At 28.0% G+C, this 65,256-nt stretch overlaps 6 protein-coding genes across 10 annotated transcripts in view; 1 reads left to right on the forward strand and 5 right to left on the reverse strand.

Annotated features, from left to right (window-relative positions):
* Positions 1–33, reverse strand: part of LOC107172770 (uncharacterized) — a 7,731-nt gene extending 7,698 nt beyond the window's left edge. Inside the window, exon 1 of the mRNA XM_015523070.2 lies at positions 1–33. This exon is cut by the window's left edge and continues 127 nt beyond it. The gene's annotated coding sequence lies outside the window, so the exon portion shown is untranslated.
* A 10,480-nt stretch (positions 34–10,513) lies between these two features.
* Positions 10,514–11,738, reverse strand: LOC149058848 (uncharacterized). The gene has a single exon (XM_089220713.1). The coding sequence runs from the start codon at positions 11,663–11,665 to the stop codon at positions 10,520–10,522; it is 1,146 nt and encodes a 381-aa protein (XP_089076839.1). The 5' UTR covers positions 11,666–11,738; the 3' UTR covers positions 10,514–10,519.
* A 6,836-nt stretch (positions 11,739–18,574) lies between these two features.
* Positions 18,575–20,340, reverse strand: LOC107172590 (uncharacterized). The gene is made up of 2 exons (XM_015522884.2): positions 20,183–20,340; positions 18,575–19,167 (listed from the first exon to the last, which is right to left on the reverse strand). The coding sequence occupies exons 1-2, from the start codon at positions 20,192–20,194 to the stop codon at positions 18,811–18,813; spliced, it is 369 nt and encodes a 122-aa protein (XP_015378370.2). The 5' UTR covers positions 20,195–20,340; the 3' UTR covers positions 18,575–18,810.
* A 7,308-nt stretch (positions 20,341–27,648) lies between these two features.
* Positions 27,649–31,958, reverse strand: Pcmt (Protein-L-isoaspartate (D-aspartate) O-methyltransferase). Of its 3 annotated transcripts, XM_015522697.2 has the most exons (7): positions 31,748–31,956; positions 31,539–31,666; positions 31,343–31,488; positions 30,638–30,774; positions 30,101–30,326; positions 29,950–30,035; positions 27,649–28,213 (listed from the first exon to the last, which is right to left on the reverse strand). In XM_015522697.2, the coding sequence occupies exons 3-7, from the start codon at positions 31,395–31,397 to the stop codon at positions 28,031–28,033; spliced, it is 687 nt and encodes a 228-aa protein (XP_015378183.1). In that variant the 5' UTR covers positions 31,398–31,488; positions 31,539–31,666; positions 31,748–31,956; the 3' UTR covers positions 27,649–28,030. The 3 variants fall into 3 exon arrangements, with proteins under 3 accessions (XP_015378183.1, XP_089075817.1, XP_015378194.1); XM_089219691.1 differs by lacking the exon at positions 31,539–31,666 and having other exon boundaries at positions 31,816–31,958; XM_015522708.2 differs by having other exon boundaries at positions 31,335–31,488; positions 31,539–31,957.
* A 1,806-nt stretch (positions 31,959–33,764) lies between these two features.
* Positions 33,765–47,174, forward strand: rad50 (DNA repair protein rad50). The gene is made up of 22 exons (XM_015523060.2): positions 33,765–34,079; positions 34,835–35,062; positions 35,152–35,283; positions 36,438–36,553; positions 36,696–36,808; positions 37,355–37,697; positions 40,058–40,254; positions 40,332–40,576; positions 40,651–40,790; positions 40,886–41,011; positions 41,083–41,176; positions 41,248–41,457; positions 41,749–41,886; positions 41,964–42,115; positions 42,178–42,754; positions 42,821–43,027; positions 45,438–45,611; positions 45,677–46,001; positions 46,087–46,175; positions 46,238–46,371; positions 46,442–46,570; positions 46,653–47,174. The coding sequence occupies exons 2-22, from the start codon at positions 34,838–34,840 to the stop codon at positions 46,696–46,698; spliced, it is 3,912 nt and encodes a 1,303-aa protein (XP_015378546.1). The 5' UTR covers positions 33,765–34,079; positions 34,835–34,837; the 3' UTR covers positions 46,699–47,174.
* A 1,421-nt stretch (positions 47,175–48,595) lies between these two features.
* LOC107172725 (testis-expressed protein 2) lies at positions 48,596–59,665 on the reverse strand. 3 transcript variants are annotated; one of them, XM_015523026.2, is made up of 14 exons: positions 59,413–59,665; positions 59,104–59,190; positions 58,761–58,968; positions 58,362–58,701; positions 56,691–56,876; positions 56,360–56,598; positions 56,159–56,304; positions 54,409–54,524; positions 53,861–54,217; positions 51,729–51,878; positions 51,423–51,640; positions 49,789–50,100; positions 49,484–49,607; positions 48,596–49,398 (listed from the first exon to the last, which is right to left on the reverse strand). In XM_015523026.2, the coding sequence occupies exons 1-14, from the start codon at positions 59,447–59,449 to the stop codon at positions 49,336–49,338; spliced, it is 2,583 nt and encodes an 860-aa protein (XP_015378512.2). In that variant the 5' UTR covers positions 59,450–59,665; the 3' UTR covers positions 48,596–49,335. The 3 variants fall into 3 exon arrangements, with proteins under 3 accessions (XP_015378512.2, XP_015378519.1, XP_089075819.1); XM_015523033.2 differs by lacking the exon at positions 59,413–59,665 and adding an exon at positions 59,252–59,366; XM_089219693.1 differs by lacking the exon at positions 59,413–59,665 and adding an exon at positions 59,274–59,319.
* Between the last annotated feature and the right edge of the window lie 5,591 nt (positions 59,666–65,256).

Below are 65,256 nucleotides of genomic sequence, written 5' to 3' on the forward strand. Positions count from 1 at the left end.
ATACGAATCGCACATCGTTCTGCTCGGGTCCACGTTATATATATAGCGGTAACCTGTTGGAAGGTACGAAACGCCCCGCCCGCCAAGTCTCTGAGCCGGCCGATCGGTCTTTCCCCGTCGTCCGCACCGCACCTCACCAGTTTCACGTTACGAAGACAGTCGCATGTTATACATATTTTTAATAATAATAATAATAATATCGCTCTACTAGCTGCGGGTACCAATGTACCTATAGCCTGTATACTGTATAGGTATCTATTATATAGGTACATACGTCTTATACTTTTACTCTCAACCATCACTGCGGAGTGCGGATATTCGTACGCCGTCAGTTACCCTTGGCACCCGGCTGAATCTGCTGTCGATGAACTTGTCCTCCGCGGCGGCGTGACAACGATACTACAATAATAATATATAATATAATAATATTATTATTATTATTATTATCGTGCTCGTGGTCGTCACGTAATGCGCGGCACGCGATGATCGCCTCCCGCCCACGCGTGCGACCGTTCCGGTTCGGTTGACATTCGACCGGTCTAGTGCAACATAAAGTAGAAGTATTATTATATTTAACTATTTTTTTTTACAATCTTTTTTTAATCCTTTTCTTTTCTTCCGCAGGCCTATTGTACCTATACGTGGCCAAATAAATTTCACGACGTTAAAAAACATTATTATTAGTTATTACTTTGTAAGTTATATTGTTCTGTAAGAAGCACATCGTAGTGTAATAAAATTATAACATATTATATTTTTACTACCCGGGGTTATAATATATAATAAACAATTGTCTATATAGGCCTTGCAAGCCGACAAACCAAACACGCCTCTTTTAATATTATAGTCGTGTAACTATGGGTAAAAGTGCAAACCTACTACTTTCGATGTTTGGAGCATGCGGTCTACACATTACTCATGGTCCAGATCCGATTGCTGCACATGCCACACATTACATCATCTCTGTATGATAATCCCTACGTCCAGTAACCACCATTCTGAGGCAGAGGTTAACTCACATCCGGTCGAATTCCTCGCAGTCGGGTTATAACAACGCGTTTTGTGACGGCATTCGATCATTTTCACATAGAGTACGGTCGTCCACCTCAAACACGCAAACTAGGTAGCACTGAAGTATATGTACTCTTATTGTGCAATATTTTAATTATTATAAACAACCTGAAATACATTGTTTAAAGTCGAATATTAATATTCCATAGTTCAATTGTTTTAGGTTCTCTATTTATTCATTTTTTTTTTTTAATCATATATTTAATGATTGTTAAATTTTGAGAGATAATTTTGATTAGCTAGTGTAAAAATTATAACTTAAGTTTACAGAAAAAAATATTACCTGTTTACACCAGAAGAAAAAAAAATTAAAATGATGAATACTTGCATACTTAATTTGACCAAAAGGCTGAGACAATATAAATTATAAATAATTTTGATTTCTGAATTTAATATTAAAAACACATATAAATTGTCCATTTTCGTTTTATTTCGCAGTTATGGCACAATGTGTACTGATAAGTTGATAGATTGATAGGTGGTTCATTTTTAATAATACTCGTAGTTAATGATCATTGTAAATGATCCCCTTGATTTGTATTTAAATGGAATATAAATGAAATAATCAATGTATTTTAACCCATATGGTATCTATAATATAATAACAGTTATTCTAATAGCATACTATAATAAATTAATAATGCATAAATATTGATAAGAATGACAATTTTTTTGTTTTACTATAGTGTTATAGCAACATGGAACCAATTAAAGAGAAATGGATGTATATTTATACTTTAATGTAAAATTAATAAAAACGTCAATTTTTTAAGCATACAAATTAAGATCATAGAAATACTAGTTAGGATACAAATAAGTTTGTAATTGCAGTATTTCAATTTTTGCAAATTTTAAAACAGCTTCTTTTATGTTATTTGAATACGGCGGCGTGCTTTTAAATCACTTATGGTTATGTTTAATGACTTGGAAATTAATAAACCAAATTTGACAGATAGTAAAACATATATTTTTAAAAATTCTCAAATTTAATTTTAGATAAAAAACATCAGAAATAATTTCTTACCTGTTATTAATGGCATTATTTGAGGGGAAGTAAAATTTACTACCTACTTACTTCAAATTAGTATAAATAATGTAAACACCATACTTATTTGTCATAATTTTATATAGCCTTAGTAATAACTAATAATTAAAGAATAATACAGTTTTAAATTAATTATTTTAAATTTTTTAGAACGATTTGAGCAATTTTTCAAAAATAAACTTTTATTATTTTTTCTTTGATTTTAATTTTAAAGTACCTAGTTAAATTTTAAAGTAATCTACCTGTTCATACGAAAAAAAAACTATTATTTCCAAGTGAACTTAAAATAAATGATTAAATTATATTCTTAAACATGAATAATTATTTAAAAGTTTGACGAGAAATAAATTATTTAAAATCACAAAGATTTATGCATTTATTACGTTCTAAAGTAAATAATTTGTCACTGAACATGTTTTTCTTTTACTATTTTTGTATTATTACTTATAAGGTTATCTATTATATATGAATGGTGAGTAAAATGAAATACTTGGTGGCCGGTGTTTTATATATCCTAGTTGCATACAGAAACGTTAGTAATTTGTTGATGGAATTTCACTGACTGTTGGCACATGAAGGTTACACGTAAGATGTCATTAGTCATGGCCTATAGTACTCTAGTCATCAAGCATAGAATGACGTTACAGAAAGCTTAAATTGTTTTAGTATTTAATGATTTAGTGACACTATGTTACAGTTTTATTTTTATAATTAATATAATATATTTATAAGTAATAGCAGATATATATTCAATTTTTGATTATCTAAATTGTACTAATTCAATTTAAATAGCTGAAAATCTATTTAAAAATGAATACTTAACACTCTAAAGAATATAAAACCTAATACAAAAAAAGAATGTATATAGTATGTATTTTATAATTTAAAGTATTTTTTTTATATTTGATTTACACAATTAAACGGTACAGAAAATTAATTTAAAGGTGAACAGTATTTAAATGGGTTTTATACTTATATTATATTATGATAAATTAAAAACAAGTATTTTCAATATTTGTTACTATTACTCGTATTTCACATTTCTTTCGACCAATTCAGGAACTACTTTTAAAACAGATTATGTTTCGAAGTCAAAATTTTAAATTCAAATTTTCTGAAATTTTCTTTCAACTCTCCTGATTAGAATTAATGGATAAAAACAGTATAGTATCTTATATAACCTACTCCTAAATTATTTCTTACTAGGTAATCAATAATTACAATTTATATAGTGTATTACTCGATAAATTACTACACTAGTTTTAACATGCATACATTGCTTTATCATTGATGTTTATTTTTAAATGTACTATTACACTAATTGCTTATCTATATCCGTTACATTACCTATATTATTTTTTAACTTTAAAATACGCATGATGTCGGGTTGTTCTGTTTTTACTTTTTAAGACTAATTGTTATTAATTAGTAATTACTAATTTATGAATAGTTTTTAGATTATGATACTGAAATATATTCTTGATTAGTATCGACATCTTTGAAAATGTACGATGATGTAAGTAAATTTAAAACTATTTTATATTAATTGGCAAATGGTATTATTTAAATTGAAACGAACATTTTGAGCAATCATAGAATTTTTAGCTTTATAGCTATAAGTATTTAACTCAGTTAATGTATAATATTAAAAAATATATAATATATAATATATCATCTATGAAATGCATAAACACCCTCATTGGTTTTTTCGTATAAGTGAAAGTGATATTCATACTCGGATATTCCATATATTATTCGTATTAATTGCACGTGCATTGACAATAATTATAACATAGGTGGGTGCTATACTTTTTATTACTTTCGCGATGAGACGTATTTTCATGGTGGCCAATTTCATTTCACTTTTTGAACCTGTTTTTTTTAAACGCTATGAATCGATTCATATAATCTAACTTCAACAGTTGTCCTTCTGCGGTCTTCAGCTCCGAGCCAAATTCAACCGGACAACACGTAAACAGTTAACATAAAGGAAGTAAACACTGCCCGTGAAAGTCTTAGTGTCAATGATTGATTTGCATATACCATGATTTTGTAAAATGATGCATACATTTTAATGTAAAATTATCGTATTTTCTATAATCAAAAAATGTAAACGATCCTTGTTAAAAATATTAACTTAAGATATTACGTTTATTTTCATTAGCATCAATTACGTAATTTTGCTGGGTTCTATCCTTGAGTTCAAGATCACGTCAATGATATTATTGTTTAAACTTTAAATGTATATAATATATCTAATTAGAAATTGTTTACGTTTTTACTTAAATTATGTTAATTGAAACAATTAAATCAAAATGCAAAACATGCAAGATTTCAACTTAATTCTATTTGTATTAAAAAATGCTCATGTATATAGATGCATATAAGTTTATCTTGGAATAAATGCGTCAAATTACATGTCCAAAATGTGATAAACATTAAATATAAGTCATTTACACAAAATGTAATACCTAGCAGGTACCTATAATGGTTTTGAGAATTCTTATTTAAAGAAGAAAAGGTAGCCAATCACCTGACTCTAAATAACTAGTCAAGAGGTATAACAAATAATTATATTCTTGTTGAATATATTTACCCACACATTTTCACTTTTTTGAAAACAGTTTTTGACTGAGCCATAAAATAACAAGTAAAATTAATTATAGGTAAACGTGTGTGGTACGTATCACAGATTTCATATCGAAAATTTCTTATAAACCCCTCCACGTATTACAAACATAACGTTAGCTAACATTATATATTTACATTAAACTAATTATATTATTCATGAAAGTTTCTTTCTAAATTTAAAATAGTTTAATACTTCAATCATACAAATATATATATATATATATATATATATATGATAGATGGTTTGTTTTTTTTAATAAAATTATAGGATAATTCTTATGAAAATTTTTTTCACATTTATTATAGTCTTAGCAAATTATATTTTATTAAATTAATTAGATTAATCAAGTTTTTTTTTTAAGTATAAAGTGCACATTTTTTTGAAAACATTAAATTATTCGAATATACTAAAATACTTAACACAGAAATAAATTTCAATTAACTTATAGCATGTTTTGGATATTTTTGAGACTAACATTTTATAAAAAATTATAAAATATAAGGATATGTATTTCAGTATGGGTACTGGATAAACTATGTATTGTGTAAGATATTCCATAATATAGTTAGGTAATTGATTCATATCATCAATTACATTATGTGTCTAACTCAATATTTGGTTTTCTAATCCTAGTTTATTCAATTTTATAAAACACTAATACCCCTACTTGTCGTTCTGATAGAATATTGTTATAATCTAGTAACCACATGATTATAGCTAGTCACGAATTTGCGATTTCATACCAAGAGTTAAAATAAAAATCCTATTAAGTTTAGAAAACATAAAATAATTATTGTAATCATTATTTTATTTTGTGTTGACTTTTCTAAAATTTATAAATATTAATACATTGATACGGTGTGGTAAGTTTAAGTACCAACCGTTCTTTGTAGAAATAAATATACCTTGGTTTTAGGATTTAATGGCTGGTCTTTTATTTAATCAAGTAATATATTATTTAATATTTGTACAATATCTGGGAAGAGTGAGATTCACGGATGCGTCAGTCAGACTTACACAAGCGGACTGACGCGGTGAGAGCTCGTGTTCGACCGACGATGTTATCGTTCGGTCCTATCACATATAATGGGTGTGAGATAATTATATTATATAGAGTTATAAGATCTGGGAAGGAGTCCTCCACCAGTAGCGCGTAGCTTGTACAAGCGGCTACTACTTGATGGAAAGGAGCTCGGGTCGACGGTACTTTAGCAAGTGGTCGGTAAGGGAGAGAACGGGATCGATGACAGCAATCGCGTATATAATGTTGTACGACGTTCGGTCCGGTGGTTTCACTTGTCGTCCCGGATACTCAACGTCGTCGAATTTGTTGCTGCCGGTTCGATGGTCTTCGTTCTCCGACTATTATTGGTCGGCTGATTCTGGTCACGCTGCGTTCGCTTCGCCTCGACGCTGGTCTGCTCGGCGATCTGAACTTGAGCTGTAGAGTCGGTGTAGGTTGTTCTTCTGGTCTCTAGTCGTCGGTGTAGTAAGTTCTTGATGACTTGTTGACGATTAGAGATGAAGTTGAAGAGTGAAGAGTTTCTGAAATCTACTGGTATATATACCCATTTGGATCGGTAAAGTTGTTGCTGATTGTTTGTAGATTGTTGGTATGACGAGTCATCATCGTATCGTTGCCTGGTGGCTGTTACTAGCTCAGTGCGGTTTTTCCTCGTCATACCGTTGAAACTTTACTATGTAAAACCTGCCGTTTGGAACTGCGTTTAATATGTGTTGCATGTGGTTTTTAGTTGTTAGTGGTCCTGAAAAGGACCGTTTTATGTCGTACTCCGTTACAACTTCCCCCCCGGATTCGTGCCCGGGTGGTGTAGCCATCGTGCACTAATTCTTAAAGGACTGTTTACGGCGTATGGATGCCCTGAATAATGCTGTACGTAATTCATTGTTAGACAAGTACCACAACGGCGTTTTTGTAGATACTGTTTTTTGTTTCTTTCTCGGTGGTTCATATTTCGCTAGCATTTCTTTGACGTAGTTAAATGCTACTGACAAGTTGACATTTTGTTGCTCAAATGGTATGTATCTGTGCACTGATTCCTCTGTTATCATTCTAAAGTCTATTGGTTTGTTCCAATTGTCGATCTGTATGTGTCTGGCCGAGTTTACCTCTGTCACCCACTGTATTATCGACAAGTGTTTTTTCTTGTTTTGTTGTTTTTCATCTTCTTCGGCTAATCTTTTGTCCGTCCTCACTGCTTTTACTGATGCTAAAGCAGTTAAATTTTCTTTGTTCTCTTCAATCAGTTTTCGTCGATTTTCTGCGGCTATTTTCCTGGCCGTGTTTCTTTCTGACAGTATTCGCTCCATGGTGTCTCGTGTCTGTCGATGAATTGGTACTGTCTAGTTTTTGTCCTGTTATATATAGTGTTTTTTGTATCTTTATTAGCTCTCTGATAGGTTGTTTTATTGACTGGTTGTTCTGTCCTTCTGATTGGATGACTAGCAACCGTTGTTTACTAGTCAGTACGGCGTTTGTTATAAGTACTTGTTCGGTGGTTGGATATACGGTCGTATTTCCACCACATTTATTAATTCTGTTTTGCCAGTTCTATTATTGCGTAATTCTACTGTGTTACTGCTGATGATTTTTGTAATTGTGTGTGGTCCGTTAAATATATGAAATAATTTTTTTATTTCATTGTTTTGGGCGTTTGACAGCTCATGTGTTTTTGTTAGTACTTGTTGTCCAACCGTGTATTTGATTTTTTCTGTTTTATTTTTTGCTTCATATTTATTTGCCTTGTTTCTTATCCTGCTTGCCACCAGTTGGATTACCTCTTGTTTACCCTTTTTTGGTGGCTGCTCTGGGAATTTGATTAATTTTTTTATTGGTTGGTTTGGTATTTCGTTTTTAATTATCTCCCATGGTGTTAATTCTGTAACTTCTGACCTTAACTTATTCATCCACTCCTCTATTTGATCGAGTTTGTTCGGCCATTTTGTATGTTGGTCATGGCAGTAGGTCCGTAATAATCGGCCAATCTCCCGGTTGTATCGTTCCACCGGGTTTGATTGTGGGTGGTATTTAGTCGAATGTTTTTTCTCGATCCCTAGTTCTTGTAGTTTTTTTTTCCAGCTTGTAGCGGTGAACTGTGTTCCGTTGTCCGTAAGAATCGACTTCGGTTTACCCGTGTTTGGTATGTAGTCGTTTTCGATTCTGTTGATGATTGCTTTCGTAGTGGCTTTTTTCAACGCATACAATCTTATAAATTTGGAGAATGTGTCTAGGATCGCCAAGATGTAGTGTGTCCCGCCGCGTCCTGTGGGGAGAGGACCCATCAAGTCGATCGACACAGTTTCGAATGGTTCTGTTGGTTTGTGTGATGTGTGTTGTCCTTTTGCGTTAAAGTTTATGGGTTTACATCTCTGACAGGTGTCACAGGATCTGGTTATTTGAGCGGTTATTTTATGCATGTTTTTGAAAATGCATGTTTCTCTTAACGTGTGGTATGTTTTATACCTACCTGGGTGTCCCATGATCTCATGAGTTTCCTGTGTAAGCTTTGTTGCTATTTGCAATGGTACTACTACCCTCCAGTTGTCCGTTGGTTTGTTTTTTGAAAATATTATACCATCTTTTTTTGTTAGATGTGTATTAGTTGTACTGTATTTTTTCATTATATGAGGGTCGTTTTCTTGCCATTTTCCTATTTCTAAGATCATTTCTTTTAACTCAGTGCTATACTTTTGTGTCTCAATCTTGTTTATTGATATTTTCTTTTCTTGACGGTCGTCGTCCGTTCTGGGGTATCTTGTTAGAGTATCTGCCACAATATTTTGTTTCCCTGGAATGTGCCGAATTTCTAACTGATATTCCTGTAGCGCCAAAGTCCATCTGGTTAGTCTTCCGTTGGTGAGTCTGCAGTTTCTAATGAACGTTAGTGCATGGTGGTCAGTAAGTATTATTACCTTGTGGCCAATCAAATATTGTCTGAACTTTTGGCAACAATATACTAATGCCAATGCCTCGATTTCCGTGGTCGTGTATCTGGTTTCTGCTGTTCTTAAGGTTCTGCTTGCAAATCCCAGTGTTGCATGCTCATTCCCGGGTAGTATTTGGTATAACTCCCCCCCTATTGCTGTGTTTGATGCGTCCGTGTTCATATACAAAGGTTCTGTAAAGTCGGGATATGCTATTATCACCTCATTTATGAATACTTGTTTCGACTTTTTGAACGCCTCCTCGTGTTTTTCTTCCCACTTCCATGTGCTGTCTTTTTTTGTTAGTTCGATAAGTGGTTTTATTATATTCGCGAATTTGTCAATGTATCGTCTATAGAAGTTTATAAATCCTAAGTACCTTTGTACTTCTTTTGCTCTGGTTGGTGTTTTAAATTTTCTGATTGTCTCAATTTTTTCCGGGTCCATATGTGTGCCCTTTTCGGATATTATATGTCCTAGGAATTTGACTTCAGTCCGGAAGAATTGGCATTTTTCTAAGTTTACCGTTATGTTATGTAATTTAAATTTGTCTAGTACCGTATATATATGTTCGTAGTGTTCCTCGATGGATTCGGATGTGATCAATATGTCGTCGACATATATTGTTACGAAGGTGTGTAACAGTGGGCCAAGTATGTAGTCCATACACTTCTGAAATTCTGATCCACTTATGTTTAGTCCGAATGGCATGCGTTTGTATGAGTAGTTTCGTCCGTTTACCAAGAATGAACATGGGTCCCGACTCTCCTTGGCTAACGGGATCTGCCAATAACCTGACCGTAGATCGAGTGTGCTTATGAATTTTACCCTACTGAATTTCGCTAATATTGTTTCGATTGCTGTTGGACATTCTCGATCAGGTATAATTTTTTCATTAATTTTACGTGCGTCCAAACAAAGTCTGACTTCTCCGTTTTTTTTAAAAACTGGTACAATTGGAATGGAGTATGGAGATTTGGACCTTTCTATGATCCCTAATCTTATCATCTTTTCTACTTCCGCTTCCACTGCAGCTAGTTTTGCTATCGGTATCGGGTATGGTCGTTGGTTTACTGGTGTTTCGTCTTTTAACTTGATTTTGCACTCGTACCCTTTGGCTTCTCCGGGTGTATCTCTAAAAACGTCGTGGAAACGCTCCAGTAATGTGTCTATATATTCTTGTTCCTGCGGTTGCATGGTCTTTATTTGTTTGTTTGTTCCTGGTTCTTTGATTGATTTTGTTGAGATGACCCTTAATTGAGATGTCTTTGTTGTCTTCTTTTTTATTGTCAGAGATGTATTTCCGGCAGCTGTGATCAGTGTTATTTTGTTCTGTGTATAATTTATTGTTGCGTTGTTAAGTTCCAAAAAATCACTCCCCAAAATTCCGTTTTCATTCAAATTGTCTACGATGATGAACGGTGTATGAATCGTGACTTCGCCGATCTTTGTTGGTATGAGTATTTGTCTTGTCACTTTTGTCGGTTTCTCACCGACTGCTAAGTGTATACACATTCCGACTAATGGGAGTGTTGGTATATTGTGTATGTCCTGTCGTATCTCATCTTCATACTTGGCGGATATCACACTTACTTCTGCACCCGAATCAACTAGCATTTCGTATTTCTTTTCCTTTATCACGATGTCTACGTAAGGACATCCCTTCAATTCGGGTTGTTGAGTTGCTGTGTCAAAATCGTCTTCGTTTATTAACTCGGTTGTGTCTAGCTCGACCAGGTGCTGTGTTGGATCTTTCCCGTTGTGTTTAGTTTTGTAGTAACTGATTGTGCGGATCTTCGTTGGACTTGGGGTGTTACGTACTGTGGTCAGTCTGATTCCACAGTCCCCTGTTCGTAGTTTTTTTGATCAGTATCCTCTGTGTCGTCTCCTTCTATCTCCTCGTCGTCATTGATTTCTTCAGTCAATGTGATTTGTTTAATGGTTTTCTTGAAATTATTGTTGATCTGTGCTTGTTGTCCGTGTGTCGCCACGTTAGACGTCATATCCGCTCCTTTTTGTGATAAGTTGTTCATTTGACGTGTTGTCGGTGGTTGGTTGTTTAGTTGACTACGTTGTGTTTGTCCGAATCGATTATTGAAAGAGTTTGTGGTTCTTTGTGGTGGTCGACTTCTTTGCACCGTATATTGTTCTTCTTGTTGGTCGCTAGTTGCTTGTTTGCTATACCCATTCTCTAGTTCTCCTAACTTCTCCCATACGTTCAAAAATTTTTTCTCTTGAGTGGTTTGAATGTATGCTTGGATTGCTATTGGGAAGTGTTTCGTAATTAAGTTTATGGCCTGTGTCTCGTCCATTTTTGGCGAGTCCAAGTATTTTAATTCGGCCATCCAGTAATGGAAGTGTTCTTGGAAGTTACTACTAATTGGTTTTTTCCCTGCTTCTGTACATCTGATGAATATGTCCCACTGCTTATCTTCCGAGAAGTAGTGTTTTAGAAATAGTGTTTTAAATGTGTCTTCCGTCGGTGTTGCGTCTTTAATCATGTTGAACCATTTTGCTGCGTTCCCGCGCATACAATTCTCGATAAGAATTATTTTGTCTGCTGGTGTGACCTTCTTATATAACATATACGAGCTTAGGTCTTTCAAAAAATTCTTCGGGTGTTCGTTTGCATTCCCACTAAATGTTGGCATTGTCATTTCGACGGTGTTCGGTTTGGTGTACGATTCCTCTTGTTGTGTGTTTTTTAACGTAATCATTTCTTTTTCACGTTTTGCAGTTTCAATGGTAATTCTTGTATCCGTGTCATTTATCAATTGTCTAATTGCTGATGTTTCTTCTTTCATTTTTATCATTTCAGATGTTAGTTCACTGATTACTTGTTTATGTCTTTCCTCTTGGGCTTCCATTTTTTCGGTCAATGTTACAATTCTTTCATTTAATCTGATTATCTTCTCGCTAGTTGTCTCGTGTGTTGGGGTTTCTTGCACATTCTTCTTATTTGTTCGCGTCATTATGACTGATTTTGTTGTTCGGTCTTTGTCGTGGATTCTGAGTTACTAGTTGGGCGCCAGTTGATACGGTGTGGTAAGTTTAAGTACCAACCGTTCTTTGTAGAAATAAATATACCTTGGTTTTAGGATTTAATGGCTGGTCTTTTATTTAATCAAGTAATATATTATTTAATATTTGTACAATATCTGGGAAGAGTGAGATTCACGGATGCGTCAGTCAGACTTACACAAGCGGACTGACGCGGTGAGAGCTCGTGTTCGACCGACGATGTTATCGTTCGGTCCTATCACATATAATGGGTGTGAGATAATTATATTATATAGAGTTATAAGATCTGGGAAGGAGTCCTCCACCAGTAGCGCGTAGCTTGTACAAGCGGCTACTACTTGATGGAAAGGAGCTCGGGTCGACGGTACTTTAGCAAGTGGTCGGTAAGGGAGAGAACGGGATCGATGACAGCAATCGCGTATATAATGTTGTACGACGTTCGGTCCGGTGGTTTCACTTGTCGTCCCGGATACTCAACGTCGTCGAATTTGTTGCTGCCGGTTCGATGGTCTTCGTTCTCCGACTATTATTGGTCGGCTGATTCTGGTCACGCTGCGTTCGCTTCGCCTCGACGCTGGTCTGCTCGGCGATCTGAACTTGAGCTGTAGAGTCGGTGTAGGTTGTTCTTCTGGTCTCTAGTCGTCGGTGTAGTAAGTTCTTGATGACTTGTTGACGATTAGAGATGAAGTTGAAGAGTGAAGAGTTTCTGAAATCTACTGGTATATATACCCATTTGGATCGGTAAAGTTGTTGCTGATTGTTTGTAGATTGTTGGTATGACGAGTCATCATCGTATCGTTGCCTGGTGGCTGTTACTAGCTCAGTGCGGTTTTTCCTCGTCATACCGTTGAAACTTTACTATGTAAAACCTGCCGTTTGGAACTGCGTTTAATATGTGTTGCATGTGGTTTTTAGTTGTTAGTGGTCCTGAAAAGGACCGTTTTATGTCGTACTCCGTTACAACATCTTCTTTAAAAAATCCTATTTATGTGTAAATATATTTTTAATTTTCTTCAGAAAAAAAGTTGATAAAACAAACCATGTAACGATGTATAATACTTTTTTCAATTATTGAAATTAATAATTAACTATATCGATGTAATAAACAGCTTATAGAATCATAAACCATAGATCGTTTTATAAATTTGATGTGGTAATCATACCAATTAAATGTCTGAATATATTATATATATAATTTCAACGTTACAACGGTCAACGACGATAATTGGTATAATTGTATGGACATAGTAATTTATATATTTTTCTTCTTGCTATTTATCCATACATACACGTATATATCATATTTTTTTACATAACATAACGGTATATTACCACAGCTAAAATTGATTTAAAAATAGAAGCAAAGCAAATTTTATTTTTATTGGCCGTTAGGTATAAATTCCTTATAATATTAATTTAATATTCTGGAATATTTTCAAGAGCTAATATTGTTTCACTATATTTTTTGGGATTAACTTACATTAGTAATTTATTGTTCATTACTTTAGTGACCATTTTAATTCTGTGTAAATAATTGTATTTACTGTTAGAAACGCCGACGAAGAAACTACTCATTAAGAAATAAGTATTAGACAAACCATTAAGAAGTTGTTCAACTCTAGCTATACTGCAGGATATAAGTATAAAACTATGTAGGTACCTATTATAATAACAGTAATAAACCTTTTACAAAAATGTTTAGACAATACAATTATTTGAGTAAAGATTTATTACATATTTTGTTGTATATATGAGCAAATAATAAAATACTTTTTTATTTTCAAGTATTTTTGATTTGATTTGAAGACTACTTAAAATTATTTAAACAATTATTGTTACAGCATTTGTATACAGGAAAACGTTTTCTTTGGTATCTCGTGATTAATACCTTAATTTATTTATTTTTTATTACTGAATTCATTCTAATCTTATTTTAGAATCAAACAGTTATATTGAATATTTATATCACAAATGTAAAATATCCGTTTTTAATAGTGTAAATAAGAGCTACATAATAAAATAATGTATTCCGATATCATTTTAAATTAATTATTGAATAAATATGTAAGATACATTAATTCTAAATAGATAAAAATTAATATTTAATAATAAATATAATCAAAATATTTATAATGTATAAAAGTAAACTTTTTGTCGGACAACAATATCACTTAAATAAAATCTATTGTGAAAATTGTCATAAAATATATGTCAGCATTAGTACATTTTTAATGAGAATAGACACATATGTTTTTAATTTCTTCCCAGTATAAACCGAATATAAACAAATTTAACGCTCATTTGTTTAGAAAAAAAATATTAATTTATTAAACACCAACATAATAATATATAAATATATTTCTTAACTCACCGAATACCGAATGAACACGAACAGTATTGTAGATTGTACAATTTCCACATGTTACGTTCGTTAACATCATATTGCTAGATAGGTCGTAAATATTTTTAACTGTCATCAACGATAAACGGACTGTATGCTCAGACATGAACACGATCTCATCGTGTTTATGGTCATACACAATGGCTTGGCGTAACAAAATAATTCATTAATATTTTAATTTCAAATATTTAATAAGTAACCAGAACATAAAAAACAACTAGAACTTAGATTATTATTGTTATATTTATATTATTATTAGATAGTATCTAAAGCCGTGATTACAATATTAACACTATATCACGGTACCTATTAAAACTTATTTTTGATGACAGAATTTTTTTAAATCCCTTAAATTTGAATTTAGGTATTTTTTTTCCATTTTCCATTTACAATTATTAAATTATTAAAAATAAGTACATTTAAGTATACTTCGGCCATTTATTTAGTACAGTAGAATATGTTACCAAAAAACAGTACTGTCCTTATAAAATAAGTACGTCTGGTTACCAAAGATATAATATGCTATCGCAGTATCGCTAATACTATAGTATAGATGAGTTGGGACAAAAACTCAGGAAAATAGACATTGTTTTATAATGAAAATAAATATTAGTTAAACAACATATTATTATTTTGATTTGTCAATGTATAATATATAATATATATGTATATAATTTTTTATATGTAAGCCCTCCCCCCCATTGAAAATAGCTGTGTACGCCACTGCTATTACTTTTTAATTTAGCCTATCTTCTGACCATAGGTCTAATATATGTATATCTCTGTTCCAAGGGGCGGACTGACACGGCAGGATGTCCACGGGTGTTTCCTGATGACTCGGACCGATTATTTATGTTCATGTTTATTATTATTATTATTATTATTATTATTAATATATAATAATAATATGAAATTATGAAAAAAAAATGTTCCTTCGATTGATATTTATAATGCAGTGTGTAGTGTTTAGTAAGTTTTTACATTTTAGTTAACTATATTTATGAGTATCTTCCAGAGCTTTATAGTACTTAGTATTATTAATAAATAATCTAGGTACCGGCTAAGTTGAATTACGTTTTCAAACTAATTCCAAAACAATGATGACAACACCACAATGTTCATATTTATCTTTCGTATTTTGACCACCATCGTGGCATCGTCTATTTTTATATTTTATATAAATATAAAAATATAATCCACTTAACAGTCAATACGACAATCTAAGGACTAGCCACAGTTAACAGTATACGGTATACCAGCTAGTAGCTAGTGTGAAAATTCAAAATATTATAAACTTTATAATACAAAATAAAAATAAATTAGAGTTCCAGAAAACATTCAAGAGGTGCTTGACGAGAACGCGAATAAAATGTAAAAAACTGCTATTATACTCAATAAAAAGTATAAAAAAAAATAATCTTTTTTTTAAGTGAAGAAAATGATTCAGAAACAGCGGAAACTCTAATCTCTAAAACCAATAGTGCATCTGGTCCAGGAGATCAAAATTCAGGTACACAAATTACAAACATTTTGAATAAATAATATGAGCCAAACATGAACCAAAACAGAAATAACTTATTTGGTTATTTATAACAAAAATATTTTAAAATATCATATTCTTGAAAATTTGTGATATATACGTTGTACCTTTTAACTATATCATATATTAATTATTAGCACGAATTAAATAAATATTTAAATTCGTTGTTATTAGTATTTACTATTTACTATTTACTATTTAATATTATTATTATTAAACTATGCCCGTATGTTGCGATATAGAACCGTATACCTATATTATATATTTAATAAAGTTATTTTAATTGAATTATTCTGGTTAATAGAACAAGAATTAATTTTAATTTCCTTTTTTAGTAAATGTTTATGCAATATGCATCAGAAATCAATAATTATTTTATTTATAATTTAATTATTTTTTTAAAACAACGTTACTTAATAATTAATAATGATATTAAATTAATTTACGCCCATTTATTTTCCATTTAATTTTATATTAATTATCTTTAAAGTATAAAAATTATATACTCAAAACTGTTTTATGATCAAGTACAATTTTTTTTCATTGTCCGTGTTATGAAAATTTAAAGATTAAAATTAATAAGTTAATTTCAGTGTTTTATAAAACTGAATATTCATTTACAACAACAAAAATTAAGTGAGTGTAGTAAAACTTGTGTCTCTGTTTAAGGTTTAGGTTTAGGTAAATTTTTTATATAAATATAGTGTATACTTGTTTAAAAAAATAACCCCATTTTTTAGGTAAAAACTAACTGGCCTTCCTAAAACATTTTCCTGTCCTGAAATATTATCCCAGTTCACCACTGTCTGTACCAAATTTCGTTATAATCGGTCCAGGCGTTTAGGAATACATAAAAGACAAACATACTACTAAAGTGCCAATTCGTCATAGAATTTTCTATCCACGGAAATAGTTTTACAGGTTTTTAAATAGCAAATTCATAAATTTCTTATAAATTCTAAAGTACTGACTTAACCTATGAACTTTCTAAAAAATTTATATAGCATCCCTCGATAAATGGACAATCCAACGAAAAAATAATTTTTAAATTTGAACCAGTAGTTCCTGAGATTAATATAATAAATAATAATAATACGTTATTAATATATTAATACGTTCCAACTGTTTTAGCTATTCAGCTTTATAATATTAGTATAGATTGCAATAAGTTGTTAATTATGAATTTTTAAACAAATTTTATTTTTATGATTATCATATCATGATGAATATTTTAAAAGACATATTCATAACAATAGAAGACCTTCGATAAATCTTTATGACCTTAATAATAAATTGGTAATACTTCGCTAATATTTAATTACCTAAAAAAAATATTTTAATATATTAACACAACAGTCAACAATAAACTACTTAATAAATATTAACAATATTTATAAAATATGAGAAGTGAAATCATTTTATATAACTTCTACTATAATCTACTTTATACATTTAGAAGTAATGTCATATTTCTACCTAACAAATATCGATAGTAATTGTGATTTTGGTATACACGCACACAATATGTAATAAAATATAATTCGTTCCTCGTCTATTTGATCATTTAAATGTATTGGTAACGAACTGTTATAAAAAACAATATTTATAATTAAAAACAAGCCGTTAATATTATTATACAATAGGTGACACATACGACATACTATCAAGATTTGTTTCCTAAGAACAGTTCAAAATATAAACTAATTCTTAACAATATTGTGTCGTTTTAAAAACATTTTTGATTGTTATGAGATGCCCCTAATTGTTCCTAAATTGGTCGTAGAAAACCACAAATTTAGGCCATGGACTTTGCTTTGCCTATGAATATATAATATTATAATCTATTACGAATATCAAAATAAATTAATCTGATATAATATATTCAAAATAAATAGGTATATAGTACAAATATGTGTAATAAATATTAAATACTTACACATATACTGAGGACTTAATGCATTTTGAAAAACCTCACGATGAAATGAACGCAATAAAACAATGGACATTTTTAGCAAAGCGGTAATAGGTGCAGTTTAAGTACTTTTATAGGCTCTCAAATATTGGAGCATGTAAAAAAAAACATACACGAGTCTCGTTCATCATTCGGTCCGTATTATATTGTCTTGGAAATGTCTATTGCATCACATGCCACACGCGTTTAGACCACTGTGGCGCTGTATGCCCGAAATTGGAATGACTCGACCTGTTACGGTTCTTTATAGTCTTCCTGTGGTTTAATCAGATGATTTATATGCAAAGTTGTTACTTAATATACTGTAGTGTGACCTTGCTAACAAAAGTGATAACAATATCAATAACATTGTCCGTGATTGTGATACGTTTGCAATAGGTAAATAAGCTATATAGCTCTCTTTCACGCGGTCTATTTGGTCCTAATGTAACCCACTGCACAATACAACACAAAGGTGTACTACATAATCATAATTCGGGTTTCTAACAGTTAACGATTTTCGATTGTTCGTTATATTAGTCATCACTTGATCAGTTATAAAAATCAAACAGAAACGTGGTGACCATCCAATTATATGTGGAAAAATCATTTATATACGCCTCTGCGGGCTTATGTAACAATGTAATATTCTATAGCTAGGATGCAACGTATTACGTAGGTATACTTATATCGTTTAGGTAAAACGACTTTTTTATAACCCGGGTATAGTTTTTACTATATACCTGCCTGCAGTAATATTTTTCTACTAATGTCTACTATATAGTAAACTACTTTGACTATGAAGTTGCGTTATACGTACACCACTGGCATTCACATCTGCAGTCTGCACCATCGATTTACTATCGACCATGATGTTACGACCGTTTAAAGAATGCTGTCCAAAAAGAGGATATTCCAAAAGTTTGGAATAAAAAATTGGTTTATGTAAAGTAATAATAATAAATGTATTACCTCTAATAATATTTTATTTTATTCGTTGAAATTTTATGAACATTCACATTAACTATAATATAATTAATAAATATAGAACCACGGTCATTACAGTGTTAAGTGTTTTAGGTAGATTTTTATAGTTGACGCAAAGATGTATAATATATGAAATAGACATTCGTGCCGTGGTAACTCTGGCCAGTATTGGTATATAATATACTCGTACAGGGTGCTGCTTCTGTTATATCATCTCTCATGGATAATAAGCGTATGGTGAAGCGAAAGTCTTGGCGACGTATGGGTAAGTAGCGTAAGACGATACGGCGCCGTACGGGTGATGAGAAGCAACGTACGGCGCGGCGGCGTACGGGGAAGCGACATACGGTGATGCTGCGTATCGCGGAGCGACGTATGGTGACGCCACGAACGGTGAGGCCACGTATGGTGATGCGGCGTATGGGGCGGCCAAGTAGGGCGAAGCGTACAGGCCACGCTTATTGCGGTCTCCAGCGGCGGCGGGAGCGGCCGATTGGGACGATTGTTTTGCAGACTGTTCGGCGGCGTAGGTAGATACGAAGCACATGGCGACGGCGAGCAGGACGAAAGATACCTGTAAAAACACGATAAATTAGGTAGTTGCGATTAGAACAAGTTTTCAAATACGTAAGTACGTAAATTAAATCATTATAAGAGAAATGATAAGTGTTTCGTCCAGACCTTAGATCATATACTAGTAAATGATCTAAGGTCCAGACGAATAGATATACGAGATAGATACAAACAATATAGATGCATGATGCTTCTAAGAAGTTTTTCAAAGGTGTATTTGAGAGTACAATAGGTTGAAGAGTGATTGTGTTAATAAAACACTTTTAGCAAGAAATTTGTGCATCGCAATTACATTATTACGATATAATGATTTAAAATCGATAAAAACAGATTGTTCAATTTATTATTTAGTAGATCAAAAATGTCTATTTAGGTTTGTATCTCAAGTTACAATATTTTCTACTTAAAATTTGATATTTTCTAATTGAACCCAAAAATAATATCATCAGGCTACACCTGTAATTATAACATATTAATTACTAATGTTATTAATATTACTTATACTTATATATGTATTATTAATTTTTATTGTAAAATGTAGAATTTTATCACATTAATGTATCGAGTATCTTTCGATAAAATTATTTAATGTAATACCTATTTGATACTTTGAATAAAAATGTATAGCGATACACAACTGTATCTAAGATACTGCCTAACCGTGCCTGTAAAACTCATTCACATATTAATTTATGCATGAAAGTGCATCGAATATTGAACCTTTTTACCTGCACTCTCGCGTTATCTAAAATTCCTACTCAGAGTTTCTTATAAAAATATTGTTATTCTACCACAACAAGTTAAACATAAAAATGATAAGTAATATAATTTAATTCTATAATATAATGCATATTATATGCCTAAGCTAAATTAAACTATTATAACAATTGTACACTGTGCTTAAAAATATTGATTTTATATTAACATTCAAATTTTATACTTCGAATAGCTAGGTACCTATGTATCTTATGACTTATTCGAATCTACCTAACGAATACATGTAAAGTATCACTTACTTGGAATTGCATTTTGATTGTGTTTGTTGTTTGTTGCTTGTTTGAAAATATGACTTAAGAGGCTCGTATGTCCACTATAATCGAATGACGAACTGATTGACCTAAGTCCATCGGTCGTTTTATATAGTAACATTCGACCATGTAACGCCCAATTGTCATTCAGAGTACAATATTCCTACGTCCTAGTTACCACACATCAGTTTTGATGCCAAATAAAATAACAATTGAATTATTATAATGTTTTTATACAACAGCACAATAAATTGTTTTTTTTTATTCTGTTCTATAATCACCACCCTTTCAGTATATACTTAATTCTAATATTCAGTATTCACCATAACTCATAAATATCCTTGACGACGAAGAGGGTTTTGTATCTCTATATATGGATGACCCTACACTCTTCAATCTATACATCGTCATTTATATGTGGCAATGCGAATATTATTGAAAAATGTTATTCATTATTTTAATGAATTATGCATTTTATGACAATACTATTATTATAATATCAACGTATGACATAAATTGTCTACAGGCCTTGATCATAATACCTATTATAGTTGACCTCAGTGCTGGATTTCATTCGGTTGTCGAAAACTATAACAGCTGCGGCCTATACGGAGACATGCGAGACTAATGATAAATCATCAGATCGCAAAAAGATTATTATTTTTATATATTATACAAAAAAAATTAAACGCTCATGAAAAAATTAATATCTTACCCAAAAAATTTAATATAATGCACTTTGCATCGATACGATTCAAAAAAATTAATAGAAACAAACAGGTGCTTCTTAGTTTAATGTTGAATATCATTTTATACACAAATTTTCTATTTAAATTTAAATTGAATCAGACCACTGTATAATTGGTCCATAATAAAGCATTTTGTGTAAATTATTATTTGAATTGTTTAAAGAATTTTTTATTTTGAAATTATTGCGTTGTTATACTTGTTAATATAAATATTAACAAGTTATTGATTTTGATACATGGTTTTCCATTAGAACCTCTCTCGTCCGCCTTCGACTGGTCTGCCACTACGGTTGATCCGACCATTATATAGTATTATCGATATGAATAATTTTAAAAAAAATATGGATTTTTCAATTTATAGTAGATTTATAAAATTAATTGCCAGCTTAATATTTCCAACTAAGACTAAAGCATTATTTTGATTTCAAACAAATAACTATAGAAATTTTAAATTTACATCGTATTATGTTCATTTTATAAATTCCTATACTTGATAGCATTTTCAAAATATTTCAAATTTTTATAAGTTATTTATAGACATTTTAAGTTTTGTATTCTCTAAATGTCAATACAATTTTATTCGTTGGGTCAAAAAAGCTAAAAATTTTAATAAATGGTTCCCCATAAGTTGATATAATATCAATTAGAAAATAATAAAAATACATATAGGTACGTTTTAGTTAAAACTTTGACAACATTTATGTAATTGAAAATTGATAAATTATTTGTTGTTAAAAATTTATAATACCTTTAACTTTTATAGCTAAGGATTGAAAATTTAAAACAATGTTTCACATAAGTAGTGAGTGAACTCTGCAACAAGAAAAATCTAATAACCATACAAACACAGTTTAAAAAAAAAATTATATTAAGTTCAAATTTGGATGAAATTACATGTTAAATAATCAAAAATATTATTTGTGAGTATTTGAAATTTCTAGAGTATACTTTATATTCTAATTGCAATAGCTAATCAGTTAATGTCATCAATGATTTATATTGACTGTATACTTTATAGTGTATTGTAAATACCACGAATGATTGAGTGAGTTGGATACATAATGAATCAGATTTGATTAATTTGAAATTTATTTTATAGGTACTTACATTTTTTTTTTTAATTATAACAATATAATTAATATAGTATAAAATATCGTAAAATGACAAACCGTCTCCACTCAGAATCGTTTTTCGTATACAACGATATTATATTATTTAATTCAAATTTAATACCATCCATTACAATAATCCACTTGTAATCTACTGTAAGTACAGCAGAGCAACATGCCGACATCCACATAAGTATTTACCAGCTCTGTTTAATATGAACGTGTTTTCAACTGTTTTGTCACACCAAATTGATAAAGAATCTCTAGAAACTCTTAGTTAAAATTTAGCACCCGCCTTGTCTATTTAGGACTAAGTCTACTATCATTATTATATAGTGAAATTCCATTAATTTTATGTTTTTAAATTATAAAATGTAAACCGAAAAATTTTTTTGAAATTTTGGTCATAAGTCATGATATTAATTCGTTATAAACTATTACATAATATATTTGGTATTCATATAATTGTTTGACGATCAGCACACATTACTGAGAAAATGGATTTATTGCTTATAAGCTGGAAATTTTTCGCCAATATTGGTCACATTAAAAAAGGACTATACTGATGTATCTATGGCCTTCGCTGTATAAGTATTATTTATGGGTAAACTCACGAGTTTTATATTAATTAATCGTTTAATCGTTCAAATCTTTAAAAAAAATAGATTATTTATAAAAAGAGTATATTATATATAGGTACGTACTACATTTATATTTTGCTTTTATCAATAAAATGAAGTGAGTTAAAATGTATAGGTAATAGGTATAATTATAATATGTTTTCATGTATCAACTATTGTATAAAAATCTATTTATTGAAACCAGTTATAAATAATATAAAAATATAAATTATAATTATATTAGTAGAGGGTAATGTCAAGGTATTGATTGGTCCTCCGCGGATTCTCTTGGTCTGTGTCCGCAGCATCTCGTTATCCACCGCGTCATCTCCTTGTTAGCCACAGCTTCTGTTTATTAGCGCAGCATCCCCTAGTCAGCCACGGCGTTTCTTAGTTGGCCACAGCATCCCTTTGTTGGCCACAGAATCTCTTTGTCAGCTGCAGCATCTCCTAGTCAGCCACGGCTTTTCTTGGTCAGCCACGACATCTCCTTGTTGGCCACAACTTCTCCTAGTTCTCCTAAAAACCGTCCGACATTTCTAGATTTCAAACGAGCTGCCACGTACTGAGAAATTTCCTTTATTTTAAGTTTACCTATAACAGCTGTGATTTTTATAATAATAATAGTAATAACAAGTTTATTGTAACATCAACAATTTTTAAACACAATAATGAATTAATAATAATATAAATGCTATATTATTTAATTAATACGTGTACAATAATAATTATTCAACCAGAAATATGCGATCTTCGTATTTGCGACGTGTCATTTGAAGGGAATCAATACTGAATACTGTTTTATCGCCATTTACACGTGCTAGAAAATACAAAATTATTGAATTGTTTTAAAATTACTTTACATTTGTACCTACCTAATCAGTAATCAGTATTATAATAACTCTGATTTAGTAAAATAATTTGTACTACTAATTATGTCCTACTAAAAACTAAACTATAAAATAAAAGATATATTGAAAGAATGGAAATTAACATGTCCCTTATACTTAAAAATAATAAAAATATTATTTTTACTATTTATCCAATATTACAGTATTTGAACGAGGGAAAACTGAATCCAATAACCCTGCTTACATAGTGACAACGTATCTTTAATTTATCCACACACCCGTGCACACTCTGAACAGATATTTCTGTTGTTACCAACTGTTTAGTTAATCTGTCCTTCAATATTAATTATTATTCATTTAGTATTTAGTATTTACTATTTTTTTTAATTTTGAAACATTATGTTTAATATTTATTTTACATTTATAACGGTAATAATATTAACCTAATTAATAGTAATATTACTAATTATAGTTACAGGATTACTCTACAAACTCAACTTGTTCAATTTATTATGCATTAACTGAACCTCTAAAATTTAAAATTAGATAATTTATTTTCAATTGAAGGGACTGAGGGAGTATATACCTAAGATGGAATTGATCCCATTCAATTAAATAAGTAAATAACATTTACAGATGAAATTCAAAATTGTACCTACATATCTATTTTAATATATTATTTCGGAATACTTTTGAATTGTCTATCTATTTCTCACGAAACAAAGTCTGAAAGTCTGAATTATAGCGTAGGTAGTAGACACATATTTCGTGTATATTTAATGTTGTGATTCTAATAGAATAAAGACCACATATGTTATATTAAAGTAGTCGCTACTTAAAAATATACACACAATATAATAACTAATAGCAATAATTTTATTATAGAGAACTTGATGCGAATGATACGACTGCAACCATAGCACAAGATTGTTGAGGCCTATGGCAGTATGGCCGATGTCCCACATCATCCATAATATGGATGTATAGGTACATTCCTAATATAATAATTTCCAAAATATAAGTGAAAAATCTAAAATTCTTAATTCTATGATTAACAATAGTTGAGGATGTTGAGATGTTCTCCACTTAGTAAAACAATAATTTAAAAAATACTGAAACTAGGTATAGGCTATATAGCGTTAAATTAGATTTCCAATGTGCCTTATTACTGACATTACTATAATAGACCTGTTGAAAATTAAATAAATTTAAAATATAACGTTCTGTAATAACGTTAATCGCATTCGATGTACCTACTTATTAAAATACCATAAAAATCATACCTTATCGATATTTTAATATTTAGAAATTATTATTAATTATCGTGCATAGAATATAATAATATACGTCAGTATTCAATATATATTAATATTATATTAATAAAATTATATTATTAGCATCGGTGATTAATATTTCTTAAATCACAATTAAATAGGTACCTAACTAAAATCATTAGAGGAAAATTTCATTGTAATTTTTTCATTTTTGTTTCAATATTCATATAATCTTATCGAAATATTAACCTTCAATGTGTACTTGACAGTTTAAATCACTGTAAAAAAAAAAAAATGTATAAAAAACTTTTTGTATTTTTCAGCTTTTTGACCAAGAAAAAAATTGATCCAACCTCCCTCTAGCAAATCTATAAAATTCTTTCTACATCACTAATTTTTCGGATAAACTTTATATCTATTCATATTATATAACATAATAATATATACTGAATTCCAAACGTGAACGCGAAAACGTTAGTGTAAGTGTAGTATATAATATTTTTATTATTATTATATATTTTTTTTTTTGGTGGGGGATGTCGATTATACATTTTACCGATTTTACTCTATAAAAACATATCTTATTATTTTCCTGAAATTCCAGGGGTTGGAGTGAACCCTTAATACCCTCTTGTGTACGGGCCTGTGGTATGTACACATTATACATTATTAATTATTAAAAACAAATTTTACTAGTAATTTGTTTGGTATTTACATTGAATTTGTTAAATCTTAAAATAATATAATGTGATTCACACACAACGAGAGTCCAAATTAATCCTTAATGTGTATTGTTATTTAAGCGCGTACGTGAAGAGAATTGTGACAATGTTTTTTAAATATTTTACTGTTATAGGTCAGGTTAGGTTAGGTATCAGTGGTATAAAAAAAGCTTATCTGAAAAAATTTATAAATCGTATGACTATAATGATTTTGTGATATTTTAAACTTGGTCTAAAGGTACAGACTCGCGAGAAGCGCGACCTCTCACGGTTCGATGTCAGTGAATACGAAAGCATCGCAATCGCGACAGATAGCGCTTTCGAGAGACACGAACGGTACGGACCTGATTCTCGACAGACTAAGGGTCACTGGCACCAGGTCCTAATCGCTAGTCCTGTGGCCGGAGCTGCTGTGGTGTTGGCTTTAATGTGTGGCCGTATTCGGAGGTTCAAGAGTTTGGAGGTGACTCGCGAGGGTCATGTGCTGTCTCGCTTGGACGGGAATACTCCGTGGTCGTGATCCCGGATACAGTCACTTAACCACTGCCGGAATTCGTACAAGGTGGTCCGTACGGTCGCTTCCAACGGTGGAGGTTTGATTGTGCGGATCCTCAACCTAACCGATAATCTCGTCCGGAGAACGGACTTGATTAAGCGTGTGTCCGGAGATTGGTGTTGTCTGAGGGTCGTGGAGTGCGGTATCGTTGGGCATTCCAAGTCCCACGGTACTATCAACCCAGGCTCCTTTAATACTAATACTCGGATACGCGCGTGGTGGTTAAATCCCCCCCAAACGTCGACACCCGGTTGAGTCACTTCAGTTGGCTCCGCGTCGGTTCGTCCGATTCGTGGCTACGTGTGTACCGCTGTCGGGTGGTCGGCGACAGAGCAAAATCCATTAGCGCCTCGGTAACGCTGTTGCAGTCAAGTTTTACTGCATTAGCATCCGGCGAGGCGTACACATATGAAACTAAAGTTAATATAACTGACATCTGAAGTACCAAGAATGTGCTTACTGTACGGGATTTCGTTACATTACTAAAATTGAAATTTATTAGTAGTGACGTAAAATATGAACAACAAATAACATTAAAACACACTTAACATGCATTTTAAAACCTTCATTAAGACCACACTTATAAAGAATAATAAAAAAATAAACAGAGTTGAGCAAGATACTCAAAAAGCAGTATTGAGATACTCGTTAATCGATACCATTGAATAAAATTAGTCACAGACTTTTTTAAAAATGACTAACCAATAACCATGTAATATATTAATAATAAAACAAGATTCAATTCAATGTACAATCCACCAATATATTATAATATCCAATACCATATTATGATTTATCGGTAACAGATTGAAAAATAATTTCCAATAGCCTAGAGAAAATCACCTGTGACTAGTAAAGTTGTATATTATATTTATTATTATTTTTTTTTTTGTGGGGGGGGGGGGGTTGAGGCATCGACAGCAAGGGTAATTAGCCTATGAAACTGTGTGGAAGAGAACTGTTGGTTGGAACACGTGGGTGAGGATATTTATTATTTATTTTTAGAGTAAAAAGCAGAATTTTATCGCATTAACGTATTGCAATACAAGATACTCAATATTTCATGTATAAGGATTGAGATACAAGAAACAATTGTATCTTAGATACTGTCCAAGCCTGTATGTATGACTCATAATAACACATATTAATTTATGCATAAAATCGAAGATGAACCCTTTTACATTCCATTCTCACATATTAGGAATTCCTACTTCAAATATAGTTTTTAAACATTTTCTTTCTATTACAAGAATTAACTAATGTAGTTAAATAGTATAAAATACACATTATATACCTAAATTAAGCTATTGTAACAATTGAATAGAAAATACAATGTTTACTTTAAATTAATACTCGAAAGTACAATAATGTAAACACAATTTTATAACATTTAAACACCATAAACATAAGAACAATAAATAATTTATTAATTTAAGCTCTGATTTTTAAGTAAATTAAAAATCATTGATGAATTAAAAATGTTGTACTTTAGAAGATTTTAAAATAACTGAGTAAGGCATTGAATACATTAAAAACAAAAAATAATAGAATGTAACCAACAATAACTGAGATCTTTGTTCATGGTTATGACATTTATTAATTATTAGTGATAATTAGAAAACAAATCAAATATATAAAATAAATTACTAAAATCTAATAGAAAATAATAGGCAATACTGTTTTAAAACAGTCTAGGTATTATAATTTCAAATATTTTCTAAAAAAAATAATTTGATAATCAATGTCTGAATAATTGAATCCATAAATATAATTTAATAACAATGTCAAATACAATATCAATATTTAAGAATAAAAATAACACATTTAGAAAGACATTTACAGTGATATTCTGTCCAGATACATGTCTTATAAAACTAGAGATATCTTATTGATTATTCAGAGCTATTTAAGCAATACATTTTTATTACACAAAATAAATTATATATGGTTATTGGTCAGTGGTGCCATTTACTTCTTTGAGATGCTGCGTCTGTTAGAGGAACGTAGATTACATCCATCAGCTTTTTCCTGGATACTGAACCATCTAATTTTTTATCAATCACTTCCAACACTTGGTCTCCATTATGTGGCCCGATTGGTAATACAAGACGCCCACCAGGTTTTAATTGATCAATTAACTAATGAAATACAACACATAATTAAGAATAAAATAATATATTTAAATCTTCTTCTTAGTTAAAACATGAACATTTTATAAATATATTAGCTTTCAGCATGGTATGAGTAAACTATATTGACACACAGTAATTCATTAAAAAAGTAAAATTTAAAAATGACAAAAAAACTAATTAATAATAATAGATATATCATTAGAAGGATGTTGTAGGCCACAGATTCCCAAACTTTTCAACTATGGGGCATTTTTTAAGCAGTGTTTCCTAGTGGCACCCAAAGAAAGTTTACTATTTTTAATAAGCTTTTAGTAGGAATACTATGATACCTCTACAATTAAACAACAAGATATTTACAACTAGTACAAATAAAATATCCAACAATATTAGTATTACTAAAGTAAACAGATAATAAATAATAAACATTAAGTTTTGTCTGCCTGTGTTTCATGAAGCATATTACACATGATGTGTATACAGAAGTAAGAATAATAAGGTAATTATTAATAATTGAACAATAGTAGGTTTTAATAGAAGTATGGAAAATATTATTATTTATTACTTTTTTAATTTCAAATGCATTTTAAGTATCAATGATATTATGAAACTAAAGTATTAATTTATTGTTAAATTTTCATTATAATACATTAATTATAATTATATATTACAATAATTTGTTTTAGGTACCATACATTAAAAATAATTGTAAGTCTTAAGTCACATAATAAGCAAATAATCTGGTTAAAAATTTAATTCAAACCCGGATTAGGATATCTGGAAAATTCAGATAATTCAGATACTTGGATTTAAAGCTCACCTCTAATCAGAACTTAAATCTATGATCTTATATAATATTCTTTCTTATATTATTATGATTAAGAAGATATTATATCTGTGTTATCTCCATCTTACAAGTGGGTAACATAGAAAATTTTAAGCTCAGCAGATCACGTTATAAGTATTTTAAGATGCACAAAATATTCACAATTTTAAAATATTTGTAACTCGCTTCAAAATTAAAATATGGTAAAAAGCTCATGATGTCGTCTAAATAATACTCTTATCTGTAAATTTTAAAAGAGGTGAATCCATTCAATTTTTTAACTAACGGAGCTAAATGTGATCTACTGAATGTAAAATTTGTTATGATACCCACTTGTAAGATGGAGATAACAAATGCGGATATTACATCATCTTAATATTGTTAATTAATCACTAAGCCGGAGTTAATAAATGTAAAGTATGGTAATTCCATAATACGAGTCCCAGAGTCTACTTTTTACAGTTGTATCAATAATTATTATCACGCCCCAAGAGGAATGCAATTAAAATATTGGAGTCATAATAAATATAAAAAATGTTTATACATCAATATAATTTGTTACAAACATTATTTTAGGCGCAAAAAGTGTAATTATAATCATAAAAGAGTAACCTTACCAATTTATATTATAAGTAAAATAGTAGTTAATAATTACTTGTCTTTTAAGTGTATATCAAAAAAAAAAGATGTACATTTATAGACTCAAAAACTAAAATATGAAAATACCTGTTATACTTTTATAAGTTTCAAAAAAAATAAAAGGAGAAGCACAAACACTGGTACCAAACAGTAATTGCAATCAGAAATCTAATATTTTAGGGTGTGTTTATTTTACAATTACAACAGTTTTCAACAAATAGATAATAGCAGTTGTTAATACTCATTAGTTATGATTGTTATTTGTTATTGGAATATTTACCGGTTGCGGAATTTTTTCAGCAGCAGCTCCAACATGTATTGCATTATATGGCGCATATTTTTCTAATCCTAGTCGTCCATCTCCAGCTGTAACATTAATATACTTTTATTAAATTCATAAAAACTAAATTAAATGCATTCTGATATTTTACTTTCTAATATCACTCTCTGGGAATTCAATAGTTCTGGATTATCTTTTTTAACATTTTCTAAAGATTTTTCAACAAGTTCAGGAATATGATCAATGCCAACAGCTTTACCATTTTCTCCTAACATTGTAGCCATACAAGCAGTTAAATATCCAGATCCAGAACCAATATCTAAGGCTCGTTCCCCTTCTACTAATTGATCTTTCAAAAGTTCCAAAGCGTATGCATGCTAAAATTATACAATATATCAAGTTACTTAAATAGATATACACAACATTTAACATATTATTTTAAATTACTTCTACAACTATAAGTTTATATAATGTAGAATAATATACTATATATTAATATATTTTATACATCATAAGATGTTCTTGCATCGATAAATTCCGTTTCTTTTAATACTAAAATAAATATATGGATAGCTTGCTTGACCTTTATTGAGGGGATTGTTGAAAGTGATATGAAAAATTTCAATATTCTTTCAGAGTTATTTAACATTTAATTTAAATACACATTATATTATGTCTTATATAATACCATATGAGGTGCACTGATTGTAACTCCATAGCCGATACTTTGTGGTTGATCTAAATATGGTGATGTTGACACATAATTTCCCCTATCAACAGCTTTCATTATTTTTTCTACTTTATCACTTTTAATAATATTGTTAGCTGAAAAAATGAAAATGTTAAGACATAATTAATATTTGTAGGTAAGTGAATAATATGCAATACTAAAACTCTATCTAGAATGAGGGTATATAAATGTCCATATGAACTGATAATAGATGGGAGCATTGTGGCGTGTTTTTATCTAGAGCTTTGTGTAATATTATTTTAAATAGAATAAAGTAGGGTAACTAATTAAGTTTTTAAAATATTTTAAAAAACTCTATAGTTATTTAATCCAATCAATAATACCAGTATTTCAACCAAGAACTGTTATAACTATAATACCCTGTTAATTGATTCGTTTAAATTCTAAGATGAGACTGGTCATAAATTTAAGAAATTATAGTTCAATTTTTTTTAAATTTAAAAATTCAAAATACATATAAGTATTATGTTCTATGTATTAAGAGTATGTATACTTTAAATGATGAATGATAATATATGTACAAAATACATAAAATAATTAAAAATAAATCAAGGCAATTTTGTTGGTATGCTAAATTGAATTAAAATTACTGGAACCATCAATAAGTAATAATATTATAATTTATGATAACTACCTATTTACCTCGTAAGTTTTGTACAAGTTCAACATTATTTCTACCATGAGATCTCCACGCCATTTGGAACTCTTTTGTATTTTAATATTCCTAGTTCCAGATGCTAGTATCAGAGTGTTCAGTGTCTGTGTGTATTACGTTTTAGTCTGTAAAACTGTAAAATAGTTATAAGATATGGTGTAACTTTTTGGGCCGTTTACTTACTAATGAGACATAGATTTATTTTTCCTATGCACAATGCATGATAAATAAGGATTGTTGATTATAAATTGTTATGTTTGATGCAACACAGCGCTATGTGTGCTAATATCTAATGCAGTATGCACTAATGTCTAACGTAACATTAATATTATTAATTATTATTAATTATACTAGAATTAGTAGATGTAGAGTACTAGAGTAGGAATCCTTACATAGTTACAATAGTTACATTAAAGTCATAGATAAGTATTTAAGTTTTTAACATGATGTCACGACTCACGAATTGACAATTTTGAATTTATAAATCATAGAGATCTGAGATTCTGAAACACCGATACCTATGTGCTTGTTTAAGATAGAATGGTTGAGCGACGATTCGTACAATACAATCCCACGACCCACGGGCCACGGTACATTACGGCGGAAAAGTTTCTTATCAAATAAATGTTTTTACTCACTGGATACTAGCGCTTCCAGTGCCAATATGGCCTATCACTAAAATGTTGGCACCAAAAACAATAATCCCAGACGACATTTTACTCATTTTAGTATTTTACTATTTAGTATTTACAAATAAGGCTAAATAAGCCATACCACAAAATAGAAAATAATATATAGAATTTTATTCTGTATGACTGTTAATATACTACAGTATATAGCAATAGTCCTTGCAATAGTCATGCACATAAACAGCGATAAAGGATGCAGATGCTGGTATTAGATTAATAGATTGGAAAGCTATTAAATTACGTGCCAACTAATGCCTCAATTCCGGTGGCGGAAAAATTGTGTGGAGCCAAATTATTTTATCCACAGAGTTTAAGTTATCACGTATTATTTATGATCAGTATATTTTGATAAGATATTTCATAATAATAATATTGAATTGATTAGAATAATTATTAAATAATTAATAATTATAACATTTAGAGTATACCAGTATACACATTTCTTAATAATATAATAATTTATATTATTAATTATTACCTTATTTTACTGTTTTTTTTAGTCATATACTTAGTATACTTGGCCAAAACTTGCTTAACTTTGAATAAAACTGATCCAAATTTAATATTTATGACCAAAAATTCCCAATTTATTAAAAATACATTTTCTTATGTCAAAATGGAAAAGAGGATCTCATAGTTTATCGATCGACTTTTAAAGATACACATTATTATATTATTTTTTTAATTGCACCAATACATGCATTCGTTTCTGCATCCAATTTTGAAACTGTTCCTCTTACAAAAAACAATAAATCGAAAGAGGAAAAATGGCACTACAAAAAAGGATTTTCAATAAAAACAATTTTTGACTTACTACCTATTACATTTACATTTTTTTATTTTAATATTGAATATGACTCAGTACAGTAAATTTATTTTACTTTTAATTTCATTTGATTAATTTTTACAATTTTACATTTAATTTTTTTAAATATGGGGTGTAATGATGGATCGCTTCCGCGTAGTACACCCTGGGCAACGTCAATGACCTATGACTAGTTAATTTGACGGCAAAATATCTATCAAACGACAAACTGTGTAATAATAAAATATATTATAATATTATGTATTAATAATTTACAACTATATTGTGTTTAAATAAAATTTTATAGTATGTTATATGTATTCGTAATTTTAAACAACAATATTGTGTTTCTATAAAATCCACGATTTAAGATAGTAATAATAGATACTATCTTAAATCGTGATAAAATCCAAAATACCTATCTTATCAAATAATCTTATCAAAATATACTGATAATAAGCAATACGTGACAACTCTGATGGATAAAATAATTTGGCTCCACCATTGACATATTATTAATAAATTTATTAATATGTCTATGGGCTCCACACAAATTTTCTGCACCGGAATTGAGGCATTTGTTGGCACGTTATTAAATGCCAATATAAAATTGACATTTGTTAAAAAATATTACATTGTAAAGTTCAATCATAAAGTATTATGAAGTAGGTACTAGGTATATACTATATACTAATAATTAATTATTATAATATAGTCACAATATAATCACTCTGTTCTGTGATATAGTATTAATTATTATTATTTAATAAATTTATAAAATATCAAGAGTATCGTGGTAATTTAGTAGATCCGAGATCGCGCCACGGGGCAGTGAGTTTTTCATATTTTTGATAAGAAACTCTACCGCCGAAATATTATCAGACCTCGTCACTTAACCATTCCATCTTAAATCGTGTTTCCAGCTTAGATAATATATTATCTAAGATTTCCAGTCCTGTTTATCTTAATCCGTGTGTGTGAGACATGTGGTAATGTTTGTTATCCGTTAAAATTAAAACTTAAGTTTAATTTTTAATATTCTATTTACTCAATTCGTTGATTCAGTATTAATTATTACTATTTAGTATTTACCAATTCACTCGATTCAATAATCAGTTGAGACTTAGTGTTTTGAGAGTATGAGCATCAGCAATTTAAATCTTTAAACATTCTGCTTGTGTCCACCTCTATTTTTGAGTAATCAATCGTGATCAAACACATCGTAGATTTGTAAGTTATTTCTTAAGAAATTTGTTATATACCTTTTAAGTATAAAACCTACATAATGTGAAATCTATAACATTTGAAAATTGTCTGAATAACCTATTTAAAATGATGTTTGTTATGTGCAGTTAAATATAATTCTAATTCTATCAATGATTCTTATTCAAATCTCTATTACAATAATTTTCATCAATATTTCTGTGGTGCTGTTAAAGATCCCTATGAGAATTTCTCCTCCGAGTTTGGTAAAGTTTCATAGAATAATATTTTTATGTAATTTTTATATGTCTTTTACATTATACATATTCTATACAATTACAATTACTATCATTTTAAAAACTTCTTTTATCTATAACTCGTAAAAATACTCTCCAAGTCTTAAAATTTCATGTGGTTACTGAACACCATACCGAATGTGATACACTCAATCATGGCTGTAGTGGCATCAATGTACATTTTAGCTAGTGATTTTCAAAAGTTACGTAGGTATCCATTTCCTACTCTCCAACCTATCACATAAAATATATAATATGCATCACCAGCATAATATTATAGGTCCGAGGCACTGGACAAAATTCATAATATTCTGTACCTTAATTATTCCTAGATTTACTGTCAATTTTTTGCAGTTCAAATGAACATCGGAATGAACCGACTGAGTATAATATTTAGTGTTAAAGGCTTACAGCATAAGTTATTACTAAAAATAAACAATTCACTTAGAATTGAACAATTTGTATTAAAATTGTTTTTATGTTTAGAAAATGTCTACATTAGAATCAATATCAATTCAAGGTATAAGAAGTTATCACCCAGATGAAAAACAAACTTTAAAATTCCATAAACCCCTAACATTGATCTTAGGGCAAAATGGTTGTGGAAAAACTACTATAATTGAGTGTCTTAAATATATTACGTGTTCAGATCTACCTAGAAATGCAAATAAAGGTGGTTTTGTTTGGGATCCAAAACTATCAGATCATCATACTGTAATAAACATGTTTTATTTTTACTTATTTTTTTTTTTTTTTTTTTTGACAGTTAAATATTGTAATTTTATTTGTGTGCCTATATTTAGGTTAAAGGCAATGTAAAACTTTCATTTTATGATACTAAAGATACACGTGTAGTGGTTTCAAAGACTTTGGAATCAACTCAAAAACAATCATCTACGTCTACAAAATCACTCGATCAAACAATTTCTAGAAAAGTTAGTATCTTAAAAATAAATTCGCTTATATTAGAATAATAATATAAAAATAAAAATATCTTCTTTTGAAAGTGAAGAATATGTTTATGCCACTGATTACAAATTGAACAATATTTATAAATTGTTCTTGAGGTGATCATGGACACTCACTGTTAAGTTTTTCAGTTACAAAAGTAGATTACATGTTTGATAAATATTCAATTTAATATGTGTGCATTAAAGTATTAAGCGACATTGATGTGTTTTGTTTTTTGGAGGGGTGGACAGGATAGGTCAACTCATAAATTAGTAATGATCAATTTTATATTGAATTTAAATTAATATAAAGATCTTTGTAATGATAAACAAACGTTTTGTTTTAGTTAAAATATCTGATCTACAGATGGTTTGTTCTGACAACTATTTAAGTAGAATAATCGGCCCCTGGGATAATATGTAGTCATAGGACATTTGATCTCTCAATATTTCAAATCATCGATTAAATTTAAATTAAAATAATTTTTTTTTTTAATGTATAATTTCCATATCATTATTAAATTTAAATTAATTTCAATAATATATTATTTTCATTTTCTTTGGTACATTTATATTCTATAACTTTATTTATCAATGTAGATTATTTGCACATCTATAAAAACTCAATGAAAATATATTTGTTTAAGTGTCTAATTCTTATAATATTTTTAAATTTATTATTAAATCCTTCTTACACATAATTGATTCAACCATAACAAATTGTTCTCCAATATTCTAAAGTCTTAAATAAATTCAGAAAATGAAATTTCTATACTTTGTCCGAAAATGTGTCACTGGCCAACCAAAATTAAGTTTTCTGTGCATCCCTACACAACATCCTGCTATAAATGACTTGTGTTGTTATCAGATTGACGCAGAAAGAATACCTAAAATTGGCATGTTATATTGTTGATCAGAGTATAGAAAACCATCATGGCTAGTAGTACTACATTGCTCCACTCAGAACCTAAAATATAGGTATATAAAAAAAAATACTAGAGAACCAAACATCCTATTACTCACGGGGGCCAAATTTCCTACCTTAATAATTTATTTGTTGAAACGTCTGCAATAATTCCATTGTATTTTGTAATTATTTGATTGATTTCATTGATTATTTATGTTACATATACATCTAGGGGCAGAGTACTTCACACAAATGTGCTGATGTTGATGATGTCATGTGTACTTATTTGGGTGTATCAAAATCAATCTTAAAAGATGTTGTTTTTTGTCATCAAGAAGACTCTAACTGGTATGTTTAAAATGTACACAGTATTAATGAAATGAGGCTTAACATAGCTAAATGCTAATGCCATAATTTTTTATGCATTGGTTAATAAAAAAAAAATCCATATAAATAAAATAAATAATTTAAAATCAAATGTTTATTTCAGGCCTTTAGACGAAGATAAGAAGGTAAAAGAAAAATTTGATTCAATTTTTGATGTTGGAAAATATGACAAATGTATCAAACAAATTCAAACAGAAATAAAGGCTACTCATGGAGGTAAAATTTAACTTAAATCACTGTTTGTGTTACGTCAAAGTTTGTAAATGTTAACCATATGGTTACATTGGTTAAGTATAGGCCATTGAGTTCAGTATACATGTATTCAAAACTGAGTGATTGATTTCATTACTGTGTTGTGTTCACTTAGAAGATTCCAAATTTTTAGTATGGCTTTTTTTTATCAATTTTTTGCTTATAATGTAACAAAGATCTACTATGAAATGATCAGATAATAGTAGACGCTAAGTTCATTAATTAAATCTTTATTAAACACTTCAAAAAAATTATTTCCAAGAGTGTAATATAGACTTTTTCTTTATATTAGATTCTATATTATTTTATGTAATATAAATGATTTTTGGTTAACTTTTTTGATATACTTATTTAATAGGTATTATATAACTACTTATCAGTAATAATTTATATAATTTATATTTTCTTCTGCATTTACCTGGTATTATCTAATAATCAGTATATATATTAATGTATACTTCAAAATTATGCTAGTACTATTACTTAACTATTTATAAAAAATGTTTCTAGATAAAAGAGCATGCAACAATAATATACAACATTTTTGGAAATATCGAGAAGAAGCACGAAACAAAAGAGCTACCCTTGAAAGTAAAAAATGTAGTTTTGAAGAATTGCAGGAGAAACTGGAGAGTATCGAAAAAGAAATGAATCCATTAGAAGTCAGATTCCAAGAAATTTTGAAAACAGAAGAAAATTTTTTTTCTCTTAAAAATAAATTATTGACATCTGAAGGAAATTTGAACTCTATTAGATTAGCTATAAAGGATTTGAAATCATTGATTAAGCTAGAGTTTAAAGGAAATGATTCTGATCTTGATGAAGAGCTAGAAAATTTTAATAATAATTTGCTGTAAGTTATTTGAAAAACTATACAGGGTGTCTCGTGAGGATTTACCCATTGCGATATCCCCCGAAATAGTGGTGATATCAAAATTCTGATTTTGTAATAAGACTCACAGAGATAAGAACAACGATTATTTCATATTTTAATTTATTTTAATGTCTTGGTAAAAAAGTTAAAAAATATATTTTTATATTTAATTATTTCCAAAAAAGTTAAAGAAAGCCATTTTGTAGAGTTTATTTTTCTGAAAATATTGACTTTTCAAAATTTTATTTTCATTAATTTTCTGATTTTTAATATTTTTTTTAGTTTTGAGAAAAATTGCGAATTATTTAACACTTATATTGTTATCAAACATGTGACCCACCGCGCCGCGCGCATTCCCATACGGCCGGCCGAATACTTACCGTTTTCCTAATAGTTATAAATTAAAATCATAATTAAAAATCATATTTTTAATATTTCTTCAAAACTAGAAAAAATATTAAAAATCAGGAAATTAATGAAAATAAAATTTTGAAACGTCAATATTTTCAGAAAAATAAACTCTATAAAATGGCTATCATTAATTTTGTTGGAAATAATTAAATAAAAAAATATATTTTTTAAATTTTTTACAAAAACGTTAAAATAAATTAATAAATGAAAAGGCGGGTAAGTGGGTATTGCTCTGCTGTACATTAGGGGGTGGGGTGGACCTCTGACTAGGGTAGGTTAAATTTGAATGCAATGATAGGTATCATTGTATACGAAAAACGATTCTGAACGGAGACGGCTTATCTGTCTAGGCTCTAGGATATATTATAGATTATTTAAAATTTTCAAATCTTAGATTTAAAAAGAAAATTATTTATGAATTTCTAGTTTAAAATAATTTGCAAATTTTCGTGATTTTTACGTATGTTGTCAAAATTTAAATTTAAATGCTTGTAAAAAAAAAAATGTGACTATGCATTTATTTTATTTTTCAACTGCTATTGTAAAAATATTTTAGAAGCCTTGTATTCAATTTTCAAATCTTAGATATAAAAGGAAAATTTTTTATGAATTTCTAGGATAAAATAATTTACGAATTTTCGTGATTTTTACGTATGTTGTCAAAATTATAATTTGAATGCTTGTAAAAAAAAAATTTTGGCTATATATTTCTTTTATTTTTCAACTGCTATTATAAAAATATATTATGAGCCTTGTATTAAATTCTCAAATCTTAGAATTAAAAAGAAAAACTTTTATGAATTTCTATCTAAGATAATTTGAACATTGCTGTAATTTTTAGTATTAAGTCAATATTTGAACTTTAAATGCTAATAAAAAAAAAATTGTGCTCATGTATTCTTATAATTTTTTAATCAATATAAGAATAACTTATGAGGAACTTCGTTTTACATTTTCAAGTATTTTGATAGGGCCATAAAAATTTTATCGACACTTCAAAAAAAATTGAAAATTTCAGTTGTCTATAAATACCTCAAAAAAAGTCAAAATATTTAGAAAATTAAATCATGTAAAGAAAATTCCAATCTAAATAACTGGTAAAATGTTCAAGCATCTACGACTAATACTTTTTGAATAACAACAAATGTTTAAAATCGTTTGAGGATAAATCGTTATCGTTAAGCTATTTCGTAAAAATTTGAACTATAAACGCTTATAAAAAAAAAATTGTGACTAACGGTTTTTAATTTTTTTTAGCTACAATAAGAACAACTCATAAGAAACCGTGTATTAAATTTTCAAGTTTTTTTGGTCGTCCAACATTTTTTTACCGGCACTTCAAAAAAAAATTCTCATAAAAATTGAAAATTTCAGTGGTCTATAAATAACTCAAAATTAAACTGTATATATATATCACTAACATAAACATTTGGTGAAAATTTCAAGTATTTATATTGATTAGTTTTTGAATTACAACCATATAAATCGATTTTTTTGAAAACTGTTGGAAAATATTTACTTTTGACCACTATAATGCACCAAGGATATTCACTTTTACATCGGAAATCACCCCCAAAGTTTGAAATTGAAGCATTATTTCGACTAGTTATGCTACACAGACACACACAAAAAAAAAAAAAAAATTGCAAAATCAATACAATCATTACTTCGTTCAGAAACTAATAATAGTAGTTCTTATTCCTGCGAATCTTATTATAAAACCAGAATTTTGATATCTCCATTATTTCGTGAGATATCGCAATGGGTAAATCCTCGCAGGATATCCTGTATGTATTAGATAGAGCTATTGAATAATCTTAAATTAGGCCTGTATGTAACTAAAAAAAATATATTTATAACAAAATTGGGGAAAAAGAAAATGTGTATTAAATAATTATTTTTTTATCAATGATGTCATTTTTATACAGTCTAAAAGAAGAAGAAAAATGTCAATTAAATTGTCTAAAAGATAAAGCAATTACTAATGAAAATAAAATTCAAGAAAATATAAGCAAAGAACAAGTAAATTTAGGAAGATATCAAAGTGAAGAAAAGCAAAATCAAAACAATATAAACAAACAAAATGCAAAAATAATTGAATTAGGAAACGAAATGAAAATTGTTCGTGAGTATCAAATCAATTTATTAGCTTAAGTCATAAAGTTTTAAATAAACATTTATACTAAACCTAATGTATATTAGTGCCAGATATAACAGAATTCAATCGTACAGAAGTGATAAGTGACCTTACAAACAACCTAAATTCTAACAACAGTAAATTAGAGTCTATACAAAAAGAATATAGAGAAAATGAAATCAAGTTACAATCAAATATTGATTCAATGAGAGTAGAAAAGGCTAAGTTAGATCAAGAAATTAAAATAAAAGAAAAACAAATTTGGGAAAATACTTCTGAAATTCAAAAATTTAAAAAAGATATTGAACAAGTAATTTAAATTTGTTGTATAGAATCTTACTAAATGCTGATGTAATAATCTTGATATTGACGTATAATATTAAGGTAAGACATTCAGCCGAAAAATTATCTGATCTACAAAAATTAAAAGTTGATGTTGAAACAAAATTAAATATGCTTCGAGGATCTTTTAATTTAGATGATGTTAAAACAGAAATAAATATGAAAAAGGGAGAGAAATATAAGTAAATTATATCAAATACTGTTAAATACTTCTTATTTATAATAATGTAATCATAATTTTTAAATTTTTATTTAATTTTTTTAATGTACTTAATAGACAAAATATAAAACTAGAAGCTTTAGAAAAAGAAGTACAAAAATTGCAGTTATTAAGTATTGTACAAGCCGAACTTGACACTGTTATATTAAATAAAACTGGAATTAATAATAAGCTCAAAATACTGTAAGTAGATTGTAAAAGTATAAAATGATTGAAAAATTTACTAAATATAAAATGTTTTTGGTTTTGTTCAGTAAAAACAAAGTAAATGATGTGTTAAAAGATTTGCTTGGATTTATACCTCAAGAAAAGCTCAAATTTGAGTTTACGTCATTTTTAGATAAATTAGTGAGTATTTAGTATGAATACATATCCATATACTTATGACTAAATGATTCTAAAATTATTATACAATTTAGTCTGATACAATCAGATGCAATCGAATAAGTATAGCTGAAAAACAAAAACAGTTAACTACACTGGAGGCTAATTATAACCACACTAAAGACAAATTGCGTACAAAACAAATTGAACTTTCTAATGATGAGAATGCTTTAAGTGATATGTGTCAAGATCAAGAATATGAAACAATATTAAAGGAAGTCAATGAAAAAGTAGAAGAATTGCAAGTAAATAGTTTATCTGTTATCCTAACACTTTTTTTCCTAAGGCTATTTTTATTACCTGAATTCATTAATTTCCAAATAATTTTTATTTTTGAAGTACTACAGCATTACTCATAAGTTTGAATTTACTGAGTTAAATCTATTAAAAAAATAAAAAGTTCTAGGTTTAATTAGTAACCTATAAATACAATGTTAACTTATTAATATGTTTTGTTATAATTAATTTCAAATTTCATTTTTATTTTTAATAATACTTTAAAATACATGTATATAATATATATGTTATTTTTATAGGCTCAAAAAGGTTCTGTATCAACTTCTGGTCATCTTTTTAGGCGATACATAAAAAATTTGGAAGCTCAAGATCCTAGTTGTCCATTATGTCATCGATGCTTTGGTTCTGTTGATGAAGTGACTGAATTAATAAATGATGTAAGGTTCATAATAATAATTATTGAAAACTGAACTCATAAGTGTAGATAGTTATTATTTGTTATTTATTATTACAGTTAAATATGAGAGTCCAAAAAATTCCAAATGAATTAGAGACCACAATTGGACAATTAGAAATACTTTTAGAAAAGCAATCAAAACTTCAACAATTAAGACCAACTTATACTCGAATATCAGTTTTAAAACAAACAGAAATACCTAATATAAAGTAAAATTTAATTTAATATTCTTTATTATATATTTGCAAATTAAAAAAAAAATTTTTTTTAGGGACGAACTTGAACGTATAAGTAATAATTTAAGAAAATATCGTGATGAACTAACTAAATTATCAGATGAAAATGGAAAACTAGAAACTAACGAAACAAATGCAAAGAGTATCCAATCTGATATAATAATGATTGATAGTTTTGAAAATGATGTTAAACGATATTTAAAAGAAGAGCAGCGTTTGGCAACAAAAATGAGTGAATCTGGTTCCACTAGAAATCTTCAAGAAGCAATTTCAGAAAAAAATCATTTGAAAACTACTTTAAATGAAATTTGCAATATTTTGGAAAAAAAACAGCATGAATTGAATGAATATTCTGAAAACTTACACAAGTTACAAATGCAACAAAATAAAATAACTAATGATGAATTAAATATAAAGAGTAAAATGCAAGATGAAAAGAGTGTAATAGACAAATTGAAAGATTTACAGAATCTTGAAGCAACATTAAGTTTAGAATTAGACAATGCCAAAGAAACATTAGAACCAGTACAAGAGAAGTTAAAAACATGTATTAATACATTTGAAGAAACTAAAAAACAACAAAGAAGTACAATTGAAAATAAAAGAAAAGAAGTAATAGTATCTTCTATTATAAATTATTAAACATTCTCATTAAAATAATTTATTAATTTATTTTAGATAATTATTCTTGAAAAAAAAATTCAAGAAATTAATAACTTACAATCTTCTATTGATAGTTATGAAAAAAAAGGATGGACTCTACGAATTAAGGAAACTAATAATTTATTGAATAGTTTAATTAAAGAAAAAATGAATTACGTTGAAGAACAGAAAAATTTGCAAAAACAAATTGATGCTATTAATGAATATAATGCCAATCAAGAGGTAATTTAGTTCGCTAATTTCGATAAATATATTATTATTAGTTAATTTTGTTTACTGAAAAAATTTATGCATGAGCTATTCTTTAGCTATCTATAAGGATTGATAAAATAAGCTTTGAACTAGTGATGGGAATTATTCGAATATTCGAAAATTTGAATAGGTCTTTCGTAAATAATTCGAACATTCAAATATCAGTATTTGATGCTGCAATACAATATGTAACGAAAATTATTCGTTTAAGTTTTCGCGCAACACAAAACGTTTGATAATAATATTATATGGCGCATAAAGGTCTGCGAGAAGTGGATTCAAGTCCAGCGATATTTACTATTTGACAGGGCAATCTATTAAAATAAAAATTGTACAAAAAGCTGGAATATCATAATTAAATTATTATTAATAAAAATGTATAAGTTACAAAAAAAAAAAAAATGGTAACTGTGAACAGGTACCTGCAAGATAAGAACTATTTTCGTATTTAGGTTGATTAATCATTGACATATTCGAATATACATTACATTACTACATTAAACACCCTCAAAGTCTCAAGGACTCTATTGATACCACTTTTATTATAAATGGTAGAGTAGTTTTTGAGTCTATTAACTTCAGATAAATCGACATTCATTTTCAGCTATAAAACACAACTATCTCACTAAAAATATGAAAAAATGTAAAATGTAGCGCTAGAAAAGTGTATCTTGGTTAAAGTGTACATTGAAAAATCGATGCCGATGATAAATACCTTACTTTGCGAACTAATTCAACTGAAATGAACTATTTCTGTATGGCAGATTAGATATTGCACTTGGTTAAATCAAAGTGGTCCTTATTACTTTAAATGTTCTTGATAAACAAAAAAAAAATTCAAACTGTTTACATAATTGGTCAAACAAATTTTTGAGGTTATAAGCTACAAATATACATTCAATTCTCATATTAGTATTAAGTTTAATTTCTTTAATCAGAGTTTGCATGAGAAACCAATGGTAACATTTATGTGCAAAAAAATAAAATAAACAATAATATCTTTTATTACTATTATAATCTGTGAGGTGTTATAACTCATAAATATCATATATTTCAACATCCTTGTGTGAGGACTCTTTCTGAACAACTGCGAATTTTTTTTTTGTTAAAACTTTATTTAAAGAGTTACAAATGTTAAAAAAAAATTCGAGTGAAGCCAATCCAATTGTTTTAATTGATTACCAAGAAACAACATTTATGTAAATTTATAATTTTTTTATTCTAAGTAACCAATGATAATCTATAACCAATGGTAACCTAACAAATAAATAAAAACAGATATTCTTTTTTGTGGCCTTCGGCTACCTAATGGGAAAAATATACTATGAACCACTCTCAAAGGTTTTATTGATATATTTTTTACCATAATTATTCAAGTTGTACAAAAGCTTCACTCACTAACTATAACAGAATAACACTCGGGAATCTTTATATGTTACCTATACAATTCTATGTTACTGTACCTTACTGATCTACATAGCTGGATTGATTTTGATGAAATTTTTTGTATAATATCTTTAATTGGGTCCCTGGATGGTTTAGATTCACAGTTGGGTCCAAAGAGGTCTTTAAAGTAAGATTTTTAAATTTGAGTTACGTCCAATGTATGTGTTAAATTTAAATTGAACTATAAATCATTGTTTTCAATAAACGATTCTTTGTGATGAAAGTCTATCAGTCTATATAACTAAGTATTTAATTATAAATATATATATATATTGCTATTTAAGTTATTTATTCCACTATTAGTAATCCAGTATTTAGGAACTTAAAAATAACTCAGTAACTAGGAATTTATACTTTTGGCCTATACAGGGTGATTTTTTTTATCGAAGAACACTCATTATTTAAAAAAGTATTGAATTTTTTCAAAATATTTTTTTACATTGTTTCAAATTGTTTAAAAACAAACGTTTTTATTAAAAAATTATATTTTTAAATATTTTTTATCCTTATAATTTTTTAAGTTTTTTACTTTTTTGAATGACAACATAGAGTTTTAATTTCATATTCCAAAGCAGAATATTTTTCTAAGTATTTTGATTCATAAAAATCGAATTTAGGACGATTAGTTTATGAGTTATAAGTATTTAAAGTTTAGACAAGCGGAGTAGTGGACAAACATTTTGCGGGGTAACCCCATACCACTTCACTCTGCCAATCTAAACTTTAAATACTTATAACTCATAAACTACTTGTCCTAAATGGTACTCGTACCAGAAACCCCCATAAAAGTTCATTACAGTGCCATTTATCGACTATAAAGAGTGTCTTCAGATACAACTAAGATAAAATTATCACTGAGTCTTAAACAAAATTTTTATCAAAAATAAAAATAAAAATGTATTCACATTATTTTACTAAAATATGTTCTCTTAAGGTTAAAAAAATAGACTTAGAAAACAATAAAAAATTGAGACAAAAATCAAAAGAAGAAATTAAATGCTTATCTGAAATAAACAAATTTCATGAAGATGTTGGAACTATGGATGTGGATAGTTTGTTAAATGAAAAAACAAACAACAGGAAAAAAATTCAAGCCTTATTTGTCGAAGTAATATTATTCTGTTTTCTAATAAATATTATCTTAAAAAATCAAACATATCTATTATTTTTTAGAAAAATAAATCTCTTGGTAGAAAACAAGAGCTGGATAATATCATTAAGCATATAACAGAAGAGTTGAAAGCTATTCATTTCAAAAATGCTGAAGACATATACTTACATGAAAAAGTGCAGTTAGAAATATTAAATCGTGTTGAGAAAGATTTAACTAAGTATAACAAAGCTCTTGAATGGGCAATGAATAGGTTTCACAAAGAACGAATGCAAAGTATTAATAGTATTATTAAAAAGTTATGGAGAGATATTTATACTGGCAATGACATTGACTATATTCAAATAAAAACATCTTCTGATGATAAGCCAATACATACCGATACAAGTAATGACATATTATATAAACAATATATATACATAAATTATTATTTTGAAAATAGTTTTACTAACTAAATATTTTTATTTTTCAGTTAAAAAAAGAGTCTTTAACTATAGGGTTATTCAGATAAAAAATGAAGTTGAATTGGATATGCGAGGAAGATGCAGTGCTGGCCAAAAAGTAGAAGTAAACAAATTTTTAATTTTTAATACATGTCTGATTTTTGGTTTTATATTTTTTAGGTTTTGGCATGCTTAATTGTAAGGATGGCATTAGCAGAAACTTTCAGTAAAAATTGTGGTATACTAGCATTAGATGAGCCTACAACAAATTTAGATGAATCTAACATTCAAAGCTTAGCAGAATCATTATCAGAGTATGTTAAATAAACAATAACAGCATTGTTTTAATTTTAATATCTATAATTTATTTTTTTTATCATAAAGAATTATAACACGACGCAGCTCTCAAAAATCATTCCAATTACTCATCATTACTCATGATCCAAATTTCTTACGTAAATTATCTGCCAGAGACATGGTCGATACATACTATGAAGTGAAAAGAAGTAATGAGTAAGTTTATTTATGTATATTCTGTGCATATCACCTATATGTTTTTGTAGTTTTTAAATAAAATAAAATTGTTTTTTTTTAGGGGGATGTCCATTGTATGTGAACAAGATATAAAATACTTACCCTAAACAGATAAGATAGTTAGATTTAAGAAACCTAATGTTTATTATGTTATACTTATTAGTTTTTACTATTAATACTTTTTGGTAATAAGTTAACACTATTTTTTTAGTCATTATAATTTATTTATAAGTACTACATTTTTATTATGATATTGGAATTATTCCATTATTTGTGTATGATGATAAAAGATACAATTCCATCATTTAATTCTCATTATGTTAAGTCTCTTATTAGTATATACCATGGACAGCAGTTTTCTACACTTTGCACTAGGCAAATGTTAACAAGTTGCTGATTATCACACTCTCAGAGCGAATGTAATGGTTGAGTTAAATTTTTAAACAATGATACATTATTGTACACAAAAAAACAAATCTGAGTGATTTTCTGTCAGTTTATATCAATAATTATTTTTGAAATTATGTATATAAAGTAATTTATTTCACTATTATAAGAAAAATAAATAAAAATCTTCATAGTATTGTGGTTGATTATGTTTTCACAGAAAACATTGCATTATATTACTATTGTTATTAACGTTAGAAGCAATACTGCCTCACTAGTCACTATAGGACAGTAAATAGATTCAGCATACAAAAAGGTATATGGTGTTACCTATTTGATTTGGCTCACTAACTCAATTAACCCAAAATAAAGATCTTCCTCTAATTCAGAATAATTTTTTAAGCTTTCAATGTCACAATAGACTTCCGTGTATTATCACTTGAAAAAAATTAAAACAACTAAATTTAAAATTCCCATATAAACTCTTACATAATATTATAGATTACTCAGAACTAGTTGAACGTTTATCCTTCAAAATAAATCCCCTAAACTCTAGACAAAAACAATTTTTCTATCCACCAAACATTTCATCAAAATATATGTCATTCTCTCCTAATACTCTAATGGCTATAGGGAATTCCATAAATAATATAAATTTATTTCACTGTTCACTTAATGATCTCTCTTTATATGTTCATTAATTTTCAATTTTTGTAAGTTTTTTTCTTTCTTCTCATTAAATTATATTTTGCATTATTATGTACAGTTTACACACAATTTAATTTATATATACAAATGTATTTTTTCTCTCATTTTTCCCTAAACATTCATGTAACTTTCTTGTATATGTAAAATGTAATTGGAATTTATTCCATGATAAACAAACAATAATAATAATTTTTGGACAAAGGTGTATCAAATTTTGAACGCATTTTAAATATCAGTGATATAAAACTTAAGTATTCATTTATTGATAAATTTTCTTTATAATAAAATAAAACAATTTATTTTAGCATACATTAAAAATCAGTGGCGTGCAGATAAGACACAAATCAGGCCTAGGCCCCTCTTGAAAATTAGGTGGGTGTGGTTTTTTTTTTTATTTTATAAATATTGTGTTTTCATAAAACTTTATAAAGGCCCTTAATAAAACATAAATTATTTATAACTTTTAGTTTTGGGTGGGTGTAAAAAAATTAACTTTGCCCCACATGGAAAAAGGGATCTGCACGCCACTGTTAAAAATAATTATAAGTCTAAAGTCACAAAAAAATAAAATCCAAATCATTTGAAACATCTGGAGAAACCAGATAAGAACTTTATATTGGTTATCTTTTAATATCAATACGGTTAATGTGGAAAATATTGTTCTTGAAATATATCAATCATCAATTTTTTATTGGTAACATATATTGAAGTATTGAATATCCGTAAAAAGTGCTATTAGTCTACCCCTTGTCATAATATCAACAGCTAATTTTCTGATACTGCTCGAATTTATAATAACAACTAATTTGTAACTAGCTTTATGATCGTCCTCCCACACCTTTATATAATAATAATACAATTGATTTTAAAATAATTGGTATATTATAAAATCAATAATAAAACACATAATATTGTAAAATTGTACGTACTTGTACAACATAATTTAATTAATAATTACATAGTGTAGATTTTTGACTCAAAGTATAATATGGACATCCTTAAATTAATAAATAATAATATTTTAATACAAAAAAAAGTGTGCAGTGAAATATTATAAAAGTTATCAACACTAAAATGATTCAAAATGAATGTATTAAAACCATTAATAAAAATATTACAATATAAACAATAAATATAATTTAATAGAAAAATCTGAAAAATAGTTCTTTTGTTTTGGGTATTGTTAAATAACCCCACTTAACATTAACAATGAAATAAACACATTTTTAAAATCTTAAAACAGAAAGGGTATAAAGTAACCAGTACATAATTCGATTAGATATTACAGCCTTTTGAATATAGGATTTGTATCCATTTGTTACATATGTGCATTTCCCACTAATCGAACTACTTTCATTAAACAATCTTACAAAATAAATAAACGATACTATTTATAGCCAAATACTATTTAAACAATGGAAGAAGTTACAAACTAAAATTAAAACATAAATTGCAATAAAACATTGGCAAAACTAAAACATTATCACAGTCATATTTTTTTTTTTTGTATTTTTCTTAAATCATTGGTAACGAATACTGACATCCTTATTATAATCATATAAATCATATATATTTTTTATAGAAACTACAAATACCTTTTTCTGATTAATTAAACCGAGTGTATAATCTTTTCATATTTAAGATTTAAATTAATATTGACTATTCATCAATGGTATAGAAAAATCAATCATATTCGGTAGAACAATAACTTTCTGTAAAAATAAAATTTATAATATTGTAAATACATAAATATATAAGTAAATATTCTAAAAATGTAATAATGATAGATCAATTTACTTCAAATTCTTTAATTAAAATATTATGTAAAGCTTTTGTAAGGACATCCATGAGAGGAACATTTGTGTCATTTACTTTTGGCTTAGCTTCAAAATTTATTTGGGGACTTCCTTTGAAAGAAACCCTAAATGAAAAAAAAAATTTATAAACTAAACTTAAGCATTTGATTATTAAAGAAATATACTTATAGTTTATAACAATCAAACAAGGGTATTAGATGTTCATTATTACAAATTATTATTAATGAATATTATAAATATATATATTGTATTACTATTAAAATTGTTGTTAAATTAATAATTTACCAAACACGATCCGTGGGTGGTGGAGGCAAATTTATAATAAGAGTTCCAACTAATTGTTTTACATCAATTACAAGAGTAAGTTCCTTTTTAGCAACATTTTCAAAAACTCTTCTTACAAATTTCAGTTCAAGAAAACCAGAAGAGCAATTTTCCATAAACCTTGTAATACGGCTTCCTTGAGGCGGTGGTGGGTCATTTAATGCCTGCTGTTCGAACAATCTTTCTGCAAAATTAACATCTTCTCGTGTATGCCCTTCATCATTAGATGTCTCTCCACTATCTTCCTGATTCGAGTCGTACACAGCACTTCTTCTAAAAAAATAAAAAATATATAATGTAGTTATGTATAATGTACAGGACTAGTTATGGAAAACTACACTTCGAGCAAGTTGGATTACAAAGTTGCTCTATATTATGAAAAATAAAATGATATAAAATTAAAATATTAACTACTAATTAATAATAATTCCTAGAGAATAATCATTTATCTTATGACACTGTAGACTAAAATTATCTCATTTAATTGTCATTAGTATTAATAATTAAGGATAATAGGTTAAATTAATAGGTAATTAAGTATCGAAACAGATAAAACCATACAAACAAAACAAATAATTTTTATGAAATAACAAAAAAAATGTAGATAGGCTACTAAATAATAATTATAGTTATTTATTCATAAGCCAAATGAATTTAAATTATTAAAAGTGAGAATTTTGGAAACTTGTGGCTTATTAATTTGAATCTACTTATAAATATTTACTATTGATATATTTTTTTTTAGTCTGCTATATTAAAAATGTACATATAAATATGTGCTAATATACTAATGTACCAATTAATTATACTTATAAGAGGATGCTACACCAACATGTGTTGTCTCCATCTTATAAACATATAAAATACCACAAAAGCTATTTTGTGCGGGACAACTTTAAACTTGCTGTATTTTTTGAAGAATAACCATTATTTTACAACATATAGGGAAGATTTTTATCTGTGTGGTAGCATTTTTATTATTTGAATAACATAACATAAATACAATATAAGTTAATAGTTTAAGAAAATTCGATTTTTTTTTTAAATTAATTATTTAAAATTAATGGTTAGTTAAAAAAAATAAAAACACTAACATAAGTTCTTCCCTATGCATTGTGAAATTTTGGTAATTTTGCTATAAATACAGATGGTGTTAAATTGTCCTGCACAAAACAGTTTTTGATACATTGTATTTATAAGACGGAGACAACACTTTTGGATATGATGTTCTCTTTAAGCTATTACAGAATTTGTTATGTTGTATATTTGTACAATGCTGCAAAAATAAGTGGATGTAACATACTCTTAAGATTAAAATATTAAAACACTATTTTTTTTAAATATAATATTTAGAGATTTAAAACTATCTATTTTGTAGTTATCAAATACTTAGTTGAAATAATATATAATTATTAATAATTTGAAAATGCTATAAACAAAAATAATATTAAAACTAATAGAATACAGCGGAACTTCAATAACTTGCACGCCTATAAGTCAAATTTTTGATAACACTATTTTTTTTTTTTTTTTGCTTCTAAAAGATTTTAGTTATTGAAGTTCTACTGTAGTAAATAATTGTAATTTCTTTATACACTTCATCTTTTTGTTCTTGAGCTTCCTCCTTTTTTAATTTCATAAGATTAAGCTTAGTATCAACTGATGCTTGAAATGTTCCATTATAAGTAATTTCAACTTCAAACCATATTCCTCGATGATCTATCCAAGGTTTGGATACACTGCGTATAGTTGGAATCTCTCCCTTACCAAAACATAAACTTCGAATCACAAGTATATCCATAACTTTTGGCAGCTATATGTAATAAATAACATTAATTTTATGCCTAGCATAAAAATATTAGCTTACAGTAGTTATTATTTTTAAATGAGTTTAAACTTACCCTAATAGCATTTAACTTCCGTTGGAATTTGTCAGCAATCATTTCAAGTATTTTAGGATTTTGTAAATATTCAAAGCACACACGGCCCAAAAGCATATTTAACCATAAATACTCATCGGAAATTTCATTTATTTGAGCTGTCATCAAATTCTAAAAATATTTTTGTCTTAAAAATATGTATGCAAGATTAAGATAAAAATCAAAAATTAAAGAAGTTAATAAAAAATACAGTACATTTTTCTATAAAATAGCGAAAAATTGTTCATATTAATACAAATTAAATTAATATCAATATTAACTACTCTTTCTTCTGATCGTTTTTCTCTATCTTTGTGCTTCAAGTCAGTACAACTGTATTTATGAAAATAGAGTGGTTATGGATGAAATCCCCCTCAAATGTTGGGCATAGTTGTAAAAATGATTGTTACCATTAGGCATTAATTACAAATACATACTAGTATTATCTTAAGAACATAATGGCATTGAGTCAATATGCCATAATGAGTGGCTCCTCTCTACCCTTAATCATATTTTTTTTACATAAAACCAGCATAAAAAAATCAATGATTAACAAATCTGAGGAAATAACTGAAGACAAAAATGTTATTCAAGTTTCTAGTGAAAATATCACAGACTTCACCTTTTATTAGATTGATCAAAATAAATATTTAAAATTAGATTTTTTTGAACCCTTTCTATTTTTGCCACTTATGAAATGTAAATTAATAGGGAACTCAGTTGAACTAGTCTGAAATATAATAGAGAAATTAAAATACAATTTTTTAAATGCAAAATATTTGACAGTCCCTTTTATCATGGTCACAAAAAAACATCAAAAACATTTAAATTACATTTTGTTTTTTGAAAATTTGAAAACAGTAATTTTCCAGTTAATTTTTAAAAAAGAAGAAAACTGAATTTTGAATGAATGAAAGCAATTTATATTTTCAAAAATATAGAAAATTGTATAGTTTTCACACTTTTTAATAAAAAAAATGATGTTATTCCAATAGATAATAACTAATAAGGAATACACAACTTTTTGATATTACCATTGATTATAAATACATGATCAATAATATTATCTTTAATATATATATTTTTTTTTGCAATTGTTCGACATATCCGTCATAAATAGCAATCAATTTTATAGACCCGTGATCTTTGAATCAAAATTAAAAAAATAAGAGTATGTCAAAGAGTAGTGTGTTTTTATTACCTATTGGATTAGTATTCATTTTGTTATCTCAGTGTGAAAATCATGCAATTTTATGCTGTATAATGGAAAATACAGATTTTTCACATTCTATTCAAAATTTGATTTGTTTTAAAACTTTTATTTTTTATACTACAAATAAATAACTCAACAAAATAGTTACTTTTAATTAAAAACATGGTAAAAATAAGACTATTAGTCAGGACCAGATTGGACAAATTCAGCACACCGAGTTTTTTGTGCTTAATCGGCCAACTTACAACCATACACTATGATGCAAGTCCAGAATGTAGACTCTATTTCTTTAATTTTGAACTCAACTCATTCTCAATCAGGAGCCGCATGGTTTAAGCGGCCCAAAATTGTCGTGGCTCACCAAGTTTTACTTGATATTTTCCAATCCGGCCCTGCTCTTAGTTATATATTACATTAAAAATACTGCACTTCAATAAATGCATTATATATTTAATCAGAGCTACTGACTTAAATTAATACAATTATAATAGTCACAGACACTAAAAATTAGCACTGGCTTCCACAGCCTGTAGTTTGTTCCCACCATTGTAACAAATGGTTCTAAATATTATACTGGCATACTGGTCATTAAGCATATAAAAAAGATATTCAGTAATTTGCTAAAAGCTATAACAAAAAAATTTTGGTAGGCACAATTTTTATGTACGCAGCTGTACAAAAAAACAAAGGCTAAAATGAATGTTACTGGCTTCCACTCAATTAGAATTTTTTTTTAATCAATATGTTTGTTGTTTGTTAACAGATAGGATGATGGTATAATACAAATATTGGGACTGAAATCCGCAGTCATGATAGGACTTCCTTTAATATTTTAACTGGCAAGATTGCAATACTTTGTACAAGCAAAAAAAATAATTAAATAAAAAATCGCAAATCATACCTCCTTTTTTTTTTGAACATCGGTCAATATTGGATTTTTAGATAATTCGTAAACATTAAATAGATAACCAAGATAAGCTTTGATAAATTTATTGTGTTCTTCTACATTTTGTTTTTTCTTATTTGTCAGTTCATCAATAGCCACCAGATCAAATGCAGAAGAAAGAGATAATCGGTGAAACCATAATTCCTTTTCTGGGTCATTTCTAGCAAATAAATATATTTTATCGGAATCAGTTTTCCATTCACCGTCTACTTCATTTTTTTCTTCCAAGTCAGTAGGTTTTTCAGCATTTTTTGATGTACTTGCCTCAGATTCATTGATTTTACGGTCACTTTTGGTATCAATTTGGATCACCTAAAATTAAGTTATTGTTATTTATTCATTAGTATTGCATTTTATACTACATTATAATTTATTTTCAAAATAATTTCTAGCTAGAAAAGTTTAAAAATTTGTTTTTTTGAAAATAAATTTAGATTAACTTGGAGAATTCGTAAAAATGTATAAGTATACAAATAAAATAATATTAAAATTATTAAACTTACATCAGACTTTGATTTTTTCTTATCTTTATTTTCGGAATAATTAGCTTCATTTTTGAAGTCAAAATCATCTTTCATATCTGATATGCCACATTCCAACATCTCTTCATAATATGCTTCTATGATGAATATAATTTAAAATTCAAGAAATAAAATAACAAAATCAAATACTAAAGCTGGATGTGCATTAAAATTAACTAATTTGTTTTGAACATTTTAATTTAGGCATCATTCAAAATTAGCTTTGTCATTATCTTGTTTTTTATATCCTAGAAAGACTTTACTTTACTGCCGTCCTAAGGAAGAATGCCGTAAATAAAAAAATAAAATAAAATGAGATAACGTCTGTATTATGTTTAACATTACAGTTTTACATGTTGTTTTTAAGTAAAAATACCGTAACTATGGTTATTCATCGAGAAATGTGTGCTTATAAGAAACAAATATTGCCGCAATTGTAATTAAATATAATCAATGCCTAGCAAAAACGCCGTAATCACAGTTTGCTAGGGAAGATTGCCGTATCTTTTTTTAAAATACAGCGTATTTACTTAGCACTTCATTATAATCTATATTTACGGCATTGATGTTTAGAAAACTGGTCGTCAATAAGCCGTATCTTATAATTTAATTAACAATTTTGGGAAAATTTAACGGTACATAAGCAATAATTCATCTAAATTATATAATATGTTAAACTGCTGCATGTATCTCTTTTAATAATTTATTTTGTGTATCTCATATTTTCATATATTTTAATTTTTATGTATATTAAAAATATATAATGACTAGATGACTTTGATTTCAAGATAAATATATTGTAATTACTTTCAAATTGTGTTATAAATTAAAACTAAAAATTAGTATTGATAATCTACAGCGTTATTTCTTCAATTATTAGTGATTAGTACATTTTGGTATGCTACGGTATTTTTGCCAAGTAACCTATTCTAAATAATTAAGTATGTACTTAGTATGAATATCAAAACAAGCATATCTTGGTAAATTAAAATTTTTAAATAAAATTGAATAGTTCCATTGCATTCATAGAGTATATTTCCGTAAGAAAATATGTATTTTACTTTGAAAAATATTATATTTATGAAAATAGAACTACCAAAAACTACTAAACATAAAAATTAATTTTTCTCGAAATGGCATGAAGGAAATTTACAGCATTCTTCCTTAGGACGGTACTATAGTTGTAACTATAGTTGTACATTAGTTATAACTTATTTTAAAAACATTTTTAAAATTATTCTATTTTTAAATTATACTATATCTCTTTAAATTCCTATACGGTAAATAGTATACCTCCATATAAGCTATATGGAGTATACTAGTGGAGTAAGGTATACTCACAGTATTAATTTTAAAAAATTGTGAGTATATTGCGTATACTCTCTGATCTCAATACTTACGAGAGAGAAAAGAGTTATTGTTTTTGCAGTGGGAAATTCATGTATTTATTGAAAACCAATTAATAATAAAAATAAAGTTGATTAAAATTTGTTTGCTATAATTAACACTACTCCTTTATTATACCAATCACCAAAGACATTGACTCTGGAACTTAATATTTACAATATTTGTTTCTCTAGTCAACATTAAGGATATGGAAGGCCTTTTTTTTAACATCGCAAACTTTATTATTGAAATTGTATTGAGTAGTTGAGTAACTTCATCAAATTTGATGGAAACATCACTAACTATAATGCATTAAAAATAGTTATTAATTATCAATATATTTTACTAGCTTGTAATGACGGTGTGACATAATCTTTACACATCCACTCGTCTGGTCCTTGAATAAATTTTTTAAATTTTAATGAGCGTCGAACACCGATTAAAGACTCAGGACTTAATTCTATACAAATAGGGTATTTTTTACTCCATTTTCTAAAAAAATATAACAGTTATTTTCTATAATATTTAACATATAAATACTACATACCTTTTATTTACTAAATTTTGAGGTAATAAAGTAATGTTACATTTTGATAACTTATACATGCACTCTTTAACAAACAACAATTTAGGTTTGGATTCATTATATAAAGATCTTTTAGGAACTTTATAATATGGATAAGACATAATAAGTATTGATCCTTTTAATCTAACATATACAGAAATAGTAAGTGAAAGTCGATATGTTTCTGGGCGATAATCATAGAGAAATTGGTTCATCCATCCCTAGTTAAAATAACAAAAAATTATTTTTAATCAATTTTTTAAGCTAAATCATAAATTAAATTAAATAAATTTAGAACATTTTTTGTAGTTACTTTAAACAACATCAAGCGTGGATCGAGGTCATATAAACTTTTCAATGATCGTATGATAGAAGCTTCATTATCAGGAATATGGTCTAAACTAGGAGGGAACTGATTTTTTTTATAATCTTCTTTTGTAAACATTTCTAAAACATGTCTAAACTTAAATGCGAAAACACTGCCAAGTACAAAAGTATTCTGAAAAATAAAAATTCAAAGTATGTGAAACATTTGCTAACTACCTGAAAACAGTAGTCAAACTTTGCATAGATTTATTAACGAAAAACATATTTTGTATAAAAATAATAATTTGCTTTCATCAGTCATCATTCACAAATTTAAATTTAAACAATTAGTCAAGCATTTTCCAGTATCACAAGCTGGATGGATGACCAACCATGTTTTTCGCGATCAATTTTTGCCTCACATAAAAACATATATTCCAACCATAACTCTCTTCGTGGATATGTTACAGAAGATCAAAAATAAAATACAAATTATGAAACAAAAAACAATAATAATAATACCAAAATATACACAATTTTGATGTGCATATTTCTGATTACATTATATTGAGACAGAAAATAATTTTGAGGTGGATTTGGTTTAAATCTGGGCTAAAATGTACTTTACCATCCTATGCAAAATTATATTTTTTTTTTTTTTTTGTTACTTATTTAAATATACTCTTTAAAAAAAAATGATTCAAACAGAATTTGTTGGTCAGACTTAGTTTCAAAGTATAACGTTTGAAAGTTTTCTGATTTACTGTGTTTTACGCATGAGCACAAACCTAAGTTAATCACACATTTTGTGATTTATGGCGCTATACTTATTACTTTAATTAACAAGGTTAAATTTAACTCTAACTCACTCCTTTTGCAAATTTCAAAAACCATAATTTTAAAAGAGTTAGAATACACACCAAAAACGTAGCAAAATAGAAAAAAAATGTATGAAAACCATAGTAAATTATACCGTATTGGCTATGCATAAAAAACACAAAATTCTTTACTTCCTAAGGACATAACTTCAAAACTAAGCCTGACCAACAAATTCTGATTGCACCATTGTTCTTATCTCATCTGTTAACAATAAAAAACAATAAGTTAGTGAAAGTAATGCGAAAGCAGTCCCCACTCCGGCTCTCGATACCACGAAAAAAAAAACAATAAGTAATAAGAATAATATAGAAAATATACAAATATGAATAACGTGAAGATTAGACTGTTCATTAATAAAACTTCAGAAACTTTTTTCACCTATTTTAGATCTCTAGACTAGTTTCTTTTTAATCGAACGTGAATTTGTGGTAATGTAAGAGAAGACATATTTTGAATGAAGGGGTTTATGTGGTTTGTTAATTTTGAATAGAAACTTTTGTAGTGGCTTTTTGCAAGCTCGTTTACTGATTGTATTTTTTGGTCATCAGGGAGGGCTGCATTTGTTATATACCATGGAGCACCAATGATAAGTCTTAGGGTAATTAACTGAAAGGCTTGTATAGGGTAAACGTTTGAGGGTTTTAGGAAGCCCAAATTTGGATGCTGTATGACAATACTGGCCTGATGATTACTTTACACCATTGTTCTAAAATAGTTAATATCAGTAAGTTCCAAAAATAGGGGTGGTAAAGAGCATTTGTTTCTAAATTTAATTTGTTTTCATGACTTTAATACTTACTAAATACATTGGAATATATTTGTAGCTGATATAGCATCCGGTTATCCCAAACAAAATTAATACAACATATTTCATTTTATCTTTTGGTCTTAGATGTTCACGTTCTGAGCAATCATGTTTAATATTATTTGATTTCAGCTCTAAGTCTTCTAAAGCATCTTTTGCTGTCTCTATATTATCTATTAGTATGTTTTTTTCTGTGAGTTTTGTATATCTACGGCGAATACCAAGGAAATTTCTATCAATAATATTATATTGAATTTGTTCTTCTTCAGCTTCATCAATTTCATTAGATATCATAGAAACAGAATCATCATCTTGACCCGAATCATCAGTTTTCCTAATAATAAATAGTATTTAATATTATTTTGAATATAAAATTAAATTATCATTCATTACTTTGATCCCATGCTTAAATCACCACCACTCTCGCTCCTCCACAATCCTTCTTTAATATCTGATAAAAAACTATCAAGGCGCTTAATAGTCGTATCACAAGGTGAAGATTCAGCATCTAAGCTAGTTGATCTCTTCAATCCAAATAGACCTAAGTATTGAGAATTCCCAGATGTTTGTTCAGGAGATTTTAATTGTTCATCAGTCAACCCTAATATAAATAAACAATAATACATCTTTTATGATACACAAAATAGACAACAATTAATAATAGTCATATTTAAAAAGGATAATAAAATTTGTTTAAATAATTTTGTTTACAATATCTCTATGCAAGTGTAAATACCTGTTGATTGTATTTTTGTTGGAATGGTACACAAACCTTCTACCTCCTCATCTTCTGCATTGAACCGTACCGAAAACGACATTTTATCTAAAATAAAAATTACATAAATTATTTTGGAAAACTAAAAATTTAAACGAAGCTATAATACAGTAAAATGATTTTGTATTCACTTAATATGTCACACACATTGTATACATGCATAAAATATCAATATATACTGAAAATTAAAACAATACAATTATGTGACCTTCTACAATGGTATTATAATAGCTAATCGGTGTTACGCCAAAACAAACAATAGGTACTTACCCTTTCCCACACTTCTTCGAGTTTTTGACAACTCCATGATACACCATGAACGTTGTGTTCTTACATAAGGAGCTTAAAAAATTGTTTTATCAACTTAAGGTGTTCGATAAATCCTCGTGAAAGTTGTAATTTTCATTTTAATATTATAAATATTAATTTTTAATTCATAAAAATACAGGTAATAATTAAAGTTTCAAATCATAAAGTATTATAAAAATGTACCTTATCAAACAAAATTAAATATTGACTATATCAGATTATCAACATAGATCAATAGAATATCGATTGTAAGCAAGCCGTTGTCACAGATATAGATAGTATATTATCTATATCTTTGTTGTCGTCATCGAGATAGATAAGAATACTGGAGCGCGCACTACTCGTACTTGACACCAAAAAACGGTCAGGTTAAAATGTTATCCCCACCACTGTACGGCAAAAAATAATACACTAATGAGTAGTGACTATAACAAAGTCACCATCATACTGTTATTACCTATTAGTGGAGTACCTACTTTCAATTCATTTTGATGAACCAATTCATGTGATTCAACTCATTTAAATGAATCAGTGATTCAATGATTGATCATAGATGGTTCATTCATGAATTACTCTTTCTACCGAGTTCTGTAATATACCTATGTTATAATAATATAATATGTGGTACTGCTCAAGGGGAGTTTTATAACACAGCATAGGTGTGATTACATTACAATTTATATTTGCGTTTTTATATATTATAATATACATATAAAAAAAAGCGGGTTAGTGGATGTCGCTTTGCTGCGTATATTAGGTGGTGGGGTGGACCTCTGACTAGGGTAGGTTAGATTTGAATGCAATGATAGGTAACATTGTATACGAAAAACGGTTCTGAACGGAGATGATTTGTCAGTCTAGAAAAAATTATATTTAAATATTGTTATATATTATATTTTGAAACAAATATTTTATTTTTCAATTAGGACGCATTTTGCATAAGGCATGGTTAATCAATTTTTCCAAAAACATTGCATGTAGTTATCATATGAAGTAAAGTTGAACATAAATCAGGAAAATATACTCGATTATTTCCATACTGACCAACAGTATAGCAACGATTACAAGAAATTTTGGCTGTATGTCCCTTTACATTTAGAGCAAAAGACTTTGCTGGTGTGTCACATATTAGAGCTTTCAATTGTACTTTAATATTAATGTTATTATAAACAATGCCAGTTTTATAAAAAAAAATTAATTCATTAACTAAATCTGACAAAAATTCATTACTATTTTGAGGCTTAAGTTGCCCATAATATGCTCCAATTATAAACACATCTCGACTTTTGCCTAAATTAGTAAAATAACCCAGACAAGGCCACAATTGAGTAGGAGGGTTTTTAGATAAAGGGAGACCATCAATTCCTACCACCAACATTAAAGTAGATGGAAGTGCTAAATTATTGTAAACTTTAAATAATTGTTCTATTTCAGCTTTTAGTCCAAAGTGATGATATATACCTCCACTAATTTCTTTCACTAAAGTTGTGGTAGGTGTTTGGAGTAATGTACGTGAATCTTTAGGCAAACCTTTAAACTGAGGAAATTTAGATATACTTTTCAGAAAGTCATCTAAAGCTAAATGAGTTATATTATGGCGAACAGCCCATCTAGCTATGACCAATTCGAGTCCAATGTCATTGCCACTTTCAACAAACTCAGAAGTAGATTCATATTCATCAGAAGAAGTAATTTCAGTAAAACTGTCATTATTATCAGTATTAAGAACATTATCTTCATTAGATGGAAATGAATTAATGCTACAATTATGCATTTCTACATTAGGATTAGGAGTAGGATTGGATAAAGTATTTAATGGTGAAGATAGGATTGGCAATGTTTGAGTGACATTGTAGTTATCATCATCACTATTTGACGATGATGTAAATAGAGAAGAAGCTTCAACAGCAGCTCTTTTTCTGCTTCGGTAACGCGTTGATTTACTTAAGTGGATATTAGGCCTAAAGTAAATTTAATACAGTGAACAATAATTTAAATAATTTAAATTATATATTACTTGAATACATAAAATACATCAATGATCAATACCTATTAGTTATTACCAATACCTAAGTACCTACCTATTAATGAGTAGATATATCTAATAAAACAATATCTACTTTACAAAGGTGGGCATTAACTAGTTAAAAAGTTAAAGTTAAGTTAAAAAGTTAATTTTTTTTTTAACTTTTTAACTTAACTAGTTTAATTTACAGTTGAAATAACTTAGCTTTTCTCAGTTGATTTAAAAAATTAATAAGTTAATAAGTTAATAAGTTAAAATAGTTAAAAATAGTTTAATTTAATAGATAATAAAAAAGTAAAAGGGTATACAGTGTACATTATGATAAAAGTTAAATCAAATTGATTTATAATTTATAAATTAGAAACTAGAAAGACACATTCACTCTTAATAATTAAGGTATAATAATTTTTTTTTAAATAGATTAACTTTTTTAAACTGAGTTAAGTTAATTTTTTTTCCTATATTAACTTTTAACTTATCGAGTTAATTTTATAATTTGTTAACTGTTAACTTTAAACTTATCGATTTTGTGTCCTTTTAACTTAACTTAACTTGAGTTAATTATTTTCATTAACTTGCCCACCTTTGCTACTTTATTAATGTCTCAAAAAATTATGATTAGGAAGCTATAATTGTACCGCTTAATACTTGTATAGTTGTATATTATGTCAATAGCATAACTTAAATCATAACTAAAAAATACATACTACAATAATTATTATTTTTTATTTATTAATTATTTTTGGTGGGTATAATTAAAAAAGTAAAGTAGAGCAAAAAAAATAGGTAATGTTTTAATCATAGAATCTCAAATAGTTGAATTGATTAAAAGCATTAGGTATTATGAAAATGAAAACAATGTATAATTATTTTAAACATTCATTTAAATAGATCTTAATATCTTATATACCTATATACTATCTACTTATAGATATTCTTTACATTGGTAGGCATGTATACATGTATACATGTATACATGTACTGCTATAGCAGTTAAGAATAGTAATATTCATAATCTAATTGATATAAATAAAATCAAACAAATATTCAACTTTTCTTTTTGACAGATACCATACCAATAATAATAATAATATACCTGTAGTATAATTTATAAAGTTATAACTTATAAGTATCTACCTACCTAAATATAAATGTCCATTTATAGACTGACAGGTATACTATAAATAGTAGTGAATACTGATAAGCAGTGTTAAGGAGTAACCACGAGTAACTATATACGTATTATCACTATTATCTTAAGTTAATAGGAAATTAGGAAGTTTACAGGAATCTTTAAGTACTTTGATGGTAAATTAATTTCCAGTAATTTAGTTTTTTTTTTATAGTAAAATTACTAAATTACTCGTTACTTTTTCTTGTTTAATACATTCAAATAAACACTTATCTGAGAAATAATTAATGTTAGTTAATAGTATTAGTAGGTACTTAATTATTTCCGATTGCAACTAAGATCAAATGCTAATAAGATTGTATATTGTAGGTACATGACATAAAAATATATTATAATATGTAAAACATAATAGGTATGTAAATATATAAACACAAGAAATCACATGTTTAATATACCTAATCTGTCATAGTATATATTAGTACAATATAGTATATGTTTATTATATTATATATACCTGCACATTTTTATTAATTATTTTCTATTTCTTTTATCCATTCTTTATAAAGTCATTTTACAATAAATACTGCTTAATATTAACATAATATATTATATTGTAAATATATACTTACATTTTTAAATGAAATCAGTTTAATTGTCGTATATACTGTATATATAATTGTGTAAATGACGAACTATGATGATGTACGTTGAATAACTATAATAGGTAATAATAAAATAAGTAAAATGCACTCAAATATTGAAATGAATAGACTTTTTTAGTGATAACAAAACGCGTGGTTATAATATTATATAATAACGGCATATCAATCATCGTTGTAATACTTCTTTATATTTTTTAACCGTTGAACAATAGGAGCACCGTAATAAAATACATGGTTGCTCGATAATTGAACCGTGCTTTTTTGACACCCAAGCACTCAATGTGAACCCAAATATAGGTTTAATTTAAACATTGCCATTTTCACCGTAACATTTTACACCCTCACATGTGTTTTGAACCTAAACAAATTATTTTTGTCCCCTTGCACTGTGTCTGCACGGTGCTTTAAGCACGGTTCTTCGACACCGACTCTGCATTACAAATTTGCTACTCGGGATAATTCATAATAGCTTATATTATCATAGATATACATATACCTGGTTTGAGGATAAATCGTTATCGTTACGCGATTTCATAAAAATTTAAAACTCAAACGCTCATAACATTTTTCCTATAATGACGCTTCAAATTTCATTTATAGCTATTTGAAGAAAAACTTATGGAAAACTTAGTGTTGAATTTTTAACCTTAAATATAAATACAGACAATTTTATGAATTTTGAACTATAAAATAATTTACAAATATTCATGGTTTTGACGAACTTTTGTCAATATTTGAACTTCAAATGCTAATAAAAAAAATTGTGCCCATGTATTCTTATAATTTTTTAATGACAATAAGAACAACTATTTATGAGGAACTTTGTATTAAATTTTCAAGTATTTTGATAGGGCCAAAAAAATTTTATCGACACTTCAAAAAAAATTTTCAGAAAAATTGAAAATTTCAGTTGTCTATAAATACCTCAAAAAAAGTCAAAATATTTAGAAAATTAAATCATGTATAGAAAATGCCAATCTAAATAACTGGTAAAAGTTTCAAGTATCTATGACTTATACTTTTTGAATAATAACAAATATTTAAAATCGTTTGAGGATAAATCGTTATCGTTACGCTATTTCGTAAAAATTTTAAATTCAAACCATAGACATTATAATACAATTATTATATTATTATTATTTTATATGTCTATGATTCAAACACACTTTTTCCTTTGATGATGCTTCGAGTTTTTTCTATAGCTACTTGAAGGAAAACTTACGGAAAACTTGTGTTGTATTTTTAATCCTTAGTTATAAACCCAAAATTACTTGCAAATTTTCGCATTTACTTATACATTTACTTAGAATCGTGGCGTTATTATTGTGGCCTCATGAGATGTATATAATATGACTATAGCTTATACTCATTTTTTAATATCCGTAAAAATATACAATGCCAATGTGCAGTATTATATGATTTTCACAAGCCAATAAGCAATTGGTTTTACTGTTTTAGTATTAATTAGTACAGTACATTCCATATTTCTATGTAGATACCTACTTATGAAATAGAATTTAATTTATACTCTTTGTAAGATTATTATGCTTCACATGATACAATATGAAACTACTGAAGAACAAGCTTTTGTACACAATAAAATTCTATTATACCTTGCTGGTTTCACAACTCGTTTGCGCACATTTTCATCTAACATACTTTGTTAACCCGTGCATGACCTTTTCCTTTGTGCAAGCGATCACCTAGACGTCCTAGACCTTAAAGCACAGTCTCAAATACACACAAAGATATATTATATTTATAGTGCACATAGGTACTCGTTTTCATATATTATCTACGTGTATACACATTACACATATAGGTACACATATTTTGTTCACATGATTTGAAAACAAAGAAATTTCGTTTTTCAGTAATTATATCTACTACATCACATCATTTTAAACTGAAAATTCAAATTATAATATGAACATGTGTTCAAAAATAATCGTACCTATGCATTCATTTCTAGTTGGTAGGTATGT

The sequence above is a fragment of the Diuraphis noxia genome, unplaced genomic scaffold (assembly GCF_037042655.1).
Source record: "Diuraphis noxia isolate RWA-SAM2 unplaced genomic scaffold, SU_Dnox_SAM2 contig0002, whole genome shotgun sequence".
Classification (NCBI taxonomy): domain Eukaryota; kingdom Metazoa; phylum Arthropoda; class Insecta; order Hemiptera; family Aphididae; genus Diuraphis; species Diuraphis noxia.

What these genes read in the sequence shown, in the direction of transcription:
- LOC149058848 (XM_089220713.1), bottom strand. Translation starts at nt 11,665, where the DNA reads ATGACGCGAACAAATAAGAAGAATGTGCAAGAAACCCCAACACACGAG.
- Pcmt (XM_089219691.1), bottom strand. Translation starts at nt 31,397, where the DNA reads ATGGCGTGGAGATCTCATGGTAGAAATAATGTTGAACTTGTACAAAAC. An exon ending in ACTTGTACAAAACTTACGAG is followed by an intron (nt 30,775 to 31,342) that starts GTAAATAGGTAG and finishes TCATTTTTTCAG; the next exon opens with CTAACAATATTATTAAAAGT. An exon ending in CAATCAGTGCACCTCATATG is followed by an intron (nt 30,327 to 30,637) that starts GTATTATATAAG and finishes GTATAATTTTAG; the next exon opens with CATGCATACGCTTTGGAACT.
- rad50 (XM_015523060.2), top strand. Translation starts at nt 34,838, where the DNA reads ATGTCTACATTAGAATCAATATCAATTCAAGGTATAAGAAGTTATCAC. An exon ending in AATTTTAATAATAATTTGCT is followed by an intron (nt 37,698 to 40,057) that starts GTAAGTTATTTG and finishes ATTTTTATACAG; the next exon opens with TCTAAAAGAAGAAGAAAAAT. An exon ending in AATAATAAGCTCAAAATACT is followed by an intron (nt 41,012 to 41,082) that starts GTAAGTAGATTG and finishes GGTTTTGTTCAG; the next exon opens with TAAAAACAAAGTAAATGATG.
- LOC107172725 (XM_015523026.2), bottom strand. Translation starts at nt 59,449, where the DNA reads ATGGAGTTGTCAAAAACTCGAAGAAGTGTGGGAAAGG. An exon ending in CACGCTTGATGTTGTTTAAA is followed by an intron (nt 56,599 to 56,690) that starts GTAACTACAAAA and finishes TATTTTAACTAG; the next exon opens with GGATGGATGAACCAATTTCT. An exon ending in CCACCCACGGATCGTGTTTG is followed by an intron (nt 49,608 to 49,788) that starts GTAAATTATTAA and finishes TTTTTCATTTAG; the next exon opens with GGTTTCTTTCAAAGGAAGTC.